The following is a 66,551-nucleotide window of genomic DNA, read 5'->3' as shown; positions in this document are numbered from 1 at the left end:
ATCGCTCCACCGAGAGCTACCTATAAAAACCAGTTATTTCGACAGCCCTTATAAGAAATAGTAGTTAGAATTGTGTTTTTAAGATGTTAATGTCTAAAACGTCACTTGTGACTGGTTGGAGTATAAAGGAACTTTAATTCTGCGGTTCTGCCTGTGCGGGGCATGTGGTCGGAGCTTTTGGAAAAGCTTCTGAAGGAATCACACACTGATGCTAATCCTGTCTCGGACTATCCTTTCACTCGCCAGTCGTTTTAGAGTGCTGCCTCGAAAAAGCTTTTGCAGAAAACTCCAGCGAACCATCAGCGCGGCCAATAATTATCGATTTAGAATCCTAAAGAAAACTCCAAACTCCTCGCAAAATGTAAGAGATGAAAAACTCCAAGTATATGTTTCAAGGATATGCTCCACTGCCACAGCACAAACCTTCCAGAGTTCAGACAGCGATGCAAGTCGTTTGACAGTTGAATATGAAATGCAATTTCGAAATCAACTTAATACATGGAAGAAAATACGTGCAAGTTGAAGTGGCCGAAGTTATTATGGACTGTTGTACTCTAGATCCTTAAAAATAGCTAAAGCGACCCATCCTTCAAATCAAGGCATCGTATTTAATATTTATCCAATCGCAGAGGGCGATGCCACAAGGTTGGAGAAAGACGCTCCACATTACTCCTTCCACGAGCATGAATAATATCTAGATATCATTCCTTCAGACCTAGATGGACAAGTAAGAAAGCGGCTAGACTACACAGCTTACTCACAGCACAAAGGGTGGAAAAATGAGCTCATATGCACACGGAGATAGCAGAAACAGCAACGCCAACAATTGTAAATCAGAAAGCGCTAATTTTACAGTCACGGCAGAAATGGTGTATGGTATGTCAACTGGTAATGCATTCTATACAACCAAAATTTCTTTTGCTACAAGACAGGATGCGCATTCCAAATGACGATCATGGTGCCCTAGTAAAGAGCAAACAAGAATGTAAAACTTAAATGTCGTGCTATAGTGCTGGGCTTCAATGACGTCTGAAACACGCCAGTTGCCTGTATAGGTTTCTTCAATGGTACCCCCCCCCCCACCCCTGCAATGATTGTACCTGATGATTCCAGATAATACTCCTACAGTTCTTTTTTAGTACGAGCAGAGGTCAACTATGCTGTCATCATGCCAGCCGATCCATAGTGTCCAAACAAAGAACTCATCGGTCCTCTGACACCTCAGCTACCTCAGCTGGACCACCTGTACATTCTTTTCTTTGATGAAGCTCTAGCATCTTTACCTCTGGGTGGCATAGACCTGGGTCACAGATTTGGAAACCTGTTAGCATGCCCCAGCTTGGTCTGAAGAGCTTAGAACAACTTCTATGATTCCCTAGTCTCTACAAACACATCCCTCAAATATATTTAACTTTGTTATGAACTAACACTAGTACCTGCAGAACCTTTCTGCAGCTTACTACAATTGATGCTTACTGATCTTTACCCTTCATCAGTCGTCATGTTGCAGTTGATAAAGGATAATGCACAATGTGAAAATATGCATGATGTCCAAGTGAATTAAGAAAATGAAATAACCTGAGCATTTTGGAATATCCCAAACAGCAATTGAGGACTCTGTGCAGTCAGGTTCACAAAGTGAATGCGTGTTCTCATGGTTGACATTCATAGCAAGCATCCAGGATCCAATAGTAACATCCTCATTGTTGAACATACGGAAACTGGACAAACATATGTAAGAATCTAGTAAACAAACAGATAACATGAGTCAATCAGAGGTTCAACAGTGATGAAATGCACGTAATAATGCTACTATGTGAGAAACCGAGTCTCACAGTATCGTCTGAACTTCTTAAGCTAAAAATGTTGATTTCCTTGCTATTCCTGTAGTATTTATACTCCATGTTCAAGGGTTTACAAATCAACAATAGCTATTCATTCCCATAGCTCACCTTGACCAAAAATAGTAAAGGGAAAATCTGATTAAAAGCTACAGCATTGATCTGTAGACAAAAGAAACTTAACCACATGCCGTAGCCATGGGTAGCAGGTATAAGATTCAGTTAAAAATTGGTAGTGTAAACTTGAAATAACAGAATGGTATGCTGCAGTCTTTTAGCATAAGGGGACCAGCATATCTCAATATCCCCACAATGATTTGTTTCTCAATTACAAGCTGACACTGAACAACGGAGGATGTTTTTAAGTGTATTAGTGGAGTAAAAAGTGCTCTTTGCTGGCAATTATGAGTAAAGGTATCCCAGTTGTACCAGCCAGTACAACTTCCTAGAAGCTAGTGCATGAGCTGGAAGACAAATTGGTGGTAATAGTAATACACATGCAAAGACGAAACTACCATATCTGCTGTGTACAATTAAGAACATGTGATGTTGAAATACTTGCAAGAGAAGGCTCAGGATAAGATGGGGGGAAGGTGGACTGCAACCCACCTGTTGTTTCTCAATGCAACCAAGCTTGCCACTACGTCAGCTGACAAAGCATAAATAGGCCCATATGCATGAAGGAAGTATTCCGATCCAAGTAAGTAGGATTGTGGCTCATACCTGCATCTCCCAAGAGAGCGGGATCAACCAACATAAGTAATTATTGATGAATGATACACTGAATAATTTTGCCATGCAAAGTATTGGCAAGTTCAAAAGCATATATTCAGTCAAAAAAGTTCAAAAACATATATAGCAAACTGCACTCAAGGTCCCTAAATTTGCTAGCATCTTCCCAGAATATATATGTTCTTACTCATCAACCTGAGCCTGCAGATAAACCTACCAATTCATCTCAATTGATGCCATCCAACAGAGCTTTGTGCAAATACAATGCAGCTGTTGCGCACTCAGGCACAACTGAAACTACACTCATATCCGAGTTTGTTTTCATTCATCTAAATCCTGCGCAAAGGGGTTTGCCAAGCATTTGTCTCATCTGTCAACTATATTATACCATGTGGTCATGCAGATATCACTTTACACTACAATCACTACCACATTTTGCAAGGGTGCTAGTGTTTTTGAAGATTGTATCTGTACGGGCGCCTCGCCGGCGGCCTTGTCCATGAACGTGTGCATATAGGTGCCATGGTTGCGATAAGGAGAAGGTAAGCGGGGGTCGATGAAAGAACTAGATGAGTTGGCAGGAGCAATCGCGGAAGATGAAGTTTTTTTCTTGCCCAGTTGCTGATTGTTACAAAGCACCCTATATATAGGATGTGTATGCACACCAGTCCCTCCTACTCTAATTATGACATTTAACTCTCCTAGGGCTCTGCTTTTTGTGATTTAACCAAACTTTCCTAGTTAACTAACTCCCTAGCCAAAAGCTTCTTTCCTAATTAACTAAACTCTCCTGATTAATTGACTCCTCAGTGAAATAACAAATCAAATTACAAGTTTGGATCCAAGCAATAGCAATTATGGAAGTTTGAGATATGCTCATTAAAATTGCAAGTTTACAATCCTAAATGATACTATGCAAGTTTAGGAACCAAAAACATAATCTACTGCAACATATATGTTGGTTACATCTATGTTTGGCCACTTCGGCTGGTTTCAATCACATAATTTTTAGCTGTTTACCCATTTTGCCACGTAGCCTTAATAGACCAGCAAGCTATTCATGGTTAAGTGAAATTCAATTAGGACAGTTTCATTCCTTAACTATATAGATAAGAGCCAAACAAGAGAGATATGCTAGTTTAGGATGCTTGGAAAAGTTATCTCTCCAGTCTGCTTTGACATATACTAACACTGTAACTCAATACTCTAGACAGAAAATCTCTCTTGAATTATATAACTCCTTGAAGTAAAGGTAGATGAATGACTAAAAGAAATGAAATGAACAGTTTCACATGTGGATCAAGTAATGAGTGGAAGGCAAGATTCTTCTAGCATCACTTAAGCTGTAGAAATAAATGAACATTTTCACATTTGGGTCAAGTGTCGATTCGCAGCTAGCCAGCTACTTTCCACGAAGTTAGCATGATACTGTGGACGTTTCTTTTCCTTAGGAAGACACCATTTCAATTTTCTCATGGAAAATGTGCTACGGAAAGATTAGCTCATCATATCAAATAGCACTAAATGACAAAACTAACCATTTCAACTTTGGATCAGTAAAAACAGGTCCCTTCTTCATGCATCCGATATACGTTTGTGGATGCGACCGCTCCTTAGCCAAAAGCAAGGAAAGTCTATCTGCACAAAGAGAAATTGGCAAAGTAAGCATCAGCCTTTTGAAAAGAAAGGATGTCTATTAGTCATAGTCAGTAGCAGGAGATCTTGGGTATTGTTGTTCACCTGGTCTCAAGTAAATGTCATCATCAGCTTTGACATAGAAATCAGAATCGAACAATGCATAGGCAGCCTTAAAGAAGGCTAACCTAAAACATAAGACAAAATCAGTGTCCTGGAAAAGAGACAACATAATCATATGGTAATGGCTCTATTCTTTACGTTTTGTATGGGAGCCTGCTATACTCCTCCTCAAGATCTAAAAGCACAAAATCATCATATTCTTCAACCTCTCTTTCAAGAGAGGCCATCTTATTCTTGGAATTGCTTTTCCCAATCACGAACCGGAATGCCAGACCTGTAGCTTCCTCCAATCTGCAATGAAGAGAACGAAAAAAAGAAAACCACTGTAACGAAAAATAATAATAATAAACCAAAGATAGTGATGATCATCAAGCATGATTGGAACAATTGGACAGCAAAGACTCATGGACAGTGAAATTAAGGGAAAAGCTTTGATGTTGTTTATCTTGCTGGTATGGGGTTGATTTACCATGAGTAGGCGACATTTATTAGTGAATTCACTATTCAAATTCCCTGCAACTATCTGTTGAAAAGATTGGACATTATAACTAGATCTCAAGATGAGAAACCAAGTTGATATGCGTCTTAGTTTATCGTTTGTGATGAGTGATTGACAATATGTGACTTTAGTTGAGTGTCCATCTAATTTCAAATGCATAGTTATGTATGCAATGATCTGTGTTACAGGGACACGCGTGTCCACAAATTTTCTGCCGCATTGACGCGTATCGCCGTGTCGACTCGCGTCGGACGCGGTGCGACACGCATCCGACGCGGTGTGGCCGTGTCCAAGGCAGGGAGAGGCGATGGCAGCAGGCAGGGGAGAGGCGACGGCAGCGGCGGGGGAGAGGTGGTGGCGTGCGGCTGGAGGCTTAGGGCGTGCGGCTTAGATGGACCAGTGGCTGGATGGGTCAAATGGCCAACAAATGATGAATTGAGCCCATTCCACTTTTATTCTTTTCTATTTTTTTTGACAACTCCAGTGGATTTGATTCTAAATTAGAACTATGATTTTATTTCCCCTTCTAATGTATTAAAGAAGAGTATACATATATTTTACATATATACTTAGGTTTAAAACATAAAAAAATAAAACTAATAATATATATATGACGAATCCTCTTTATAGTTTGCCGAATCGGACACCCGCACCCGAGTCGGACTCCGACACCCGTGTCCGTGTCCGTGTAACACAGGCAATGATTGATCTTGTCCAACCAAAATAGCAAAGAATTGGAGATTATGTCGTTGTCTCAGTGCAGGAAGTTTACACTCATCGGATAGTCCGGTGTCAGGGTGTTTGACCTCACCAGATAGTCCGGTGTATGGCAGTTGTGAGCACCGGAGTTGTTTCAGCGCAAAGGCAGAGAAAAATTCATTCATCGGAAGGTCCGGTGTGGGTGAGAGTGAGCACTGGACTAATTCTTGCAGAGAATGATTTTTTACGCTAAATTTGGAGAGAGCGCCGGATGGTCCGGTGTTAGCAATGGGTACACACCGGACTAATGTTTACAGAAGGGCTGAAATGTGTGTACTAGGAGCAGTTATGCTCACTAGATAGTCCGGTGTGTGCAATGTTGAACACCAAAAAATTTTCAACGTAGAGGGCAAATTGAAGACACCGGATGGTCCGGTGTTGGCAGTGTGAGCACCGGAAGAGGTCACCGGACTAATTTTTCCAAAGGGGAATGCAGACCGGGCTCTAGTAGAATTGTACTCACTAAATGGTCCGGTATTGCACTGGTGTAAATGCCAGACCATCTGATGTTTACATTTTTTTTACGTTTGATCTTTCTCAACTTGATTTTGATTTGAACGAACATGTGATGATATTATATGGTTCTAAAGATGCATGTTTGCTTGTCTAATGATGTGCATGTGTTGGATGCAACTTGACAGTCGACGGCGGGTGATCGGGGCCAAGCTGGGTACTTGGTGCCGGACGATCAAGAAGACCGAGCGGAGTCAAAGGTGATCCTAGCTGTACACATAGAGGTCAAGCAAAGCATGAGATTAAGGATGAAGACGGCGTATTAACAAAGTCAAGCGAATGAGGTACCGGTGCAAGTGACAAGACGGCATGATGGATCGGGAGCAGGAGAGACTTGCTAGCGGTCAAGATTACAAGACGAAAGACACGCGTCAATATCGAAAGACTTGCTTGAGGTCAAAGCAAGCAGCTGTGAGTCACGCCTTGAGAAACGTGCGAGTTGGTTTCCCAGTTTGATCACAAAACCGCGAGCTGATGAAGTGCACGTGGCATCATTACGAAGCTTGCATCGAGACGAAGTAAGTCGTGAAGGCGTCACGATCGTCCGATGGATGGAGGAGAAAATAGACTAAAATGCTTCCAGTGATAGGTAGGAATGTACTACAAGAGAGGTATTTTGGAAACAGTCAATTAAACTTAGGGATCAAGTTTCCTAGACTATAAATAGAGGGGTATGACTAGTTGGGGAAGTGTCCCTTGAGCTATTTACGTGAGAGCCTTGTGCTAAGGTTTCAGAGGAGAGGAATAGTAGTGCTTAGCATATGTAATAGGTAAGAGTTTGAGAGATAAATCTTTGTAATCCGCTCTCTTTGAGTAATAAAATTTATATTTTTTTGCATATGCTTGAATTCCCCTCATTCTAGTTTCCCTCTATTGGTTCCCTTGTAAGTTTGCAAGTTTTTCTGTTTCCGGTTTTAATTTTTGTTTTGATTTTTGGGCTGAAATTTCAACAGCTTGTGAGGTCATTCTTCTTATTGCTAGAGGCATAAAATTCATATACACACGTTTATATGATAGGGTCTTGAATTCTCTTACCTCTAAATAATCAATTTGAAAAGTTTCGTTGCTCGATACTCATCTTTTCTTGTTTCTTTGCAAATTGTGATCTTTCGAGTGCTAAGATACACAGATTGATCTTAAATTAAACCTATAGTTCATATACCATCCGTGGAGTCGTGTTGCCTCGATTTTCTTCTGTTAAAACTTCTCTCTATTTTTGCTTTCGTTTGAGTTTAAGATGCGTTGGGTGATCCAAATAAGAAAAGATCATCGATTTCGCAAGAAATTTGTTGAAACGTCTATTTACTTTCTCTAGTCGCCAATCTCATTCCTACACAAGATTCAAACTAATGAATGCCAATAGCAATGAGAAAAGGATAACAATTACAAAGGGTGCACCCATTCATTTAGAAGTACATCATAGTCCATTTTCCTAAAAAGCGCTAAGCACTAGGCGTTCGGGCGGGGTGGCGCCTAGTGCCTAATCATCGCTAAGCAACAGCCTAGGTGTCCTAAGCGGCAATGAGGCGCAAGGTGGGAGGGTGGCGCCTACTGGCTATGCAGTCTAGGTGCACGCCTTCTGGAAGTCTCACTAAAACAATGCATATTTAGCAAAATCATCGAATTCCATTTTTTTTAAAAGCACCATCCCAGATGAACTAGCATGTGAAACACCAACAAGATATTTAAGAAATGGACTTAAGGAGCAAATGCTGAGACAATTCTACTGCCATACTGTGATCTCTACATGCACGAATAAGTTAACAAGAACTCCCATATGTAGATCATCAGCATTTGCCTTTTGAGTGTCTGAGAACTAATTACCAACAGCAGAATAATTGAGTGGACTATGGTTTCATCTAGAAAAGATAAATGGCCAAATGGAAATTACCAAATCAACTCTGATAAGCAATTATAAGTTCGCAACACAACCCATCTCTAACGGTAGCAGTAACAAATGACATCAACAGTTCCAACTCTAAAACTCAGCTAGATCTAGACCAACACACGCGAACATGAACTAGCAAGCCGTGATACCAGCGACTAACCGAAGTAGACCTTGGCGATCCGCGGGGAGCCACGTCCGCCGCAGCGCGCGCCGCCTCCCGATGGAGCCGAACCCCGTGAAGATCCCGACGAAGGCCATGACCTTGTGCCTCCCGCGCGATCCAGTGGCAAGCAAGGCCGGGAGCATGGTGGCCCCCGCGCCGCCGGCGCCATCCCCGGGCCTCCGGTCCCACGCGACGGAGACGGAGAGCGGGTGGGAGGAGTCCGGGCAGCGCGCAGCGGCTGGCGCGCTGCGGGAGAAGGCGACGAGGGCGGCAGAGAGGAACCCCGCGAGGCCGAAGAGGAGGCAGACGGCGGAGAAGGCCGGCGAGGAGAGCAGCCGGAGGAGCGCCCCGGCGCGGCGGGAGGAGGTGGAGGCGGAGGCGAAGAAAACCTTGGGCGAGCTGGGCATGGCTGCGGGCGGGCGGGCGGGCCGGTCCTCCCTCTCCCTGCACGCGATGCCGCCACGGGCGCCGAGACGGCGGCGGGGAATGCGACGGCGGTCGGATCGGAGCCCGGGGAGGGGTGCGGTTTGGTGGTACTCGCGGCGCCTTTTGCAGGCGATGGGACGGGGAATGAATGGGTCCCACCGCAGTGAGTTGAGTGGAATTGTATCCTCAGAGGATAGAGGATCAATAGTACTGTTACATTAGCGCTTTTAAACTTTGGAATGGAGATTATCTGCTACTGTACTTCTATAAACAGTAGAATCGTTACAGTATTTTATACATCAAATAATGTTAGAGTACTGTTCATCAAACTCGTATTACTGATGCGCGCCCGTTGAGTGGAATCGTATCCTCTGCAAATAAACAGTACTGTGATATTAACCCCTGAGTTGAGAGCGGGGAGAGCTGCATATGAAATCTAATGTAACCATCATTTTTCTTTATTTTAATTAATTATACTAATTTTTTTAAATTATTTAATTTAAGAAAAAATAGTATTATTGTTTGAACTAAGTAAGAGTCGGTAGTTACTTCTAATTTGCACTCTGAAGAGGTGGGAGTTGGAGCATAAATATTTTTTCACCATTTATGGTGATGAGTTGAGATAAGTTATGATTGATGGTGGAGATATAATCATTTTTTAGTAAATTTATAACTCTTTTCTAATTAACATTCTTACTTCTAGGAAGAGATTGGTGAAACTTCTATTCCCCACCTCACCAAAACGCACTCTCATGGAACATATTTGAGATTTTTAAGACTTTAAACAGTGGAGATGTAATCATTTTTAGTAAATACTTCCTCTAGTCTGAAATAAATATCGTGTTGAACATCAATATGATTCCTAAAATACAACTTTAACTAGTACTTTTTATTATAATATATTAATAAAAATATAGGAAACGTATATTATTATAAGAGTACCTTTTGAGATAAATCTACTCGTGTCATTTTTAAATATTCAAATTTAATACATAAAAAATAATTTGTAATCAAAGTTTAAAACAGTTGATAGCATGCAACTTAAAATGTTACTTATTTTAGTCCGGAGAGAGTATATAACTCTCACCCACTTAGCACTCTTACTTAGGAAGAGATTGGTGAGAGTTAGCTCGTAAATTTCTATCCCCTACCCTACCAAAACTTACTCTCATGAAACAAAACCTACTCTTTTTTCTCGTGTCCTTGCGGAATTGGAAAGACAAAGGGAGCCATGGCCCATATGCCAGATCGTATTGGTCAAAGTGTCCTAGATGCATGCCGACTTGTGATTTATGAATGGGCATTCTGATCCAACAAGATTAACAACCTTGTATAAGCATCGATGAGCTGTTCTATCTTGGGTCGCTGAAAATTGTTTTGGTGTCTCACTAGCAAGGCCTTGTATAAGCATCGACGAGCAAGTACTCATGAGTCATGACCAAACCGACGGCCAGAACAAGCACTAGCGAGCAGCAAGAATAAACTCAGGGAGGGAAAAAATAACCTTTTTTTGGCAGCGACTTGGATCTCGAACGAATCTATCCGGCGCAAAATCTCGGCGGCGCAGTGGATGTGCAGTGGCGGCGGTGTCTTTGGGTAGCGACGGCGTGGTTCTGCGGGGGCGACGGCGACCTTTCGGGTAGCGGCGGCGGCACAGCCCGGCGGGAAGATCGGACGGAGAGGACTGGCGGGGGTGGCCTGCGAGCCGGGCGGCGGCGCAGCGATGAGGGCGGGCGGCCGCGCAGCGGAGAGGGCAGCGACGCAACGGTGAGGACAATGACGGGCAAAGGTGGAGAGTAGGTGACGGGAACGACTCGGGGATGGTTCTATGCTGTACCGTTGCTGAATCGCTTGATACAGCATATTCTTTGAATCCGAAGAATAAATTTTCAACATTCAACTAATGACACATATGCTATTAATTTATCACATTTATTAAATTGAAATTTTACTTTTTAATTTAATATAAGCATTCTAATAAAATATCACTTAAAAATTAAAACGACATCTATTTAAAAATAAAATCAAAATTTTAAAATAACATGTATTTAAAAATGAAAATAGTATCAATTAACCGGTGTTTGGATTCTTAGTCTAGTGGGCAGGATACCTGAAAGACAAAATTGATACCAACCGCCTGAGCTATGAATAGTTCAGGTAGGCATCTTGGGACCAAAAATCTGAATCAAGGGCATGACCGCAACTGATGATTAACCCTCGGAGCTCTTTGCAATCACTTGCTAGGCACAGGGACGCACTCTTCAGTAAGTGACTAGGGACGCACTTTTTGGTAGGCATCGTACTAGTGTGTGATGGTGTAACTTTACGAGTTATGTGAGTGTCTACGAGTTATGATAGTGTTTTTAAAAAAAGCATGCAATCGAGTAAGGTTGGTCCTAAGATTTTGATGACTCAATATAAAACTAAGAACGGACCTATTGAATTAAAACATTTAAAAAATTAATTAATATATAATTATAATGATAATAATCTGTGTATTAAAAAATTTATTTTCAATATACACTTAAAGGATATCCAAAAATAACACTTACCTCAAACAATTTTTTCAAACATTTCTAGATGATATCAACATCAATCTCGTCCAGTAATTTCTTCTCAATACATAAAGTTATCAAACCATCTAATTTCTTGAGAGATTATGGACATCAAATAGTTCTTCAATAATTTTAACTTTGAAAAGCTTCTTTCAGCTGACGCTACAATCATAGATACAGTAAATAAGATTCGATAAGCAAAATAGAAATATTATAATAACAATTTATTTTTTTTAACATATTAAAAAATCTCCATAGAAGACATTAGCCTATATGACAAAGTTATTTATATAACCCTTAACTCAGATATTGGATCATTTAACTCAACAATATATGAACCATTTAGAGAGAATATTTTCATTTGCAAATTTAACGTAACAATCTTTCAGTTCAGTATTGTTGATGACACAGGAACTCGGGGTCCCCGAGTCTCAAGGCTAGAACAGCAGAGTGCCACATGGCGCCCTCCCTTAAGGGTTATCTCCCCGAGGTCCGAGAAGACCAAGTTCCGGGAGAGGGCGCTCGGGGCCATGAACAGTGGTCCCCGAGTGCTCGAGTTCCTCGATGACCTGAGAAGACCAAGTTCCGGGAGAGGGTGCTCGGGGCCATGTACAGTGGTCCCCGAGTGCCCGAGTTTCCTGATGGCCCGAGAAGACCAAGTGTCGGGAAGAGGGTGCTTGGGGCTATGCACAGTGGTCCCCGAGCACCCAAGTTCCCCGATGACAAGAAAAGCTAAGTTCCGGAAAAGAGTGCTCGGGGCCATGAACAGTGACCCCCGAGCACTCGAGTTCCCCGAGGACCCAAGCAGTCAGTTTCGGGAGAGAGTGCTCGGAGCCATGAACAGTGGCCCCCGAGCACTCGGTTCCCCGAGGACCAGAGAAGTCCTTCGCCGGTGGTCCCCACAAGGGCTCAGCGATGAGGTGTCAACTGGTGAGAGGCCCGATGCAGGAGGGCGTGGGGACATTTAATGCACAGGTCCCATAGCGCGTCATCCGGAGCGCCTCGGGATAACGTCGCAGAGCTCAAGGCACCCTGCCTGCCACCCTGCTGTGTCAGGCTCGTGCTGACCAGGCAAGCACGCCGGGCTGCTCGGTGGCTGCCCGGTGGGCCCTCCCCGCGGCGCCTGTTGAAAAGCGGTATGATGACGAACAAGACCGGACGGGGGCGCATTTTCAACCCTCCCCGTCACATTGCGCAGCAGCCCATGATGGTTGCTTTCCATTTATAGCGCCTCGGAGCTCGCGCCATCCTTTTTGGGCACGCTACCGCCCTAACGGATATAAAAGCTGGGCGGGCTCCCCGGAAGAGAGAGGATGGAACAGAGAGGATCAACAGAGATCAGATCGGAGAACAAGGACGAAACACACAGAGACTTAGATCAACCGAAGAACAAGGAGCACGAAGCTCTAGACTTAGACAGATATTCCTGTAACCCAGCAGATCCTCAGAGAGACATTCTTAGAGCATTTATAGCAGACGCACAGGAGTAGGATATTACGCTCCGTGCAGTCCGAACCTGTCTAAAAATCCCCTGAGCATTTACTCTTTCCTGCATTCGATCATTCCACCCCACCTGCATCTCATTTACTCCCATTTATTTCACGTACGAGGCAGATTCAGAATCACCCCCCGGCCGAATCTCAAAAGGGGTCCCTCCGGATCCCTGCTTGTAGAGTTCACCCTCCGACAGCTGGCGCGTCAGGTAGGGGGGTTGCATCCCTGAATCTGTTTTGTTTCCTGCAGAAAAGATGGTAGGTGGACATCGTCTCCGACGCACCGGCTCCAGCTCTAGCGAAGAAGTGGAGCCCATCGCTCAGGAGGCCCCAGTCTCTGCTGCCCCTCAGCAGCAGCCACGGTTCGCCCGTACGGCGCTCCCCTCTCATGGGGACAACGGCGCTGGGCCCAGTAGGGCCGCTGCCACCGTCGCAGGCGGGCTGCCCAACCCTCAGCAAGCGACCGGTCTTCTTCAGGAGTTTGAAGAGAGGGAGCCCTCGCTCCCCGAGCTTGGAGATAAAGCGCCCCAGGGCCGCCATGCAGCCAGCGAGACGCTGGACTTCCTTGAGTCGAGCCGGGGGTCAGATCTGTTAGATGGCCTGGATCTTCTCCAGATTGGCCTCGATTCCTCGGCTAGAAACAAGAAACCGAGGAGCTTTCCCGCGGGTACCCCAAAGACACACTTCTCGGGGTTGAGCTTTAGGTGGGTTGTGCGGAGACTGTTGAAAGTCTCGGCTAAGTCCTCCAGCAAGGTGGCGCGGTCTCGGGATTTAACCACGAGATCGTCGATGTAGGCCTCGACGTTGCGACCAACCTGCGAGTCAAGAGTAATGTGCACGGCCCGCTGGAAAGACAACCCAGCGTTGCGCAAACCAAAAGGTATAGAGACATAACAATAGGTCCCCACCGGGGTAGTAAAAGAAGTTTTTTCCTCATCCTGTTTGGCCATGCGGATTTGGTGATAACCCAAATTTGCATCTAAAAAACACAAAAGATCGCATCTCGCAGTGGCATCTACAATTTGATCTATGCGGGGCAAAGGAAAATGATCTTTCGGACAAGCCTTGTTTAAGTCGGTGTAGTCGACACACATGCGAAGCTTGCCGTTAGCCTTCGGGATGATGACTGGGTTTGCCAGCCATTCTGGATGGAGGACCTCTCGGATGAAACCGGCGTCAAGGAGCTTGCTGATTTGCTCCCGGATGAACTCCTGACGCTCGGGCGCCTGCCGCCGGACTTTCTGGCTCACCGGCTGTGCGTCGGGGCGCACAATAAGGTGGTGCTCGATCACCTCCCTAGGGATCCAGGGCATATCAGACGGCTGCCATGCAAACACGTTGACATTAGCCCGGAGGAAGGCGACGAGCGCGCTTTCCTATTTGCCGCCCAGGTTACCGCCGATCCGGACGACCTGGGAGGAGTCTTCGCCCATCACGATCTCCTTCGTAGGAACGAAGGCGTCGGCGGCGAGTCGGGGTTTGGATGAAGAGGGTCCCGAGCCCCCTGGGTGTCCTTCAACCTCGGCCCGAGCAGAGACCAAGGCCGAGTAGAGCTGCTCGGTGCAGGAGACGGCGCTGCCGGTCTCGACGGGCACGGAGATGGGGCCTGCGGGGCCCGGCATCTTAACCGTGAGGTAGGCGTAGTGCGTGACCACCATGAACCGGGCGAGCGCCGGGCGCCCGAGGATGACGTTGTAGAGGAGGGGGACTTCCGTGACATCGAAGATGACGTTCTCCGTCCGGAAATTATCCTGGCTCCCGAATGTGACCGGCAGCTCGACCCGCCCGAGGGGCAGGGTATGCCCTGGTGTCACCCCATAGAAAGGGAGCGACGGCTTTAGACGCCTAGAAGGCACCTGCAGCTTCTCAAAAGCCTCCTGGGAGAGGAGGTTAAGGTCTGCACCCCTGTCGATCAGCACTCTGCTGACCTTTACATTGCAGATGGTGGAGGACACTACCAGGGGTAGTCGCCCCACACCTGCAGTACTTGCGGGGTGGTCCGCCAAACTGAACGTGATCGGGGTCTTCGACCACTTTAGGGGCCTTGCGGCCGATGTGCTCGGGGTCCCCGAGCACACCTCACGCCGCATGGTTTTCATCCAGCGGCGGGAGGAGGGTGTGTACGCGCCCCCGTCGATGAAGGTGACGGTGTGCTCGGGCTCCTGAAAACCGAGGTCTTGGTTCTCGGGGGCGGCTCTGTCGTCGCCACCCCTGCGGCGCTCCTCGCGCTCCTTCTGGCGCCGCTCGACGAGGCCTTTGACCGACCGGCACTCTGTGAGGTCGTGCCACTCAGTCTGGTGGATCTCACACCACTTTCCCGGCTCGGGCCTCGCGGGAGCAGGCGCCCTCGGAGGAGCAGGAGCCCTCGCGGGAGTTGGAGCCCTCGCGGGCGCGGGCCTCCTATCGGTAGCCGCCCGATGCGCTGGCCTGCAGTCAGGGCCTTCTACCGGCCTACAGGCAGGGCCCTCAGCCGGCACGACAGGGGCAGCATCGCGCCTTCTCTTTTTCGTTTCCCGCCTGTCAGAGCGGGAAGGACCTGGTTGATCGGTAGCGGGTTGCTCAGGGCGCAGAACATGCCACGCCTGAGCCTCCGCTGCCTTAGCGCACTTGTCGGCCAAGGCGAAGAGCTCCGCAGTGGTCTCGACCTCGTACGTACCTAGCTTTTCGAGCATCTGCTCGTCGCGAACGCCCTACCGGAATGCGACGATAATGGCGTGAGGGGTTATCCGCGAGATGGTGTTGCGGACCTGGCTAAAGCACTGTATGAAGCGCTTCAGCGTCTCCCCCTCCTGTTGCTTCACGGCGTGGAGGTCGCACTCCAAACCGGGGCACGTGAAGGAGACCTGAAAGTTGGCCACGAACTGGTGGCAGAGGTCATCCCAGGAGCCGATGGATCCTGGGGGTAAGTTCATAAGCCATGAACGGGCAGAGCCCTTCAAGGCTACATGGAAATAATTGGCCATCACCTTTTCACTGCCGCCCGCCGCTTGAACGGCGGTGGTGTAGATCTGGAGGAACTCGACGGGGTCGATGGACCCGTCGTAGTTCTCCGGTAGTTCTGGCCGGAACTTCGTGGGCCAGTTGACCCGACGGAGCTCATTGGTGAAGGCGCGGCAGCCTGTGCCGTATGCTACGGCACGAACGGCGCCCTTGGGTGGTGAACGCCAGCGAACCGGGGAGCCCCAGCGGTCATGGACCGGCATAGAGGAGGCCTGGTCCTCGGCCTCGACCTCGTGCCGGGACTCCCGTTGGCGCTCGAGGGTGACGCGCGCATCTTCAATGACCCTCCGCTCATTTAAGTGTAAGCGGAGGTCCTGAGCTTTGGTTATGGCCAGGGGGGCGGCACTTCGCCTGGAGGCCCCCTGGCCGGCTTTGCCGCCACCTGAGGATGGACCGACCTTGGTTGCGTCGCGGCAGGAGGTGGCATGGGAGCTTTCGGCCAGCACCTGTCGGTGAGTCGTGCCTACCAAGGCGGCCACTTCCTGAAGCCAGCGGCCTTCTAGGGTTTCCCCCGCTGCCTGGACAGGTGGGTGCCTGAGGAGTACTTGCGCCGCAAGCAACGCACTCCCAGGACTAGCATCGCCGAAGGCGAGCCTGCGCCAAAACAGCGCCCGGCGCTGCCCGGACGTAGATCTCGCGGCAGGAGTATCTGCCGCTTGCTGAGGGTTGGGCAGCCCGCCTGCGACGGCGGTGGCCCTGCTGGGTCCAGCGCCGTTGTCCCCATGAGAGGGGAGCGCCGTACGAGTGGACCGTGGCTGCTGCTGAGGGGCAGCAGAGACTGGGGCCTCCTGAGCGATGGGCTCCACTTCTTCGCTAGAGCTGGAGCCGGTGCGTCGGAGACGATGTCCACCTACCATCTTTTCTGCAAGAAACAAAACAGATTCAGGGATGCAACCCCCCTACCTGGCGCGCCAGCTGTCGGAGGGTGAACTCCACAAGCAGGGATCCGAAGGGACCCCTTTTGAGATTCTGCCGGGGGGATGATTCTGAATCTGCCTTGTACGTGAAATAAATGGGAGTAAATGAGATGCAAGTGGGGTGAAATGGTCGAATGCAGGAAAGAGTAAATGCTCGGGGGATTTTTAGACAGGTTCGGACCACACCGAGCTTAACACCCTACTCCTGTGTGTCTGCTATAAACGCTCTGAGAATGTCTCTCTAAGGATCTGCTGGGTTACAAGAATATCTGTCTAAGTCTAGAGCTTCGTGCTCCTTGTTCTTTGGTCGATCTAAGTCTCTGTGTGTTTCATCCTTGTTCTTCGATCTGATCTCTGTCGATCCTCTTTGTTCCATCCTCTCTCTTCCGGGGAGCCCGCCTCGCTTTTATATCCGTTGAGGGCGGTAGCGTGCCCAGAAAGGATGGCGCGAGCTCCGAGACGCCATAAATAGAAAGCAACCTTCATGGGCTGCTGCGCGATGTGACGGGAAGGGTTGAAAACGCGCCCCCATCCGGTCTTGTTCGTCATCATGCCGCTTTTCAACGAGCGTTGCGAGGAGGGCCCACCGAGCAGCCATCGAGCAGCCCAGCGTGCCTGCCTGATCAGCACGAGCCTGACACAGCAGGGTGGCAGGCGGGGTGCCTCGAGCTCTGCGACGTTATCCCGAGTCGCGCCGGATGACGCACGATGGGACCTGTGCATTAAATGTCAACACGCCCTCCTGCCAGGCCGTGGCAGGGACTGACAGCAAGCGTGGGGGGAGTGGTTGGAAGTGACAGGCCACGCGCCCTCTTAAATACGGCATCGGGCCTCTCACCAGTTGACACCTCACCGCTGAGCTCTTGTGGGGACCACCGGCGAAGGACTTCTCTGGTCCTCAGGGAACCGAGTGCTCGAGGGCCACTGTTCATAGCCCTGAGCACTCTCTCCCGGAACTGACTGCTCGGGTCCTCGGGGAACTCGAGTGCTCGGGGGCCACTGTTCATGGCCCCGAGCACTCTCTCCTGGAACTTGGCTTTTCTTGTCATCGAGGAACTTAGGTGCTCGAGGATCACTGTGCATAGCCCCGAGCACCCTCTTCCCGACACTTGGTCTTCTCGAGCCATCAGGGAACTCAAGCACTCGGAGACCACTGTCCATGACCCCGAGCACCCTCTCCCGGAACTTGGTCTTCTCGGGTCATCGGGGAACTCGGGCACTCAGGGACCACTGTTCACGGCCCCGAGCGCCCTCTCCCGGAACTTGATCTTCTCGGACCTCGGGGAGAAAACCCCCGAGGGAGAGCGCCACGTGGCACTCTGCTGTTCTGGCCTCGGGACTCGGGGACCCCGGGTTCCTGTGTCACCGACAACCGGTAAGGGGCTTCTCAGGTCCTCGGGGACTATTGTTCATAGCCTCGAGCGCCCTCTCCCGGATATGCCTCTTCTCGGTTATCGGGGAACTCCGAGTACTCATGGACCACTGTTCATGGCCCCAAGCGTCCTCTCCCGGAACTGGCTCTTCTCGGGTCCTCGGGGAACTACGGGTACTCGGGGACCACTGTTCATGGCCCCGAGCGCCCTCTCCCGGAATTGGCTCTTTTCGGGTCCTCGGGGAACTACGGGTACTCGGGGACCACTGTTCATGACCCCGAGCGCTCTCCCGGAACTGTAACTTCTCGGGTCTTTAGGGAACTCGGGTACTCGGGGACCACTGTTCATGGCCCCAAGCACCCCTCCCGGAACTGGGTCTTCTTGGCCCTCGGGGAGATAGTCCCCGAGGGAAGGCGCCACGTGGCATTCTGCTGTCCTGGCCTAGGGACTCGGGGACCCCTGGTTCCCATGTCACCGACAACCTGAGACGAGTCTTCGCCCACCACGACCACCTTCGTGGGGATGGAGGCGTCGATGGCGAGTCGGGGTTTGGATGAAGAGGGTCCCGGGCCCCCTGGGTGTCCTTCGACCTCGTCCCGAGCAGAGACCAAGGCCGAGTATAGCTGCTCGGCGCAGGAGACGGCGCTGCCGGTCTCGACGGGCACGAAGATGGGGCCGGCTGTGCCCGGCATCTTAACCGTGAGGTAGGCGTAGTGCGTGACCACCATGAACCGAGTGAGCGTCGGACGCCCGAGGATTGCGTTGTAGGGCAGAGGGACCTCCGTGACGTCGAAGACGACATTCTCCGTCCGAAAATTGTCCCGGCTCCCGAATGTGACGGGCAGCTCGACCTGCCCGAGAGGCAAGGTGTGCCCTGGCGTCACCCCGTAGAAGGGGAGGGACGGCTTTAGGCGCCTCGAAGGTACATGCAACTTCTTAAATGCCTCCTGGGACAGGAGGTTTAGGCCTGCACCCCCGTCGATCAGCACCCGGCTGACCTTGACATTGCAGATGGTGGGGATACTACCAGAGGCAGTCGCCCCACCCCTGCAGTACTCACGGGGTGATCCGCCAGACTGAAGGTGATCGGGGCCTCCGACCACTTCAGAGGCCTCGCGGCCGCAGCGCCCAGGGTTGCCGAGCACACCTCCCGCCGCATTGTCTTGACGCAGCGGCGAGAGGAGGGCGTGTACGCACCTCCATCGATGAAAGCGACGGTGTGCTCGGGCTCTTGGAACCAGTGCTCTTGGTTTTCGGGGGCGGCTTTGTCGTCGCCACCTCTGCGGCGCTCCTCGCGCTCCTTCTGGCACCGCTCGACGAGGCCTTTGATCGACCGGCACTCAGTGAGGTCGTGCCAGTCAGTTTGGTGGATTTCACACCACTTTCCTGGTTCGGGCCTCGCGGGAGCGGGTTTCTTGTCGACAGCCGCCCGGCGTGCCGGCCTGCGGGTAGGGCCCTCCGCCGGCACGACAGGGGTAGCGTCGCGCTTCTTTCTCCTTTTCTTTTCCCACCTATCAGAGCGGGAAGGACCTGCCTTGTCGGCAGCGGGTTGTTCAGGGCGCGGGACATGCCACGCCCGAGCCTCCGCCGCCTTGGCGCACTTGTCAGCCAACGTGAAGAGCTCCGCGGTGGGTTTCGAGCTCATGCGTATCTAGCTTTTCAAGCATCCGCTCGTCGTGGACGCCCTGCCGGAACGTGACAATGATGGCATGGGGGGTAATCCGCGGGATGGTGTTGCGGACCTAGCTGAAGCGCTGTATGAAGCGTCTCAGCGTCTCCCCTCTTGCTGCTTGACGGCATGGAGGTCGCACTCCAAGCCAGGGCGTGTGGAGGTGCCCTGAAAATTAGCCACAAATTGGTGGCACAGATCATCAATGAGCTAATAGATCTTGGAGGTAAGTTCATAAGCCAAGAGCAGGCAGAGCCCCTCAAGGCAATGTGAAAGTAGTTGGCCATAACCTTTTCATTTCCGCCCGCAGCTTGAATGGCGGTGGTATAGATTTGGAGGAACTCGACGGGGTCGATAGACCTGTCGTATTTCTCCCGTAGTTCTGGCCGAAACTTCGTGGTCCAGTTGACCCGACGGAGCTCACTAGTGAATGCGCGGCAGCCCGCGCCGTATCCCACAGTGCCAGCAGTGCCCTTGGGGGGCGAACGCCGGTGCGCCGGGGAACCCCGACGGTCGCGGGCCGGCATAAAGGAAGCCTGGTCCTCTGCCTCGGCCTCGCGCCGGGATTCCCGGTGGCGCTCGAGAGTGACGCGCGCATCCTCGACAGCCCTCTGCTCATTAAGGTGCAAGCAGCGGTCCTGAGTTCCTGTTGTGACTAGGGGAGCGGCGCTCCGCCTGGAGCCCCCCCGGCCGATTCTGCCGCCACCCGAAGATGGACCGGCTTTTGTTGCACCGCGGTGGGAGGTGGCACGGGAACTTTCGGCCAGCACCTGCCGGTGAGCCGTGCCCACCAAGGCGGCCACCTCCTGCAACCAACGGCCTTCTGGGGTTTCCCCCGCTGCCTGGATAGGCGGGTGCCTGAGGAGTGCTTGCGCCGCAAGCAACGCACTCCCAGGGCTAGCATCACCGTAGGCGAGCCTACGCCGTAACGACGCCCAGCGCTGTCAGGACGTAGATCTTGCGGCAGGAACGTTTACCGCCTGCTGAGGGTTGGGCGGCCCGCCTGCGGCGGCGGGGGCCCTGATGGGCCCAGCGCAGTTGTCTCCAAGGGAGGGGCGTCGTACGAGCCGACTACTGCTGCTGCTGAGGAACAGCGGGAGCTGAGGCCTCCTGAGGCACGTGCTCCATTTCTTCGCTCGAGTTTGAGCCAGTGCGCTACAGACGATGTCCGCCTGCCATTTTTCCTGCAGAAAACAAGGTGGATTCAGGGATGCTGTCGGAGGATGAACTTCTCAAGCGGGGAACCTGAGGGACCCCCTTTGAGATTCGGCCGGGGGGATGATTCTGAATCTACCTCGTACGTGGATTTAATGCGAGTATGAGAGATGTAGGCGGGACGGACGATCGTTTGCTAGTGGGAGTAAATGCTCGAGGGATTTCAGACAGGTTCAGGCCGCACGGAGCGTAATACCCTACTCCTGTGTGTATGCTATTAATGCTCTGGGAAACCTTTTTCTGGATCTCTGTGTTACAAGGATTTTTGTCTAAGTCTAGAGCTTCAGTCTTCAAGTGCCGATCTCTCTGAGCTTCTGCTCGGTTTTGTGCTTCGTGTGTGGTCGCCTTTTTCTCACCTTCTTTTTCCTTTACCTCACCTTTTTTCTCTCCGAGGTGCAGCACCCCTTTTATCCTGTCGGGGAGGCTTGGCGTGCCCAGGAAGGAGGGCACGAGTTCCCATAAGCCATAAATAGAAAGCAACCATCATGGGGCTGCAGTTTGATGTTACAGGGGGTTGAAAATGCGCCCTTGGCCGGTCCTGTCGCCCATTAAGCCACCTTTTAGCGGGTGCAGCAGGGGGGCCCACGGGGCAGCCGCCGAGCAACCCCGCATGCTCGCCCGATCAGAGCAGGTCTGATGCAGCAGAGGGCAGGCGACGCGCCTCGAGCCCAACGACGATATCTCTGAGCCGCGCAGAGTGACGTGCGATGGGACCCGTCGTATTAAATGTCCCCTACGTCTTCCTGCCAGGTGGTGGCAGGGACTGATGTACCCAGTACGACAGGTATGGGGAGAGTGGTTGGAAGTGACAGGCCACGCTACCTCTTAAATGCAGCATCGGACCTCTCACCAATTGACCCCTCACCGCTGAGCCCTTGTGGGGTCCACCGGTAAGGGGCTTCTCAGGTCCTCGGGGAACTCTGGGTGCTAGGGAACTACTGTTCATAGCACCGAGCGCCCTCTCCCGGATATGCCTCTTCTCGGTCCTCGGGGAACTCCGGGTACTCTGGAACCACTGTTCATGGCCCCGAGCGTCCTCTCCCGGAACTGGCTCTTCTCGAGTCCTCGAGGAACTACGGGTACTCGGGGATCACTGTTCATGGCCCCGAGCGCCCTCTCCCGGAACTGGCTCTTTTCGGGTCCTCGGAGAACTACGGGTACTTGAGGACCACTGTTTATAGCCCCGAGCGTCCTCTCCCGGAACTGTGCCTTCTCGGGCCTTCGGGGAACTCGGGTACTCAGGGACCACTGTTCATGGCCCCGAGCACCCCTTCCGGAACTGGATCTTCTCGGGCCTCGGGGAGATAGTCCCCGAGGGAAGGCGCCACGTAACATTCTGCTGTCCTGGCCTCGGGACTCGAGGACCCCTGGTTTTCATGTCACCGACACAGGTCGTAGCCCAAGCCGCAACCTACTGCCATGTGCAGACGCGCCCACGCGCTAAGTCGCTGACCCACGAGGATGACTGGACAAGGGCACGATGGTACGACCTGGGCACTGAGTCTGGGCGACTACGGCGGCAGAGGCGGTGCGGGCGTGAGCGGCTCCTTTGTGGGCGTGAGCCAGGTCCATATTAGTCATGTACTTGTGGTGGCTAATTCTTGTGTAACTTGTGTTCTGAAGATCTGTGAGGTCACTTTGAAAATGTGATGCTCCTCTGAATGCTAACAGGAAAGGAGAAAATATTAAAATGAAATTCAATTATAATGTAACTTCGTGGCGTTTTGGCTCTTGTATTTTTCAGTGTGATTTGTGACTAGCCAGTTTTTTCAGTGTTCTGTATTATTGGTTAGTGGAATGCATAATTTGGTTGTGTGTCTCAATTTGGCAACATGTTTATGAGTGGTAAATAGTGTTGCTCATACACATGATGAATTGATGGACTTTGCAAAGAGAATATCTTAAGGCTAGGATTAACTATATGTAGTTTTCACATTGAACAAATTGGTCTGAATCGAGTAACATATTTCAGAATAGAATCGTCAAATTTCGTGGAAAAGAAAACAAGTTGCAAGATATTTTTCAGGCAATAACAATGAAAAGGTCCTGATCAAGGATATACGACATCATTTTCCTTACTTATGAAATGACGGTATTTGGGTTTAGAATCGGATAATGTCAAGCTCATGCCATTTCTAGTCCGGCAGTTCATGTTATCTTTCATCTCCTAAGTAGTGCTTCTAATTGTCATATTCTGCCAAGATCAGGCCAAAAGGAAGTGGCTATACCGAATTAGTATTTAACTAGCTTACACCCCGCGCGTTGCCGCGGGCGGCACAGTTGCACATAGAAAACAATACACAAAAAAGTGGTAGCTGCATGGAGAATAAAAAAAAGTTGGATCTAAAATCAGCAGAATGAGGTTACGAATGGGGAAGCAAGTGTAATTATAATATCATCAGGTTTTTTATTTCACCCTAGCTTTTCTTATTAGTTGGGTTTAAGGGGACAAAACAAATGTTAAGGCATAGTTATTTGATGGATCTTTACTTTTCACAGCAAGAAACATTGTGCATCATGTAGGAGAGATTTGACATGTTCTTGACAACATAGAACAACAGGAATTAGCAATGCTTCTGCAAAATTCATGCTAAGGGTATGCTGTCATGAATATAAAGTACTTCTAGACGTTTTGCCATGTAGTTTGCATTCAGTATCGCAATCTGTGAAGCATCGGTGAGTCCCTGGGAGCCCATCATGGCTATGTATGTGTATGAAATTGGCACAATCAAAGCAAATCCCCATGGAGCAGCAGCAATGGTACCAAGAGGGTCGGTTTTCTCGGGGAGAGGGAAGCCACCAGTGGGAACGTGATGATAACAGAATTAGTCTGATGATGTAGTTGCATTTGATTTTGAACGAAATGACAAAGTCATGCAAAAAATTATGAGGGATTCTTCTGGTTTTAGTACTCAACATTTAAAACATCATTTGAGTAGTTAACACATCGTCACTAAAAACCGTATATAGAATCACCATGCTGTTTTCAACAGAAAGAATGCAGGCAACTCTTTCTTGCTTCACTACTTTTAGGTGAGTAAGGAAATAAAATATTTTGTCATTTAGAAAACCCACCAGATCCAATATGGCAAGCAATAAGCCGGGACTTCGCATGTGTTTACGATATGTAAATTGCTAGCTGTGGGGACAATTATTTTGTGAAACGGTAAAAATTTTGTGCTGTATGTGTGAAAAAGGCAGAACTGACCTGTATGACAATCAAGGATAAATAAGTGAAGGCCACCAGGTTCCTTGCCAAATCTGCTACCAGACAAAGGCCAAAATCTTCAAGGTAAACAGTGCAGTGATCCTAAATGAACCTGTTTTTAATTGGATAAAAGAAAATGCACAGAGTATGGTAAGCAAAATTTGCTTGACAACAAATATCTGGAATTTCATTAAAGCAGGTGTTCCGCCTTCTGATATTAGATAGTGACATACCTCCAAAGGTGTTAGCGGACATTTTCCATTCATTCTTATCACTCATGGCTTTATTACCCGTCCTCTCTTAGTAAACTTTCCTCTCCAACCTTTTTTCTCTGGATGTATCCATCTCTTTCTTCTCCTCATCACCACCATCATAGACACAACATGAGAAGGCAACCATATCCTGCAAGATAACAATTAGCAGATGCCTCTATTATTTCATAACACTGGCGGCATATTAAAACATCAAGAGTTAAATGGAAAAGGGTGGATCTCTGGTTGCTGAATATATTAAACATCGAGCTTTTATGAAAGAAATCCAACCTCCTCAAAACGAAGATGCACTGAGATATATTTTCCATTGCTCTCAACACTTTTCTCTTTCATTCGAGAAACTAAGGTCTCAGATAAAGATGCAATTGGCTTGGAGAATTTTAAGGCTTCAAAATTAGCCAAGCGTCTTAACCGTTGAACAGCAGTTGGTGCATGAAATGAGAGCGTCAGTTGGTGGCACCGGGGTGGATGGCGCGGGCGCCGGTGGTACTACGGAGGTGAGGAAGAGCGTCAGTTCTTTCGCCGCTAGCGCCGGGGGGAGGGGGGTGGGCCACACCGGCGTCGGCAGGAGGACTGCTGCTAGTCGCGGTTAGGGGTAGGTGGAGGGGTGAGGAGCAGGTGGGCGGAGCGAGAGAAGAAGGGGAGTCTGGAGTTCGTCGAGGAGCTCGCGCGAAGCTTCTGAGCTGCACGCGAGGAGACGATTGGTGTGGGGTAGGCGAGTGCGCCGTGGATCGGAGATCGGAGGAGCGGGGCGTGGATCGGACGGACGGGCGCGGCCGGGAACTGCTCCTGTGAACAGTCGTGCAGTAGACGGTATGGGCAGCTGGTTTCAGAAACAAAGGGTTTTATATGATTAGGTTTGCCTGCTACTTTTATATTAGAAAATCATTGACAGTCTTGCTGCATTCCGTAGTCTGTAAAGTTATATTATAATTATAATTTTTTAATTCTTTTTATTACCTTAAATGTTTTCATTGTTATGAATAATTTATACTTCAGATCTTATCAATTATTATTGTTTAATATTTGTGGTTAACGATCATCGATTTGTTTTCGAGAAAAGAAAATTTATTAACTCTCAATATCATAAAAAAAATACAATAAAATAAAAGTTCACTCATACCTCTTCAACCATCAGCGATGAAACGGTGTTTGAAACCGCTGGAACTCGCAGGGACACGATCCATTACCCAGAGCCGCCGCGCACGGCCACAGTTATTTACGCCGACGCCTTGGGCGCGATCGTGCGCGCTCGAAGATCCACGCGCGGCAGACGTCGATGCATGCGTGGGCACCGCGTCTCCGTCGCGTCGGTTGAAGGCGCAGCAGCACTACGCGTCTACGCCTCGGTCTTGTTATTTCGATCAATCGACGCGGGTAGATTCTTCCGCGCCCGCGGGCGCGCGTGGAAAAGAAATAAGGCGCGGGACGCGGGAGCAGGGAGTCACGCAAGATGATAGAAAATTAATAAACATATATTATATTATTATTTAAGGGATAAAAGAGCTACCATATTCGCTCTCAAGTCCACGAAATTACCACATTAATCTAAAAAGAAAAGAATCTCTATCACTCATTGTTATGAACATCTAATGGTCTAGATTAAACCAAAGAGTTCATATTAAATATAATTAATAAATAGATAAATTCGGAATTAAAAATTATAAAAATAATAATAATTTGATTTCCATATGGTTTGAGAAGCAAAACATCTAAATAAAGGATCCAAATAAAATAAAATTAATAATAATTGAAATTAGGGTTTGAATAGAAAAATGAAGAATCCATATCGAATATAGTATTAGAAAAATAAAATTATTATAAAATCAAATAACTAAATAAAGAGTCCATGTAAAATAGAATTAATCAATTGTTAAAATTCATAATAATAAATAAAAAATCATAATTCTAACCCTACTATTGAAAATTATGGAAAATTAGTAGTTCGACTTCTATACAGTTTGGGAAGCAAAATATCTAAATAAAAAGTTCAAATAAAATAAATTAAATAACAATTGAAATTGGGGTTAGAATAGAAAAAAGAAGTATCCATATCAAATATAGTCTAAGAAAGAAAAATTCAACTTAATATTCAAGTGGAAAAAGAGACATCACATTCACTCTCAAAGCCACAGAATTACCATGTTAATCTAAAAAAAGAATCTTGACTACTCGTTATTGTGAACATCTAACGATCTAGATTTAAATAAAGAGTCTATATCAAATACGATTGAAAAATAGCTAAATTCGGAATTAAAAATTATGAAAAATTAGTACCTCGATTTCCATACAGTTTAGGAAGCAAAATATCTCAATAAAAATTCTAAATAAAATTACCATATTAATCGGAAAAAATAATCTATACCATATTAAACGATGCGTTTCGTGCAAAAGGCGGAACGATCCATCCCCATCCCTATCCTGCAACTACCACGCGATTACGCGGTTTGTAATTTATTGACCGGCATCGCTGAGAAAAATAATGCTCGGTGCACTCACTGCTTCAATAAAACGAACTGTCTTTATATATGACAATTTCTAAGTATGCATGCTTAGGGTTGCCTCAAAAACGTGCATGTATGATGCAGTACGGCGGCGGCACGTCAGGGATGCTCCTCGCGCCGGCGCTGGGGAGCGTCCGGTTCGAGTACACCCCGCTGTCCACCTACCGCGATTCGATCCGGAGAGTCGCCGTCTCCGGCGGCCTGTGCAGGTCGGCGCAGTTCTTGCCCCCGAGCAGAGACACTGCGGCGGGAGAAGGGAGCAGCTACTCCGGGTCGAGCGGTAGCTCGGCCTCAAGTCCGGCCTCAGATGCATCGGCCCGTTGCTCTCCCCGGTCCTTGTCCTTCTCCTCCGACGGCGACCTGTCCTTCTCCGACTGGTGGGTTGCAGCCCCAGACTGGGTCCAGGAGCTCCGGGCCATCGCGCTGCAGATGGTCCATGACGGCTACATGAAGGACCTGATCCGAGCGTTCGGCGGTGGCCGCTCGTTTGGCGCACTACGAGCTCCTCCCGGGTGCTGGTTCCGGGAGCTGGACGTGGAGTGGGTTCTCCATATTGGGAAACAAGGAGACATAGTGCAGCTGCAGCTGCAGCTGGAAGACGGATGCGCCTCCCTCCAAGATTTGATGGAGAGGTGGATCAAAGCTCTCAAGACCATGGTGCAGGTGCTCTGCATCACGCAGCTGGAGCTCCGTGCCAAGAGGCCGACCGTCGGCGGGGTCAAGAAGTCCATCCAGCACTTCCTGCTGCTGGCCACCGGAAAAATGGCGGAGCGCGATCAGGAGGTGTCACAGTTCACGCGGTTTGCCGAGGCGAGCATCCTCAGGATGCTTGCCTTCGTGGACGCCGTGGCCGCCGCCGCTCTGAACGACCACCAGGCGCCGGAGACGCTCCCGGGGATGCTGCAGGTGTACACCTGCATCGTGGATGACTCACCGACCGTCCTGGCCTTGTTCAAAGAAGCGTCCAGCACCTCCATGTTCGACGCCATGAACGCTGTCTTCCTGCAGAAGAGGAACAAGCTGAGCGACGCCATATGGAGCATGATGGAGAAAGTCAGAGCTTCCTTCTTGAGAGACGACCGCTGGCGAGTCTCGCCGGAGGTCGGGGGAGTCCACAAGACCACCAGGTTGACGATGAACTACATCATGCTGTTGTCGCGCAACGAAGGTGCGCTCAATTTCATCCTGCAGGACCTACACCGCTTCGAAATGCTCTTGTCCAAACCTGATTACTACTCAAGCTCGGTTCTCAACCTCATCAAGGATATGATATCCTGCTTGGAGAAGCAGCTCGAGAAGACATCAAATTTTATCTCTGATCCCGGACTCCGGTACATATTCTTGATGAACAATTGCAGCTTCATCTGGCAGAAGGTTTCATCCTTGCTCCTGCCGTCCTGGACTCCGATCGAAGATTACAAGATCCAGACGTCCAGAAAGCGAGATTCCAGGGAAAGACTTACTCCAATGGAGGACTATGTTAACCAACCAGATCCGAATCTTGCGCAACAAATTGAAACAGATTCGAATATGGATGGCCTAGTCAGGATCCAGAGCTACATAGGAGCTTACCTCGATGCCTCTTGGGAGCCAGTGCTGTCTTGCTTGTACCATGACATACCTCACTGTTTCCAGAGATGCGGTGGGGTGCTGGCAAAATTCGAATCAGAATTCGAAAGAACTTACGCCACGCAAAAGCTGTGGAAGGTTCCAAACCCTGAGCTTAGAAAGAGATTGCGCAAAGCCGTCATCGAGAAAGTCATTTCAGGTTACAACAAGTACTTGGCGGATCGAACGGAGAGAGGGAAGAGCAATAGGCCCTCCACAAGGACTCCCCATGAATTGGAGGAGCTATTGGAAGAGCTGTTCGAAGGATGATGTCGTTTGTGTTCACTTGTGCGCCTAAAGAAATTCCAAAAAAAAAATCAGTGATGTAAGTACATGTTGGAGCACTCGACTCGCAAAATATCTTAAAAATTATGATATACTGTTAAAATAATGAAATTTGCTATTTATCTGATGACATATTTTATTGTTCAAAACCTGTCTAATCTTCGGCCCTTTGATGTGCTTCAATTTTCATGATTTGTTTTTGATCGAGGTTGCTTTAATTTGTGTGTGGAACCGGGTTTGATTTTTTGCCTGCAACTCGTAGAAACTGGGAGACCCGAATCTGCTGAAAAAAAGCATCTCTCTTTCCCAACTGGAGCATCTCACTCCTCTCTCTCTCTAACCCGCTCGTCTCCTTCTCTCATCGATGTTGTCCCCCTCTCCAATCTCTCCCTTTCTTCTGCGACTGAAGGTTCAATTGAGCTGATTTGTGTTGTTTAGTACCCAATCTATCTGATTTGCTGAGTGATTCATTCATATGCTAGTGTATTTTTGTTGTTCCTTTTTCTTAGGGGTGGAGCACGAGCCAGGGTCGAGGCAATCGGGATAAAATCTAGGTTGCTGCTGAGGTGAGCTCAAAATGCTACTCGTGTGAAGAATTGATGCATGTGTTGCTTTTTTTTTATTCATATATGTTGTGTTAGGTTTTGGGACGGTTGGAACAGCGAGCGGGAGAGTGGTTTTCAGATCCTGTTCCGATGAGTTTGTGCTTTCATTTTCATATTGTCTTGTTGTGTTGGATCCCTTTGATTGAAACTACTTTTTTTAGTCCATACAAACCATACTTTTGCCTGTGCTTTATGCCAGGAAGAACTCTTAATGAATTGTATGGTTTAGACGAAAACTAATTGTGGATCCTTTGATAGATATGCCATATGTTGTTCAGAAGATCACAAAATCAATTATGTAACTATCTACTATCACTTAACACCAATGATCAGTAGGCTATACTATCGATAACTAATCTGTCGAGAGAAGACTCTGCCCGAGCAGTACTTGGTAATAGAGGAACAAGTTGTTATTCTTGAAAAGTGCCTAAGAGTTTTGTGTAAGATATGTGTGGTGACCTTGTATCCTTTGACATGTTCTGCTTCCATCATAATGTAGAATGTTGACTAGCCATTTCTTCTGCACATCGAAGTTGTAAGCATCCGAGAAACACATGAATGCATTGCCACTCTGTACAAAAATTTGCACAATCAAGTCCGAAGTCTGTGGACTAGTGATTTCATTTTCACAGTGAAGTTTCATGAATCGTACAGAGAAACGTTATTCAGAAGTTGAAGGATTTTCAGGGTGTCTGTAGCAATTTTTAGAACTGCATTGCGTCGCATAAACCCCGTCTTTGTCTTATTTTCCCATCTTTCTGAGATATATCCGCCATGGTTATAATGTACTGATTGTCGCCATGTATCCATCACATTCTCTGCTGCTGCTTGGTCTCTCTCTCTCTCTCTCTCTCTCTCTCTCTCTCTCTCTCTCTCTCTCTCTCTCTCTCTCTCTCTCTGCGTTTCTTAATTTGTGTCTCTATCTCTATCTCTCTATTTATCTCCCCTCTCTCTATTACTCTCTCTATTACTCTCTCTATGTCTATCTCTTCCTCTCTATTTATTAGTCTGTGCCACCAACTTCTCGGCTTCATCGATGGATCTACACAAGAATCGACAAAAACAGCCGCACAGATTGTTACTGAAGGAGAGACATCCCTGGTGCCAAATCCTGAGTAACAGGTGTGGCTTCACAAAGACCAGATGGTCCTTAGTGTGTTGCTCTCATCTCTCTCTGAAGAAGTTCTCGCTCAAGTCTAGTTCCTCACATTTGCACATGAGGTCTGGACCACACTAGAGCAGATGTTCTCCACTCGCTCCAGAGCTCGGGTCATGCAGATCCGAGTACAGATGGCTACTCTTTACAAGAAGGAGATGACAGTGGCAGCATATTACAACAAGATGAAGATGCACGCTGACACTCTCGCTGCTATTGATCATCCAATGCAGGATGAGGAAATCGTCACATATATGCTCACCGGACTTGATGACGAATATGACTCCCTTGTGATGTTTGTGACCACAAGACAGGAGCCCATCTACTTCGTCGACTTCTATGCCTACCTCATCAGCTTCGAGATGCACAAAGATCACAACAATGCAGTGCTCTAGATGGGTGACGCGTTAGCAAATTTCACAGCATGCCAATGAGGTAGCTATGGCACTAGCAACAAGCAAAATCGTGGTCGTGGTTGCAGCCATGGGAATCATCAGCGTGGTGGTCACAATGACAAAACCAGCAGCACCAGGGACAAGAGAGACGTTTGCCAGTTGTGTGGGAAAACTGGGCACGATGTTGCCAACTGCTGGCATCGCTTCGACCATGCCTTCCAAGGGGAGGATTCACGTGTCCAAGCAATGACGGTATTGACAAATCACTCTTATGGTGTAGACCCCAATTGGTATACTAATACCGGGGCTACTGACCATATCACTGGCAAGCTAGACAAACTCATGTTCCGTGAACGCTACACCGACAAGGAGCAAGTTCACACTGCAAATGGATCAGGTTTGTCCATCTCTCATCATGGTCATGGCATTATTGCTTTTTCATCAAAAAGTCAAAGCCTAAAGAATGCTCTTCATGTTCCTAGTGCTACCAAAAACCTTGTTTCTGTCCATCGATTAGCTTCTGACAACAATGTTTTTCTTGAATTCCACCTAAATTTCTTTCTTGTGAAGGATCTTGCAACGAAGAAAACTCTTCTTCGAGGCCAATGTGAGAGGGGGCTCTATCCAATTCCATCTTCATCGAAACAAGTCCTTTCAAGTGTCAAATTGTCTCCTGAAGATTGGCACTATCGTCTCGAGCACCCTTCGTTGTCAGTTGTCCAGCATGTTTTGAACTCCAATAATTTAGATTGTCATGCTAGTCATTCAAATAATTCAGTTTGTAATACCTGTCAACAAGACAAGAGTCATCAACTACCTTTCCCAAAGTCTTTTAGTGTCTCCACTGGACCTTTGGAACTTGTTTTTTTAGATGTCTGGGGTCCTGCCCATAGATCCTCAGGAGGCTATAAATATTATGTGAGTTTTAAAGATGATTTCAACAAGTTCACATGGGTGTATCTCCTAAAAAACAAATATGATATTTTTCATGTCTTTGAGAGATTTCAAAAGCATGTGGAAAGGATGCTAGATAGGAAAATCTTATGTATGCAAACTGACTGGGGTGGTGAGTATCAAAAGCTCAATCCTTTCTTTAAACAAGTGGGAACTGAACACCATGTTTCATGTCCCTACACTCATCAACAGAATGGCTCTGTAGAAAGGAAATATAGACATATTATAGAGATGGGATTAACACTGCTATCTCAAGCATCCATACCCTTGAGTTATTGGGATGAGGCTTTTTTGACAGCTTGTTACCTCATAAATCGTCTCCCAATTAGAGTCATCGGTAAATTAACCCCTCTGGAAAAACTGCTGGGAGTAAAACCCAACTACAATATGCTCTGCACCTTTGGCTGTGCATGCTGGCCTCACTTTCAACCCTATAACTCCAGAAAGCTTCAATTTCGATCACAACAACGTGTATTCTTGGGATATAGTGATATGCACAAGGGGTACAAGTGTCTTCATATACCTACCTCTCGAGTCTACATATCCAGAGATGTAGTCTTTGATGAACACATTTTTCCTTTTTCCTATCGCAAAGTTTCACAATCTCACTCTATCACTCTCACAGAATCCATGATTCTTCTTCCTACTCCTGTCCCTTCTTGGCATGAACCTCATGAGAGTAGTGACAAATCTTCTATTTCTGTGTCTACTAATGCTTTGCCCTCATATGTATTGCAGCTAGGGGAGCAGCAACCATGTACAAGTCTGCAACAGACATCTTCAAGAATAGACACAACTGCCGTTGTCAGAAATCTGGAACCATTGTGGTGGTCCATTGACAATATAGACCTGCACTCCCTTTGTCATCTGAAGATGAAAGCATGGCATCCTCGGAATGACAATGATGAATAATCTCCCATCCCTTCGTACCACGCATCCTTCCAGATTTACCTATAATGCGTCCTAGGAAAGCGGAGGAAGGTCGCAGAACCATCGAGTCACTGAATTAATCACCTTGGCCTTGATCTGACACCCCCGTTCGATGACAATCAAAAGCTCGTTTGAGGTACCGATTATCTCCCAGCTATCACCAGCCAAACCATGAAAACGAAGATAAAAAACTGTGTCGCTCCCCAGGCAGTGCACTTCTACCACACTGTCGTCGTGCACAAAGGGACCCTTTAGGATCTAGGGTGCAAATTCCACTACTCTGCGCACTTCACGCCAGGTGGTGCATGCACAGCGGAAGAAGGCGAAGTCCTCCGGATGCAACAACTTGTTGGAGATGACGTCCAGCACCCGTAACGGCAGGGCAACCCAGTCAAAGGTTCCCGCCATTGGATTGAGGCTAAAGGTCGGGTTTTCGAGTAAAGGCGGTGGTGCAGAAGAAAAAAGACAACGACAAAAAATTCTAGGGCAAGCAAACCATGAAAGTTGAAGAGACTGGATGGTGAAATCTTTCGTCCGGGGGATAAATAGGACTCATCTCACGATGAATTTCGGAAGATGTCTCCTTTTTAGAGATGAATTTTAGAAGCCGTTTCTGTTTCAGAAATACTTTGGGCGTTACTATGGCGCCTCATTCGGCGTAAAAGATGGGATGATGGCATCGTGTGGATTTTTGCACGCCATCTGAATGCATTAAATGCGTTTATACTAAACAGTTCTTCTGGAGATTCTTTTAACTCTACTCAGAGATAGATGTCGAGAAGTCAATTTTTCAAGTCTTTCTTGACTCTTGAGTGAGGACAATGGCACGACGCTCGACCCAATAGCGTTTTCGCTCGATACTTGGAACAAGACTTTTTCTTGCTCAATTCTTTCGACTACAAGTTTGATCTAACTTGCTCGACCAAGTCTAGACTTGGCAGTACTCGAATAGACGCTTGTGGAAATCCTCCCTGTTGAGCAGAGTTAAGGAGCTACTGTTGAATATCTAACTATATGGTATATACGTATAACGAGTATACCATATACGGATAAGGTACATCGTATACCTGATGGACAACCCTGGATATTGCGGATCCAAATCTGCGAAACCCGGTATACTCGGAGATCACGAAAACCTATACTAAGAAGGTCTCGATCGAGTTAACCGACTCGAGTACGACTAGTATCCAAGCTGGATTCGACTGTCTTTGCCTTGGCCGACTTAGGGCATATCAACTACGGCTAGACTTAGGGCATCGCCAGGAACCCTATATAAGATGGGGATCCAAACCCCCGGAAGGACAACTCGCAACACAACAGAGCAACGCATACACAACTCAACATAAGCACCAAAATCCTAGCAGTGGAGATACTCGGCGACTTCAACTTTAAATTAATTTAGATATGATCTATTTTATTGTAATAGGTCTAGCCATCTTACTGTTACTCGAGACCGTAGGGTATTACTCCACATCGGGAGTCTAAAGCTATATACATCGTGTGTCTTATTTCCTGCTCGATCTCTGATCTCAGAAGTACCTGGTTCAATTACTGACATATTGTCAGAAATAAATCTTCGACAATTACATCTCTCATCTTTATTCCATTGATGTACAATTTTTGCAGAGAAGCAAAAACAAAGCAATCATATCCAAGTATCCAACTCGGCAACAAGCTTGAGGGCCGAATGGATCTTTGTCACAAACCGCCTGAAACTAACTGTGGCATTCACGATCAGAAATCGTCAGTCTCGTCGGCGTAGCCCCGGCGGACGACGACGCCTTCGTTGGCGCGCTCGCACGCGTCGATCCACTCGCTGTAGACGTCGACGGGTTCCGTGAGCGCGTTGGCGACGGTGCAGTACCTCTCATTGCAGACGCCGCACGACGCCACGGCGATCCTGTGCTTGAGGTCGATGCTGCACTCGACGCTGCCGGTGTGGTTGCAGAAGGGGCAGTCGAAGGCCGTGTCCAGCTTCAACTTCTTGGGCGGCGCCGTCGCCTTGGACGCCTTCCTCGACCTCCTCTTCCCCATGGCTGGTGATCGATGCCCCGGCAGATCTCGCGCGTACGTGCTCGCGAAGCAGTCGGCGAGTCGAGTCGATGGACGGGAGGACGCGGAGAGTTGTGTCGTGCTACGTCGGGGCGGCCTGGGCGTGGCTTATAAAGGCCTCGATCGACGGGAGTGGCGAACAGATCCGACTCGACCTTGATTTGGACACCTTGGATACGCTGTTTCCGGTGTTCCGAGGATGAGTCGGAACCTGCTTTGGATTGGACCCCACGCATCAGTGGATGAGAGGAAGGCATCCCAACCGTGAACTTTTATATTTTTATAATTTTGAAATCCAAAAATAGTAAATATATATGTATGTTTTAAATAATTATAAATCTAGACTCATATAGTACATTGAAAGGCCGTTCTAAAGAACTTAAAAATTGTTGTGTTTTAATTCTTTTAAAATTCAAAACAATATTGAAATAGGATTTTTTTTTTGAAAAAAGAAAATAACTCTGGATCTGTCACTGTGCAGAAACAGAGTAATTGTTTGGTTCATCTCACATGGATAACCGATATGCCAGACCGATCTGCACTGAGCAGGGTTTCACAAATTATTGTACGGACGGGCCGAGCATACTACTCTAGCTGCCCAACTCCACTCCTCCACGACGTTGCATCGATCCATATGCTGATATGCATAGCTACCTGCACCGTGTTCCTACTGCAGAATGGGAGGGTGGCAGTAGGGCCCCATGAGCCAGCCGTCGGCGGTCTGCCTGTTCACCGCCTCCGTCAGGTGGATGCCGTCCCAGGACTCGTGGGTCGACGGGTCCGCGCAGGCGCTCGCGCCCTTCATGCCGCACCGGGCCTCGAACTCGTAGTTGTACTTGCCGCCGCCGGCGCCGCAGCACGCCGTCATGGCGCCGCTGCTAAAACCGAAGAGTGGCGGCCTGTGCACCGTCAGCTCGATCTGGGCGTAGTAGTCCGCGTACATGATCCTCGCCGATCTGTGCCTGGCCCGGAGGCCGGCGAGCCTGCTCTGGAGCAGAGAGTTGTGGTACCTCGACAGGTCGTTGAGCGGCTTCAGGCACCCGAACTCGTCGTACTCGGCTGGGTTGGTGCTTGGGAGAATGGTCAGGTAGACGGCGAAGCACCCCACCGGCAGAGCTCCCGGGACGACGATGTCCACTGCACCCAGCTCTATCAGTTGCTGCACAAGAGAAGATCAATCGAACGCTTGCCGATTAGCACCCTGTAATTAAGTTTTTCATGCACCGTGTGTGGTAACTAAGCTGGTTAATTACCTCGACACCGCTGGCGATGTTGTCCACGATTCTTGGCGTGTAGTTCCGTGCTTGATCCACGGTGAACCCGAAGAACAGCATGGCATTGTAGTCGTTCCCGCCGAAGGGGCCGAACACGAACAGGGACTTGGCCAAATGGACCTTGCAGCCTGCCATGGACAAGTTTTACGGATTCATTACGCATGCGGATTAACTTTCAGACGCCTAATTGCGCACCATAAGGCTCGGATCAGATATCAGAGTGCTCTCATATGTGACAGTGTGGGTGTATTCACCATGTCCTTGTGGTGAGCCGCAGATGGACGGCAGCAGGTCCCGGAACCACTGGATCTGGACGTTCATGGCGCCGTTGTTCCAGATCGGGTAGCCGAGGCCGATGGACTTGAGGAATTCGAAGTCCAGGGCCGTCCCGCCGACGATGGCCATGTTCGCGCCCTTGCGGAAGTCCGTGCCGTGCAGCTTGGACGGCGGGAGCAGCGGCAGCCCCAGCTCCTGAGCTGCACTCGACGTGCACCGGCATGCACATGGACACGATTACCGGATTAAGTACGTCCTAGATAGTAGCTGCATATGGGACAATTATTGTTGATCCTTAATTACGTGTCCGAGCGTATATAGTACTTACCGAGGAAGTCGACGACGAGACGTCCGTCGGAGCAGCGGCAGGTGGGGTGGCCGAAGTAGGTCATGCCGTAGGGCGGCTGCGCGATGGTCAGCAGGAGCTGCGCCGCAGCCGACTTGTTGACGCAGATGTTGCCAGTGTCGCTCACCGAGTCCCCGAAGCTGAACATGGCCTCGTACTTCTTCTGCCCGGCGCCGGCGCATGCCAGGAAGAAGCAGGGGAGGACGAGCAGGAGGCAGACGCCGACCAGGACTCGGCGAGCCATGACCGAACAGCCAGCTTGCACAGATCAGAGATGCCGCGGCTACGTCCACACGCACGTATATATCGTCGCGGCATGCCCGTTCAACTTGGGTCGATCGGTGAGCGTTCCACTTCCACGTGTGCGTGCTAGCTCACACGATCTCCACGCTGATCGCCGAGCAGAGTCACCGGGCCAGCTGCCGAACCACCTCGAGATAACCTCGGTTCAATGCTGTTTGGACGCTTCCAGGTTGCAGCGGCGCACGTACGTCTCACGCGCACGCGGTAGCCGGTGGAGAAGTGAATTTTATAAGATTTTTCATCGAAAAATCTTGATTTATATCGTCATTCTTTAATTTAATAGTTGATACGTATAACTGAGAGTAAGTAGAAGTACACACGATACACACAAGAGAAGAGAAGATCTTTCTATAAGACTGAATCTTATAGAATTTTCTTCCAGCCGGTGGCCCTCCGGAAACATTTAGCCGGTGTTCCAGATCAGCACGTAAAGTAAAGTTATTGCCATCTATGTCGCATGTGAATGTAAATTTTTTTGTAAAACTATTTCTAGGTGTAGTATATTACACGTTGATCAAGATTTTCTTAAGGTGCTCGCCGGCATCTCTCATCTCATATCTCATCTCCCGGATCCTGGAAACCAGACACGCAATGCAGGCGAAAACGATCGGAACAGCAACTGGTGATCTGGTCCAGACGTCGTCTCCGGCCGGTCCAAGAAATGCAAAACTACACTTATCTCTTGACCAACTGACACCGTACTGATACGAATTTTAACGGATATATAAATATTGAATGAGTGTAATAAATGAACAAAATAGATCATACATCCATAAATACCCGTTGAGTACATATCCCCTTTGTTTCCCCGAAAAAGCAGCCTTCGGAAGCCACTGGGATTGAAGAAAATTTTATAAAATCTTTGATCGAAAGATTTTTATAAGATTCTAATCTATACTGTCTTTCTTTGATCCAACAATGGATACATATAACTGAGAGAAAAAAAAAGATATGTAATATAAAAAAAGAATCTTTCTATAAAACCAAATTTCATAGAATTTCCTTTCCACGGGATGACGTCCGTCGATGCGTGTGCCACTACCGCACGTTTTGGCGTCGCGGGGCTTCTGCTGAACTGGGCCTCGTCGGTGGGACAGGCCCGTTTTTTCCCTAGGCTGGGCCGCCCCATTCTCGATTGGTCAGTAGTACGGAGAGGAGACGGAAACTGGAAGCATTCGCCGTGCACGGTGTACCGGACAGGACGCTTTGAAGGCTTGCCGGCCATCTGGTACTGATGGTTGGCGTTCCGGATTTGGCCTGCCAGGGGCCGAGTTCATGAGACCATCGCATCATTCCTCGTTCCAGGGAAAAGAAATGGTTGATTTATTGGCTTGCAGATGAAGAAAAGAGGGTGCATTCAAATCTTGGCTGTCTCTGGCCAAACTTGAAACTGAAGTCTTTGGAACAGCATGTACTTTCTGCAACACAGGATGCGTTTAATCTGTTTCGATCCTCTGTGTTTTTCTGATTTTCTGCGAGTGGTTCCTGGCGACAGATAGGTGACTGTTGTTACACTGAAAAGACTAAAATGTGTTTTGGGTCTTAGTGTCGGTGGGTGCATGCGGAACCTACTTCCATAAATACATGTCGTTTTAAAAAAGTTTCGATCAAACTTTTAAAACTTTGACTAATAATAACTTTTAAAATATTTAGTTTTAAAACTTTAAAATTATATGTGTAGATTTGTTTTGAAAAATATTTTTATAATATCATAAATTAAATGAATTTTATAATATATTTTAATAGAAAATAGTGATAAGATACCATGTCTTATATAAAACAGCATGTATTTATAACTGCAGGGAGCAGTAGTCTTGGTGAGTTCTTCTCAACTCGCACAGAACTACTTTACTGATTCATTCTTCATCCTGCTCGGATAACTCGATCTAACGAAAGACTGAGCTGTTGGCCATGAACCTTGATTGCCTTTGCATATCATTGGTCAAAGATCTTAAAATTTAGCTGCACATATTCTAAAATGGCTTCTGTTTTTAAGAACGGAGGGAGTCTGATTTATAAAAAATCAATTGCAACACATAAATAGCTTCCAAATCGCACACTACACAACTGGCATTAGCATATCTGTCACATAATAAACAGGAGAAAGTTACGATTATTCTCGCAGATCATCTCCATCTCCTTCTTCTTGTTCCAGTTAAAAACAATTGATCCCCTCCCCCAACTTGAGGAGCAAACCAACCAACCAACTAATCGTTAATTTCTGGAGCTCTAGGACAAGATGGCCGGGTGGCAGTAGGCACCGTTGAGCCAGCCGTCGGCGATCTTCTTGTACGCCGCCTCCGTCAGGTGGATGCCGTCCCAGCTCAGCGACGACGCCGGGTTGGAGCACGCGTACGCGCCCTGCATGCCGCACCGCGCGCTGTTCTGGTAGTTGTACTTGCCTCCGCCGGCGCCGCAGCACGCCCTCAGGTTGGTGCTGAACCCTGCACACGCACAGGCATGGTTTCATGTCATCGAGCTGCTGCTCATCGATGCCAGAAGAGGAGAGAGGAGGAGAAGAGAAGGGAAGCGGCGGCGTTTGGTTACCGTAGTTGCCGGGGCTCTTGACCATGTCGTAGACGTGGCTGTAGAAGTCGGCGTACATGATCCGGGCCCCGGGGTACTTGCCCTGCAGGATCGACACCTTGCTCCGCAGCAGCGAGTTGTGGTAGACGGACAGCGCGTTGAAGCGCTTCAGGCAGCCGTACTGGTCGTAGTCGCCGCCGTTGGAGGTCTGGTACAGCGTTAGATAGATCGGGAAGCAACCCACCGGCAGCACGCCGGGGACCACGACGTACCTCGCGCCGAGGCTGATCAGTTGCTGCAGCCAACGAATATTTAACCATCGTGTCGTCGATCAGTGACTGTTACGAAGTTGAGTTCGCGGCAGAATTTAGCCTGCTTCTTGTTACGTACCTCGACGCCCTTGCCGATGGCGTCGACGATGGTGGGGCTCCGGCCGCTGGCCTTCTCCGGGGAGTAGCCGCCGAAGATCTGGGCGTTGTAGTCGTTGCCGCCGAACTCGCCGAGGACGAAGAGTGACTTGGAGAGGTAGGACCTGCAGGCTGTGAATCATGCAACGTTAATGGCGTACGTGAGCAACCACTTCAGGCTTCCCTGGACCATGCGTTTTAATGGCGAGTGCTGGGATGGGCAGAGGATGGCTGGCAAGGCATTGATGACGTACCCTTCGTCGAACCGCAGATGGAGGGCATCAGCTGCTGGAACCACTGGATCTGGGTGTTGAGGGGGCCGTTGTTCCAGATCTTGTCCGCGATGCCGAGCGACTGGAAGAAGCTCGAGTCCATGGTCGTCGCGCCGATGATCGCCATGTTCGCCCCGGTCTTGAAGTTGGCGCCGCCCTGCTTCGACGGCTTCAGCAGCGGGAGCCCGAGCTTCGTAGCTGCACACCGCACGACACGTCACGTTGCGAGCAGAGTGAGGTGCTCTGTTTTTTTGGGAGGGAAACGACACGTTTGAAATTAATAACGTGTGCGAAGAGTATGTACCGAGGAAGTCGACGACGAGGCGGCCGTCGGAGCAGCGGCAGGTGGCGCGGCCGAAGAACGTCTCGCCGTAGGGAGGCTGGGTGAGGGTGAGTCCAGCGGGGGGGCCGTTCACGCAGAGGTTGCCCGTGTCGGACATCGAGTCGCCGAAGCTGTAGATGGCGTTGAACTTCTGGCCGGAGACGACCAAGAAGGCGGAGGAGACGGAGAGAAACGCGACGACGAGTTGAGCCGCCATTGCTGGTATGCAGAACAGCAGAAGTGCTTGGAAGCTTTGCGATTATTCGGATGACGAAGATGTTTGCAAGGCCCTGCTGCTTATATATAGAACGCTAATGGTGTGGGTTGGGGCGTAGCTGTTACGCCATTAGACCACCTCGTGTCCATCTTCACCGGGCTTAACTACTAGTTTACTACTACCACTTGGTTGTTGTGCATGCACGTGCTGCTTTTTTTTTGGGAGACAACATGAGCTGCTTTTCTTCTCCCTCTCTCTCTTATTTTTCTTATGTTTATCATATCGATATCAAATCCTGCACTGCATTTGGTAACTACTTTTTAGTTTTTAAGATGTATCTTTTGTTTAGAGAAGTTTGTATATTTTCGGCATGAGATGCTAAGGATGGCTCAAGTAGTAGGAGGTGCCTGCGTACACCATCACCACTCAGGTTCGAGCCATCGACTCGAGTTTTGTACTTCTTATCTTAATGGAAAGATATCTAGTTACTCATAAGTATCATCTTTAAAAAAAAAGCTTGAAAAAAGGAGGAGATGATGAGGATGACTTGTGCTCTGAATCGGCTCCATGGTGTAGTTTCCCGTGATCAACTGTGATGCTACAAAGAAAAAAAAAACTGTTTGAGTTGAACCATCCATGTTGATGCTTCTATATAGAACGCTAATGGTGTGGGTTGGGGTGTAGCTGTTACGCCATTAGACCACCTCGTGTCCATCTTCATCGGGCTTAACGACTAGTCTACTACTACCACTTGGTTGTTGTGCATGCACGAGCTGCCTTTTTTTTTTTTTGGGAGACAACATGAGCTGCTTTTCTTCTCCCTCTCCTCTCTTATTTTTCTTATGTTTATCATATCGATATCAAATCCTGCACTGCATTTGGTAACTACTTTTTAGTTTTAAGATGTATCTTTTGTTTAGAGGAGAAGTTTGTATATTTTCGGCATGAGATGCTAAGGATGGCTCAAGTAGTAGGAGGTGCTGCGTACACCATCACTACTCAGGTTTGAGCCGACTCGAGTTTTGTACTTCTTATCTTAATGGAAAGATATCTAGTTACTCGTAAAGCCATCTCTAACGGAGACTATATTCTTACCTTTTCGAGTGCTACAGTAGAATATGGTTCGATCTCAACTATCAAATTATTTCCAACAAAGATTGCAAACCATTTTTGCTACAGTAAAAGAGGGATGGACCAGGGACACCGCAAAGTTGCAGCCAAATAACAGCTCCTGTAAATACTGTTTATAGTATATGCGTGTGGATCCGAGGGAGAAAAAGAGTAATAGAAGGTAGGAAATATGGTGTCTGTTGGAAATAGAAAAATAGAAGATGCTGTAATAGTGATATGAGATACTGTAATAATGTTATAGGGATGGATTTTTAGAGTTTCTGTTGGAGATGATATAAATGTCATCTTTAAAAAAAAGCTTGAAAAAAGGAAGAGATGATGAGGATGACTTGCTCTGAATCGGCTCCATGGTGTAGTTTCCCGTGATCAACTGTGATGCTAAAAAAAACTGTTTGAGTTGATGCTTCTCTAGTAGGAGCATTTCATAATTGAAACACCCACTTCTGTTCCCTAATTATTTTCCACTAACTTCTATAATCTATACAACTGACACCTCGCGCAGGTAGAAATATACTTGAATCCAACTTTGTTACTGCCGAATTCTGCATTTCTCGGCAAATACAGCATAGAAACTTGAGAAGGTAGTTGTAAATTATTACGAACTCTCAAATCATTTCTCTTCTCCTTGTTCTTCCTCAACATTTTTTTTTTCATTTTACAATGCAACAAGGCACATTTGCCATCTGTTGACTTAACAAACTACTAATAAACCATTTTTTAAGAACTTGATTAGGTAACCAAAACCTATCATGCAAATAGCATCATCATTTTGATATTGCATGGTTTCACATTCCATGATTGTCAAGTAGTCGTTCGGATTAATGGCCAAAAAGCTGTGCTTGTTTTGAAACAGAAAGCTGGCTACACATCAGCCAGCTGAACAGCACTAGATGTGTTTGTGTCAGTTAGACGTTACCCTTGCTTTCTTCCTCCTTTCCCGGTTCAGGCAACATGTAGCAGGTCAAACACCATTGTCAGCAACAGGTAGGCAAGGAGCTTGGGCAGCATCTGCTTGCGTCCACCCACAATATATTTGGCCATGATATTATGTATACTATACCAACTATATAAAGCATTTGATATATGACTTTACAGTGAAGAAAAAGATTGTTAAACTGTTTGTTAGTTATATTTTGTAGTGCTTGAATTGAATCTCCATGACACCTACACGATGGACGACAAAAGCTAGGCCACAACAACTCCACCATGGAGGAAGCCTCGGGTACTATTGGAGCTGGCCCGGTGGATGCCACGCCAATTCCTGAGCTAACTAGGCACTGGGTAGGCCATGCAGATGCAGTTCGTTATTATCCAAAGTGAGAGAAAACTACGTTTAAATGTAACAAGATTAACGGAATAGCATATCGTCAGACTGTTTGATTTGGAATTTCAGATGAACTATCATATGTTGTCACAGTGCTGTGACTTCTCTATCAACCTCACATCATAGATTTTTTTTTCTCGAATAAGTAGGAGAGTTGCGCATCTTTGTATTAAGAAGAAAATATCATAAGCGTGACTTATACAACGACCGTAGGCAGATCATGAAGAGACTGTAAATGAACTTATACAAGGAACAAAACAACTAGAGGATGTAGAAAAGCACTTGCTAGGCCAGGGCACCGAAACTACTGAGATGCTCCAAGAGAGTGCAGAGGTTCTTTGCTCTAGCCTAACACCACTTATCCGCATCCTACTGAATGAGTGCAACCAGATCGTCCGATGAATTGTATCGGCTGTTGAAGACGATGTCATTGTGTGACAGCCAAGTGCGCCAGCTGACGAGTAGGATTAAGGAATCTACTCCTTTGTGATGTTGTGTAGGAGCATCAGCAAGAATTCACCTCTCTTGGATGGGCGCACTATTGAGATTGTAGAATGCGCAACCAAGCGTAGACTCCTCCAGGGAGTATGAACCGAGCTCTAGATGGAGGGGTGGCTATTTGGGGAAGAGGCTAGAGGAGCATGAATCTGCATCGTTAGGTTCTGGATGAAGGGTCCAACAACACATCAGAGGTGTTGAATGTCATAGAAACCGAAGTTGCACCGCTAGACTCTATGGAGTTACCGACCGTGTGGCAGTACCGCGCGGCAGAACTGTTGGGCGTCCGACAATAAGCACCACGCCTCAGCCAGCTGGCAATATGTCGCATGGAGTTGCGCTGCCCAAAGCGTGAACGGGGCATGCGTCCAAGGCCCACGACATCTAACCCGACCGAAGAAGAGACCCGGCCTAACCCAGAGGTAGGGACAGCAAGCCGACTGGGGGTCACAGGATTGGAGGAGACATGTTCCAGAGAGCTTCCTACGATTCTCGAACGACATCGGCGCCTAGAGTACACCAGCACAACTTGTCGACCTGCCTTAGGCTGGGGGTCGACGACGCTTGTGGACCTGATGCCGGAACAATTTTCCACAGTCATGGCGTCAAAGACCCTGAACAGTGCTAAGTCACGGGAGGGAATGGGCACCATCACAGGCTTTGGAAATTCCGCCTTGACCCGCCGAAAGGTGGTTGTGCAATGCAGGCAGGCGTACGAGTGGCCAGGTCCTCGGAAGACGCACTCTGGAGTGAACCGAACGGGATACACACAGAGTCCAAGGACGGTGGAAGAACACCGGCTGCCCAACGGACGTTGTGTTTAGAAGCATTAGCTGGCTTCCCAGAGCCTCCGGCCACCAAATCGGGAGAGGTAGGAATGCCACCGGCCAGGAGAAAGACAATCCTATCCCACACCGTCAATACCCCACCTCATCACCCGATGACGCTGTGCCATTGTTGCTAGAGGAAGAAGGGACCCAAAACTCCACCAAAGAAACTAGCCAAATGGAGACATTGTAGGCAAGGACCTTGGTTTCCATGATGTATGACAGTAAATTCCTGAATAAACATGCTTGGATCCATGTATCGAACGTCGTTGTAAGGCTTCGAACCCTACATGACAATCTCACCGGGAATGCTATCCGGTCGATCACACCATGCAACGACATGGTGGGCAGTGAGGTCTTCCTGTTCTGTCAAGCCAGAGTTGTCCTCGAGCCGCTAGACTCAACAACAGTGGTAAGGAGGTGCTGCGCGGTGGTGACAGACCAGGTGTGGGGAGGGACACCGTTGAGGGAGATGGCAACGCAATAGTGCAGCATGGCATTTGATGCATAGGCTAGCCGCGTCCACGGTCGGAAGAACCAGTGGACATCCGCCAGCAAGTGCCTACCGCTGGCGGCAAGAATGGTGTCCCTGCTGCCTATGAACGGCAAACAACCAATAACTTGTCTGGGAAGAAACTTGAGACGTTGGACTCATCCGCCGGGACACCGAAGGCACCGGAGATGATGACGGACAAATCGTGAGACAAGAAGTCCCGACGAGCGCGATCAGCGTAAGCCAACAACGCCCAGCGGAGTCGGCCCTCCCCCTCAAAAAAAGCAGCACACCATGGCACAATGCAGCACGCCGGTGGCGACACAGGACCGGGAACAACAATCTCATCGGAGGAGATCTGCGGAGAAGCAGCGAACAAGGCCCCCGTGGGGGAGCAAGGATGGGTAGCCCCAATGGTAGCCGAGCGGGATGGAGTGGAGGCCGCCCGAGAGCTCTGGTGGTCATGTCCGATCGAAGAGGGATGCGTGTCAACGCCGGCCGCTGAGCCAACCCGAGTGGAGCCCACCGGCAAGAGACACGTCGGAATTGACGACGGCCGGACCTAGACAAACCGAAGATAGTCGAACCTGAACGCTTGCAGTCCTTGGTATGGTGCCGGAACCCCTTACTATAGAAGCACCTTGGTGGAAGGCGGCAGTCCGCCCGCCAGTGCGTCCAAGATAGGCAGTTCAGGCAGCGACCATCAAGCGTCGCCGGCAGGCTGCGTTTGGGAGGGTTAGGGTTTTGGTGATCCGCAACAGTCTGCTAGCGACAATGTCTTGCCGTGACCAAAGTCCAGCCGGGCTCCACAGCATTCACAACATCCGCGGATGGGGACGGGGCGGTGGTGGACCGAGGAAGAGAAGAAATGCGAGGGGGGGGGGGGGGAGCAGCACCGGACCGGAGCTGCGGATGAGTGGAGTTCTGGTCGGTGATACTGCACTAGCGGTGGCCAGAAAGGTGTAGGAAGAAGCAGGGCAGTGAGGAGGCTAGATCTCCTTAGATCGGAGAACTACTTTCCCCTTATACTCCGAGTTCAACCTTGTGGCTGCAGGGCTCGGCGAGGTGAGCATAAGCAACAACGGAGACCGCTCGACCGAGGACGCGGAGAGTGGGGAATCGTGGAGCTAGCGTTGAACCTTAGACCTGCCCACTAAGGAGGCGCCGAGGTGTAAGGCTAGCGCGAAAGGAGAAAGTTGAGAAGAAAGCACCGGAGATGGCTTGGGAGACTCTGGGGATGGCTAGTTGGTGGACGCTGAGCTCGAAGTTAGCGTCAGTGGTGGGGTCCATCACACCACACCATAGAGTGATAAAGCGATTGTATAGAGTACTAAGTATATATGATCAAACTGTCAGATTTATTCAGAGAAAATGTTATCCCTCCATCCATCCATCAATGGGATCAAAATAATTTCAGCAACTACGTAGCATTAACAAGGTTATCCTTATGACTCCTCCAGAGAGTGACAAAGAGACCAATGTCAAAGCACATCTTTTGACGATTCCGATTCCGGGTTCCTTCATCTGTCACACATTCCAAGAAAAGGTTTGCAAACACATCATCACATAATCAACATCTACTTCTAAAACAATCAGACTACTGTACTTGTTTAATCGGTTAGAACCCCTGCGATATATAATTGGAGCCTGTATGTACGCGCACCAAACGAACAAGAACTCCAACAACTCGAGCCGCTTCATATAAATCAGGACAGGTATAGCAGCTAGCATGCAGAGACATTTTATTTTCTTGCATTATTCGCTAACACACGAACCTTCCAATATAACCTCCGGCTGGCTAACTCCTTTATTCGTTCGTTTTTCTAACGCCCGAAATTAGGTTCGGGCTGAGTGTCCCGGAAGCAACCTTGATGGTTCGTGCTAAAAATCGAATGTCTGAATTTAAATGTTGTAGGAGAGTTCAATTAAAATGTTGGGGCTAATATATGCTCCGCTAAAATTGTTGTTGTAAAAGAAAATGCAATGCATAAAATTATACAGATTTTTTTTTTCAAATTATGCTACCTCACCATACACTCGTATAAGTTTTTTTTTGCACCACATATACTCATATAAGTTGATGAAACTGTGCAGATGCATATCACATCAGATGCCTAAGATTTTTTATTTTCTTGGGAGGACATCAGATCGATGCCTCATTGCATCCATCTTTTTTCACCAAACCAATATATGAACATGATCGAGGCACCTCTTCTGTTCAATTGTTCGATACTTCTATCATTGGTTAATCCAATCGGTGGCCTGTTCGCGTCATGAATATGGACAATTGATTGCATGCAACTAATGACCGAGATTAAAGGAGGCTGTCCCCAAGTGGGAGACCCTGGATCGATCCCCGGCTCCCATCTCCGAAGGCGTCTCTCAGTCTCTTTATGGCTAGATGTGTACCCTCTTTAAAAAAAATGATCGAGACTAAAGGAGGTTGCTACTGGTTGCAACCTGCGTCCTGGGAAACTAAAGGTGTTTTGTTCGTCAGTCAATCAGTCCTCTGAAATGTGATCAAAGTCTCGATTGGTTATCACAGCGGCACATATAGGACGCCAGAGGGCACAGGGCAGAGGCAGACAGTTTATCCGTCAGTTCAGTGCTGTGGATGACTGCTGGTGACACGTTAGCTAACTAGACGGAGATGTCGTCCGTTGATTTGTTTAGCTTCAAGGCCCATCGATCCAGCCGTACTGACGTGGAGTGCTCGTGATTAGACGCTTCCTGTGCTGATCAGTTTGGATTCTATATAAAGGTCTGAAAAATATTAACTAATGGGCTTAATCTAACGAATTCAGTGAGAGATCAGCTTGTCTGTCAGGGAAATTTGGAAATCCATTTCTCCTACGATCTTGCTAAAGAAATCTTCTTCTTATCCGCGACTACTTGCCAAAGTCACAACCTCGTACCGAACTACTCGTCAGAGAAACCAAATATTTATTTATTGCTCTTTCTCTGACGAGATATTTCTTCTTCTTTTTTTTGAAACTAGGTTATCTGATAATATATGCATGAGCATTAACATTAACATCATGACGCTATCGGAATCTTTAACTTTTTTTTATTTGAATAGACACTCTGGTCGACATTGAAGAGCACCTGGTCAAAGGGAATTATCGTTGTGCTCAAATAAGTGAGAGTTAGCCAAGTATGTGACAATTACTGACAAGCCACCAAACACGAACGAAAATTTCAGCAGGGCATGAGGATAGGTAAAAAAAAATCATAGAGTAGACGATAGGACAAATAAATAAATGAGTATCAGATATGAGAGAAAGACGACGAAAATAGATCATATGTACGTAAGGATATACAGAGTTGCATTTTCCCACCGAACACCACCGACAAATTCGCAGGGGTTAGTCTACTGTCTTGGACATATCACTAGCTCGGTTCAATGCTCGCATGAACCCTCGGAGATCATTCGCATAATCTCATTCATGATGCACTTCGAAATTCTTCCCGGTCTTCATCTGAGCCGTCCGATTCTCGATCCGACGGCCCCTCGTCGAGCCACCATAGAGGCGCCGCCTCCATCACCTCAGAAGCAGCAAAGGAGTCCCGGTGGTTCTTGCTCCAGCGAAGCTGAGCCAGGTGGCACGCTGTACTACGCCTTCGCGCTCTGAACTCTGAAGTTGCGCGCACACCTGACGAGCTTCTTCACTTCCATATCACGTAAGTCTGCACAGATTGACCTCCAGGCTCGAGCTTTTTTAATTTTTATATTTTTTCGATTAAAAATTTAAATAAATAGATTTCTCGTGAAAAAAATTACAAAACTAAACGCCTACCACCCCTGAGAGGACGGGAAGCAGTCCCAAAGTCTCTTACCGCTCTCTCAGTGGGCGGTAGCCTTACAACCCTGTGAGGGGGCGGGTAGTACAGTACGTGAACAGTAAACCTCAATGAACAGTACTTTGAAGTTTAATTTTGCTACTATCTTCTCTATTCAAAATAGTGATGTTCTGTTGCTCCAAAAATTCTAAAACTTTTTGTACGTGTTACATAATACATGTGCAACCCATTTTAATTGAATTCACCCAAAAAACCTGTGTGGAATTTAAACTAAAATTCTCCAAAAAAGGCTACTTTTATAACTTCTAGCAACTGTTAGCGCCGCAAATAAATTTCTAAAAACCTGGTAAAATTCACTAATATTCTTCTTATGTGATGTGATAATTTCTAAAATTATTTTCAGCCCGATTATATGGTAAAAAAGTGGATTTCTTTGTAATGCACTATTTATATGTATTTTTATAATTTCATGTGATATTCTTCTTTTAACTTAATTTGAATTCAAACATATATAAACCTAGTGCTAAAAATAATTTTAGAAATTATCACATCACATAAGAAGAATATTAGTGAATTTTACCAGATTTTTAGAAATTTATTTGAGGCGCTAACAATTGCTAGAAGTTATAAAAGTAGCCTTTTTGGAGAATTTTAGTTTAAATTCTACATAGGATTTTTGGGTGAATTCAATTAAAACGGGTTGCACATATATTGTGTAACACGTACAAAAAATTTTAGAATTTTTGGAGCAACAGAACATCACTATTTTGAATAGAGAAGATACTAGCAAAATTAAACTTTGAAGTACTGTTCATTGAGGTTTACTGTTTACATACTGTTCACTTACCGTCTCTTGGAGGGCGGTAGGCATCTAGTTTTTAATTTTTTCCACGAGAAATTTATTTATTTAAATTTTTAATTGAAAAAATATAAAAAAAACTCTCCGGGCTCCAGCTCGATCGCTGCCATGAGACCGGCCCATGCAAATCCAGCCGGACGAATTCGCAAGGAATCAATGCGAGATCGCCCCCACTCGGTGGCAGTGGCACGAGCGATCATTCCGGTGCATGAATACGCAAAGCTGTATCCTTCATGGGCTGGAATCTGCATGCAGAGCATGGGCAGATCCACGTGGCCGCAGGCTCCAGCCCAGCCAATAGAAGGCCCCTGAACCTTCCGAAATAATGTTTTTTTATCATGGATAAGAGAGAGGAGCATAAAAGAGGGAGGAAGAAGAAGAGGAAGAGGAATAAGAAGAGTGGGAGAGAGATGTGGATGAGCCCACTATCTGATTCCTCTCCATCCGCCAATGATGCAGAGTGTGTTTCTTTCAATCGATCTACTGAACCTGTTGGGTCAGGGTTGGGCATCACACTCGCTTTTTTAGATAATAGAATAGGTGTATCTTGGTCTATGCATCGTGAGATGCACTCATGCAGGTAAAAATATATTATAATGTTTCAGCACGTAGTCGTAGTTTTTTTTTAACGAAAGCGGCAGGAGAGCTGCCCTTTATATTAAAAAGAGAGAGTCTGATGGGCTGAGAGTACAAGGCATAGAAAACAAACAAACAAAAGAACCCGGAAAAACCCCGGAACAAGGGATGGCCTTAGACCAGAAAAGAAAACCTACTCTCCTCTAATAATGTGGTCAAGAGATCGCGCACCAGCAAAAACCCATAGAGCTGCTTCGTCCTTGATTTTTTGGATGATTCGCCTCGAGGGTTGTTTGAGGTGATCAAAAGTCCTGGAGTTATGCTCCTTCCAAACTTCCCAACATACGAGCATGATGAGCGATTGGAGGACCTTAGGCGGAATACCTGGAATGGAAACCATAGAAGTCCACCACTAATGCATAGATGGGAAGTCGGTCAAGGATTTGGATGGGCTGATGGTCAGCCGATCAAGAAGGACATGTCGGCAAAAACGTGTCGTGTGGACCGGTATTTGACAAAGAGGTGCATTCCAGTCTCAGGGGCATGCTTACACAAAACACATAGACGACTGCAAGGCCAGCCTCTACGTTAGTATCAATCAGAAATCCACAACCTATTAAGGTTCGCCAGCCAAGCAAAGAATTTGCATTTGGGAGGCACCCACACCCTCCAGAATAGAATAAAGAAATTGCAGTCTGTCGAGGTCAAGAACTGAGCCTTATAGGCTGATCTCACTGAATATTCCCCATTTGTGGATAGGAACCAAGTGATGTAGTTTTGGGAGTTATCTTGAAGTTAAACCTGCTACGTCATAGATCAGAGAAGCACAATGTACGACATCATTTTGTTGTATATTTGCACAGCATACATTCATAAAAAAAGAAAAAAAGAGGAGGAAGTTTGGTCAGCCTCATTCCTTTGGCCGGCCTAGCCCCTTTCTCCTCTTCTGGCCTAAGCCGCCCTAGCCACCACCTTTTCCTCTCCCGGGCCAGCCGGGCCCAAGGCCCCCTCTCCTTATCCTCTCTGCCCGAGCTGCCCCAACCTAGGGCTGGGGTCCTGTGCTTCTTCTCCCACACGCTCACACCACCGCCTCTCCCACGAGCCGAGCCACGATGCTTGCGTTGTCCGTGCCACCCCGCTCTCTCCCCCGGCAAAGCCACCGTGCTGCCCTCGGTTGGGTCTGCGCCACTAGCTCCTCCGCTCAGCTCGTGCTGCCAGCTGCTCCCCGTGCCACACCACCCAACCGTGCCCCTGCCTACCTCCTGCGCCCGAGCTGCTCGGCCATACGCACCCCCTTTCCCCTCTCCTCTGGCTGGTGGACCGCTACCACCATCGTATCCTTTTCCCTAACTGAGTCATCCCCGACTCTATCTCTTCCCCCCAAATCGGAACCACCCTCGATCCTTATATCTTCGAGAGGAGGCCCTAACTGTCGCCTATATAGAGGACTTGTGATCGATCTGTGGAGAGGGCGCATAGAGAGAGGGAAGGGCGGAGCCCTTGCCCCCTGCTGCCATGGAGGAAGAGATCAAATCGATCTGAGGGTGGAGCCCTGCCGCATGGTGCTGGCCTTGAGCCACGTCGTCTCCATGTGCCTCACTGCATTTGCTTGCCGCCTGGCCTCTGTGTCGTGCTTCGGTGCCGTGTGTGTTTCCCTTCCTTCTGATTTGCTACAGATTATGTTTCGGCCGGCCTCGTTTCCATGACCGTTGAAATGTGCTCCAGCCGGCGTTTGCGCCGTGGCTGTGTGAGGTATAGTTGAGCTCTGCCAGCCATCGTGCCATGTCGTTGAGATGGGCTTCGTCGGTTTATACACCGTGCTGCAGGTTGATGTGCTCCGGCCAGCTGCGAGCTGATTGCCATCGAGATGGTGTGCTTTGGCCGCGCTGGCATTGGGTTGTGCTTCTGCACGCTGCCGACGAGTCACGTGTCTTCGCTTGCCGTTGGTTTGCGTGTGTTATGCGCCATCGTTGAAGTAATTCAGGGCTCCGGCGCGTGCGTGTGTTATCCGCAATCGTTGAAGTGATTCAGGGCTCCGGCGTGTGCGTACTCTGGTTGATGTGCTCGCATTGTCGCCGTTGAGTTGTGCCGTGTGCATGGCGTTTGAGGCTGTCCTGTGTGCGTGCCCGCCGCAGTGCTTGTTCTATGATATCCTGGCCTTCGTGCCATCATGCCGCCATGTGGGTGCTATCCCTAGCCATTGTCAATTTCTCTGGGTGTTGGGCTCCTGTCATCATTCTGTCGAGATGTGCTCTGGCTCACCCATTTGCAATGGCTGCCGAGTCAAATGCCGATTATCTCCTTTCTATCACTGATTTTTGTTATGACCGATGATCTTTTGAGGCCAAAATTTTGTCACAGACAAGACCGGCGGATCCAATTCGATGGGTTACATGTAGCCGGGTGAGCTGTGCCACCATGAACATTTGCGCCGGGTGAGCCGTGCCGCCATGAACATTGGCGCTGGGTGAGCTATGCCGCTTCATGTACATCGCTAGGTTGGCCGATGACAAAGCTACTAAGCCGAGGCCCCCCACCTTTTCTTCCTTCTCCCCATTTTTGTTCTGGTGGTCAAGTGGAGATGGTCTGGTAAGCTATTCCATGCTTCTGTCACTGGGCTTTGCCATATGGTGTGTTTGCGGTTGCCTGATGCAATTATCGAATGATGGGTTATTAGCCATATGTGGCTGTTGTCTCTCTCCCTACAGCTGATTGAGATGTGGCTATTGTGTCATTACTGCCCTCCGGTGGCCAATTAAGGAATGAGGTAGCATAATATTTCCCCCCCTCTCCATCACTCGTCCTGGTGATAGCTTGAGTTGGATGCTAGGAGACCCTCTATTGCCTGTTAACTCGTTGTTGGCATTCTAATGTTCATGTTGCTGGCCGAGGTAGTTGTGTGGGCTTCCTCCTCAAGGTGCCCCCATCTGCTGATTCCGCTGTCTGTTAGTTATGGCAATTGTATGAGATATAGTAATGGTGATACATTGAAATGATTCATGTTCACCGGCTAGCTGTATATCATGGCTGGTTGCTAACCTTCTGTTGCATGGTATGAGCATATTGGAGGGCAGCTGAGGCTATCCTAATGAGCTTGTTAGTGGTGCTGCCCCTTTGGTAATTGCTTTCTTGATGGAAGGCTCTCCTGATGGCATGATTTTATTGCCATTTGCCTACTGTTGGCTCCATTTGACTATCCTACTGTTATCCCCTAATGTTGCGATGACTCTGTGGTTGTTCTTGGATTATCACCTTTGCCTTTGTGGCTCTGTTGATTTCATGAGAGACCCTATTATTTGTTTGGCTATGACTTACATGTTAGCGCTGTTGTTGCTTCTGTAATTCCTGTTGGTAGGTCATCTATCTATTGTTGCATGTTGCCTCGATGGCTTGATGTTATGGGTGATTGCCCTGATGACTGTGTTGTGTTCTCCTTCATGGCTCTAATGCATGTGTGCTTGTCGGCTGATATGGCTCGCTTATAGACTTTGTGGCTCCAATACTATTACCTCGCCTTTGTGGTTCATATGTGATCACCCTGCATGTGTGGCTTGTTGCCTTCGGATGGCTGATGAGGTTAAGTCCGAGGCCAGAGGGAGTTAGTGAGCTAGGCACAGTGTTGGGCTCCTAGTCATGGCCTAGCAGTCATACCGGTTGTAGCTACATGTCGTGCTGTGCTCTTAGCTCACCTCAATCACACATTATTCTGAGGTTGTTTAGCGAATGATGACCTGGGATATATAAACAACCCATAAGGCTCAGGCTAGACTGTCAATCTCATTTTATCTACTGCTATTTTGATTTTTGATGCAATAACTTTGTTTGGTCTTTGTTGAGTGTGACTATAGCCTTGCAGACTTGGAGACGATCACAATATGACGACTATCAGTGCAGCTTAATCGGAGGTAGCCTGAGAGACAATGTAATTAATCAGAGGCTTCACGATGCCATGTGAACAAGGATGACACAATCGCCAGATCGTCAACTAGTTAGATAGCATGTGCGTATGTGTGAGCAAAGTGTTGTAATCGATGAAGCTTGTACTTTATGAGTTCAGTAATGAATGAATAAAGTTTAGAGTTTCTATTACATTGCTCTACTGTTCTTTTTATATATATTGTGTATACTCACACGCCCGTAATGATATATTCAAATTTATATGATACACTGTTTGGATTGATAACATATTTCAGGAAGAACCTGACGATCTATTCTTGAAGGGCATGTATTTCTGTAGGTTGTAACGCACCTGTGCATAGTTTGAAGCACAGCGTTTGAAGTATAGAAAGAATTAGTCCTTCAACATGTATAGAAATTGAAAAGAAGGCATCGATATATAATTTCATACCTCAAGATCATTGTATCAAAGAGCGTCTCCGTCTAAGCTGGATGCGTGCATGAAAGTAAGAACATAAAACCAACAAAGATTATTGTCAGGTGGCTGCCTCATATACTTCAAGAGGAAAGGATTCATAAGTGGAATGAATAGAACCTTTTTATTTAGTAGGAAACGCAAGTCATGAATATTCCCTACGTATCGAAAAGCCGGTTTTTACATCATACTGCTTCCTGAATAGAAAGTGGATACTGCTTCAATAAGTAGTCCTCAGTGAAGTCTGGATGCTCCCTTACAAGTTCCTCGTTTACAAGTCCAGGATCGATAAATCCTACTTTACTATCTAATTCTTGTCTGCGTGCGCGGAACTCCATTCTATAAAAGAGAGAAGTTAGCAATGCAATTTCAAGGTACACGATCATATAACGTGAATTATATGCATAAGTCACTTACAGAGTTCATGCTCTGACTATAGCCACGTTGAGGGCATCTTCCTTGTACAGTTCATATAGCTACAAGAATTGCACCCAGAAGGAGTCATCTCCATTGAGGAAATATTCATCTGTGTATCTGACGAGGAACACTTGAAAACCCTGCATGGACTGTTCAAAGTACCACTAATGTAATTATTTGAGTTATAAGGTTTCTTTATATATCTAGTTTGACCAAAGGTTTGCCCAACTCAAACGGCCATGTAACATCCAACTTTGCAATATCTGCTCCCATAGTAAGCCGTGCTAGTTCTTCTGCTGTTAATCTAGAAGAAGCCAGAAAGCCTCTAATGCTTGGAGCATCCTGAACGATTGGACCTGATTTGCTCTGGCCTGCTTCTTACTGATATGTTCGTAGTCACTTGGCTTACTTGAAGCGACCCCCGTATATTTAGCTTTGGTCATATTCATGAAAATTTCATGGTATCTTCAGGCACAACAGGCTTCGGTGGTGGTGGTGGATGATGGAAATGTCTAGACTAGCATCCACAATCTTTTTGGTTTCCTCAACAATGAGTAAATAGACATCCTTAGATTCTAAACCCCTCTTAGATGGGACCAACTTCCTAGATGAGTCTTCTGTTTGGATGCTGCAGAACCTGATCGTGTTTTCCAAGCTAATGGATGGCTTCTTGATGACGCTGGCTTCTTGAGCGGTAGACTTCTTCGAGGTGATGACTGGGGAGGTGGACTTCTTCTAGAAGATGGCCAAGGAGAGTAACATCTTCAAGGTGATGACGGCCCAGGGTGTCATGGAGAGAAGAGGTTCTCATGAGCTGTCCCTTGTAGAAACACTATGTAAGTCTTCTCCCACACGATGAATGAGTGCTCATTCTCTCCTATAGTGCTCGCCCCCTTCTTTGTAGGGTACTCCACCTCAACATGACAGTACTGATCAACTGTCTCGTCTACTTCGACCATGGTATAGCCCTTCGGTATCGGACATTCGTGTAAATGTTCATGGGAGCCATAGGGATAAGTCACGCTGAAAGCCACCTTGATGGCAATGTTCTTAGCACCAATGTGTAGTTCACACAGTGTCTATGCTATGATGAGATCCACGGGATAGTTGATGGGGTCAGCTCCTAGAACTCTCATTGATGCACAGCTACTCTGACGACCACTAAGGCTGGAGCGTTTAAAATTAGGAGACGCTGCCGGCCATTCCTGTTCACTCACTATGGCACCTTGTTCACGCAAGAGGGTTTGCTGCACTGCTTGTGCTATCTTTTCTTCTATATGTTCCCGCTCACAATGGCTCTATTTTCATAATGATTATAACAAGAACTAAGATTACAACATATTTACACGTGAAATCAAATTTTTTCTCCTTATTTTCAAAGATAGCCAATTTTAGCTCAGTCTGGATGACTTGACTGTTGTATGTCGCAATAGCTTCATGTTTGGACTTATATCCTTTGTAACATGCTCTTTTGAATCCAAAAATGATATACTACAAATCACACTAACATCAAAAAATATGTAAAAACAAGTATGAAAATAGCATTAGCATCAGATTATGGAGATAATTATATACGGCTGCAAGCTCGACTGAGATATTAAAAAGACGTACAAGGTGCATGTGTAATAACCATCCCAGTGGAGCTTTGTAGTCATATGTATGGTCTCTAATTTCATCATTTGAAAAGAAAAACAAGTATACAAATAATGCAATTTTTAATACAATACATAACAGGACTAAAAAAATATAGCCTCAATGGCTATAGCAAATGGTCTTATTAGTCACACATTACAGGGAAGATGAAAGATATTGACCACAGTTTGGACAAATCCTTCTTCTTCCACTGTTATGTGAACATAATAAGGTTAAGGTGCAAATGTTGTAAATAATAATGCAATAATAAGAAATGAAAACAATTCGTAATCAAGAATTTTCAATGACATGTACAACAAGAACTGGACAGTAGGTGTATAAAAGTGCTCTCAAAAAATGAATAACAATTGGTCCTAGGACAATTAAGGTCCTGCTCTCTAATTATTCTATTGAGTACATCAACGATTGGACAATTTACTAAGTTCTCATCTAGTTATTAGAATCTAGACAGAATTCTCAAAAATCATACAATATCATCATGAACAGTGCTATTGTACTAAATCAGATAGCACATATTCTAAAAATGACAAGCAATTTCCTACTGAGACCGAAATAGAGACTGAACAACAGGATTCAAACAAGTAATGACAGAATAAAAAATACGAATCAACTTCCTTATCCAAAATCTGATATACTAATCAACCTCTGAACTTACAACAACACACCATGCATGTATCAAATTATAATATGTAGTCCACTACAGAGATAACACAAGAAATATTTCTCGGTATACAACTACAGACCGGTAAGGACCGAGGCAACATCTGTTCTTATCATTTGAACACACAAAGAGACCACAAACAATATATGTTCTTATCAAATTATCGTAAAACTTCGCAAAACTATAGATACTTTGATAAAATTATCGTAAAACTATAGATTTAAACAATAGGTTCACAAAATTACAGATTTAATGTCAATTTTATCGTAAAACTACATATCTTTAGCAAAATTATCGCAAAACTACATATTTAAGCAATATTTTTATAAAACTATAAATTTAGCGCCAATTTTATCGTAAAACTATATATTCTAAAGGACTTATTCTCAACCCCATTACCATGACGACTGAGCCCCACTTGCAGTCTCACAGCAGCTGTTAGCTCATGAAACGGACTGACCGAGAGCTCATGAAACTACAGATACTTTGGTAAAATTATCGATAATAAAAAAATTACATATTTAAGTAATAATTTTACAAAACCACAAATTTAGCGCCCATTTTATCATAAAATTATAGATTCTATAGCAGACCTGTTAACCTGATGAATGGGCTCCACTTGCAGTCACATGAACTCTCTGACGGTCTGTTTCATGAGCTGACAGTTGCTATAAGACTGCAAAAAACCCCTAAAGATTTGGTTTTGTTGCAAAAACACCCCCAAAAATTCAAACAATTTTAAAAAATCATAAAAAATTCTAAAAAAAAACTAGAGACAATTCTGAGACCTTTTGTGAATTTTGTTTTCAAAAATAATATCCTTTGCATCATATTTCATGGAGAGTAAGTTTGAAAAAAAAAAGAAAAATGTGCAACTCATTTATTAAATACATAATTAATTATTTACTAATCCAAAAATCATGAAACAAATTTTTTTAGTCTTCTTACATGATCCTCTATCTTCTAAAAATACATGAAATCTTGAAATAGTTATTATAACGTACATGATTGAGTAAATATGTTGCAGATAAATTAATTCATAGCTAATCCATAACACCTAAAATTAGTGAAACCACTTTTATTAGTTTATTTAAATAATTATTTGTGTAGAAAAAATAATGGTAGACATGACAAGTTAAAATAACATGAGTTAATAAATGAGCTGTACATTTTTTTATCCAAACTTCCTCTCCTTGAAATATGATGTAAATGATATTATTTTTGAAAATAAATTTCACAGAAGGTCTTAGAATTTTCTCTAGTTTTTTTTTAAAAAAATTGTGATTTTTTATTTTTATTTTTTTGAATTTTGGGGGGTTCAATAAAATCAAACTTTTGAGAGATTTTTTAAAAAAACAATTTTTGAGGAGAAAAGTTAAAATCCAAGTGATTTTTAGGAGTTTTGCATTTTTCCCTAAAACTTTCGCTGTAACTGATGACGAGGTTGACTTGGTGCTGACTTGTCCTCTTCGATGTGCTGTTCCGAATAATGGGCGGCGCGCGTCATGAGCACACGCATACTCTGAATCCAATTGCAGGCTGCAGCCAAACAAACAGTAGTACAGACTACACACCTTTTCAGTACACAATACACAGTAAACAACCCTAGATCGGTAGGGGTGGGGCTGCTACGGGTAGTGCGTAGGTGAGGTGGTGCTTTCCGGGTGGTTAGCTGCAGCGCCGGTGGGTTGCCGTCGTCCCTGCTTTCCGGGCACGTACCCATCACCTATCGACCTTTTCATTTGTTTGGCTTGGTCGTGCATGCCTTACATGCAAGGAATGTAGTTGAACATAGTAGCCACCCGGCGGCTAGCAATGGATCTTTGTTTAATGAGCTCATGGACCATCACTGACGGATCTAGAATTTAGCGTATAAAGATCATGGATTTTTGATACTTACTACTGGTACGAGAAGTTAGCTCTTTTTAGCTAATAGGTTGAGTGATTGATGGATGTTAGTTTTGACTTATGTTTTACTAGGTGCTTTGATGTATTAAAGCAACAAGTAAATAAGTTGGCTCAATTATATATATTATAGCCGTTATATACTTATTTTTTTTAAAAAAAAAATAGATATTCAGTTAAATATCTTTGCACCAACGTGGATCGGCCCATATGGACCATCCATGAAACTTTGGTGCATGCATGGTTCCGGCTCTTCGTACTTGAGGAGCGTGCGTGCATGCACGGTGTCGTTAAGCTTTGCTAGCTAGGGCTCGATAGCTGCAAACATGTTTTCGATAATCCGGATCAGCCACCTTTTCCCGCCGTACTATCTCCTCGTGATTCGTGCTGCAGGTCCAAATTGCACCAAGCTAAAAGCTAATGCTGAGACACTTGTACCGTGCCTCAATAGTTTTTTTTTTTAAGGAAAGCGGGACCTTTATTCATTTAACATAATGCTGATCATTTTCCCCCTACAGAAAAAAGCTTGGACAACTTATCTATTCACGTAGTTTGCCTAAGCCAGGCCCACGCAATACCCAGACTCCAACATGGGCCGGGGATCAGATTTTTTATTCATATATTTTTTAATTATAAAAATTACAAAATTATACGGCCATTTTAGAAATTTTAAAAAAAAAGCTCCTCTCATCTGTAAGAAATTCCTGGATGGGAGGTTTAAAAATAAAAAAGCATTGCGTTTCAATGCTCTCAACCTTCAAAACACTATCGAAATAGTCATGAAATTTTTTGAAAGAAAAAGTATGATGTAGAGGATGGTATCATCTAGCGCTCCACAAATTTTTGAACAAAAATATGATTTGTAAGATAAGAAATAAAAAAGACAAAATTTAATCTGCCTTTTTTGTCTAATCGTACAACTAATTGTTTGAGTTAAAAATTTGTGAAGCGTTAGATTATAGTATCATCTACACCATAAATTGTTTTTAGAATTTTTCATGACTATTGTGATAGTTTTTAAGTATTTTTAAACTTCCCACCCATCCAACGAGCAGGGGGTTTAAAAATCAGAAAAATGATGTGTTCCAATGCTCTCAACCTTCAAAATTCTATCGAATAGTCATGAAAATTTCTAAAAACATTTTTCGGTCTAGATGATGCTATAATCTAGCTCTCCACAAAATTTAAACTCAAACAATTACTTGTATAGTAAAAATTTTCTTTTTTTTCTCATTTTATAGGTCATATTTTTGTTCAAAATTTGTAGAGCGCTAGATGATAGCATCCTCTATACCATTTTTTTTTCAAAATTTTTCATTGCTATTTCAGTATTGTTTTGAAGATTGAGAGCATTGGAATGCGGCATTTTTATGATTTTTAAACCTTCCGCCTATTGGATGGGCAAGACATTCTTCTCGCCAACTAAATGGGGGAAGATCTTTTTTTTTTTTTGCAAATTTTCAAAATATCTGCATAGTTTTGTAATTTTTAAATTAAAAATCTATAAATAAAAAGGTCGCAAAATTGATCAGGTGGGCCAACGCAGCAGGCAATCCGTGTCTCGGTCCTGCACGCAAGCTCTGCAACAAACATGCTAGCTGGCCCACTAGCATTGCAGACGTCGACGGAGCACGCAGTCTAACAGTAGGGATGAAAATGAACAAGAAAATTTTAAAGACTCTAACCATTTTTACTTTCATATTTTCTCTCAAAAACAGAAAAAATAGAAAAAAAAATGAAGTCGGAATTTTCGGTCATTCAAAAACATACCAATAATTCAGTCAGAAACCGATTCAAATTGGAAACAACGAACAATAGAAACATAACTTTAAATATTTGACTTGACATGAGTAGATATATTCATAAAAGCCCACAAATATATATGAGTTACGGTGAATACAACATCCATACATGATAAGGATATGTATAAATTTAACCACATAAACATCAAGTCTTAACTCGAACTATACAAAATATGAAGATACAACCACATTAGTCTTAACTCAATACTCGACCACACAATACAACAAGTCAACCACTAAACCACATAAGTCTCAACCGAAAGACGTAAGTGCCCGACGATACAAGTGTGTGTACAATCACATGTCTACACAAGTCTTAACATAATAATATTCAACCATCAGTCAACCACGATGTCAACATATTATAATAATAGGACATCGAAACGGTGAATACAAGCATTCTTCATTCCCTTTCGGTCTACAGCTCCTCATCGTCATTCACTATTTTCTTCTTCTTCCTCCTACAATTTTACAATACATAAAAAGGAGATAATTTTGGATCACATTGCCGTCTACAGGTAGTAAATAGATAACACAAGGCATAAATGATAAACTTATCAACTTGATATTCGATATGCACATACATGCAGTACATACACATACCTCATCCATCAGTTTATCAGAAATGACCTATAGAACCTAAAGATCACCCACAATTGAAGGAACGTTCTTGGAATATGAGAAATCAAAGAAAGACAAAGGCACATACATTAGTTAAAGAAAAATAGCCAATTCTTACATAATTATAACTGATGAACTATTTAAATTATAACCTTTTATTACTGCAACTACCCGATTTTTAGTGCAGATCAATGATTGTACCATCTCAAGATCAAAACAACTGCGATAAGGATCATTGACATAGCCGCCAACACTAAAATTAAAGCAGACCCTGAAGCAAGCGCTGACACTTGTACGTCCATCACATTATGAGCAATTTGTGAAATAATAGGATAATCTTCTGTATGGTTCTTCTATCATGCTAAAATATCAAATTGACACTGCTTCAAAGTAGTTATGCCATGTATTTCTTCAACTCATTTGAGTGATCTCTGTTAGGGCCACTTGTGTTATATAAGAAGCTTTCAAGTTTATCATCTTGATTTTCCAATATTAGATATGCTAGATTACTATGTTTAGGTGCATTACTCTTTTTGTCGTTGAAGATGCAGGTGCAGAGTTAGTATAAAATAATACATTTTCTTTATAACATTAACAAACGCTTCAAGTTGAACTTGATACAAATCATCATATATGTAAGGCTCAGCGTTTTACTATATTATGTGTTGACTTTAGATAGGCACTTTTTATACCTCTTTGCAGCCGTCTAAGGTTCCGCATCAATAAGAACATCATCTTGATTTGCAACTACGTCCCTGTGTGTGTGCGCCACTGCCAACAGTCGATTTGCATCTTCACTTGGCACAGAAACCGTCTCAGATGCTACAGGTGTTGAAGATCATGCCGACACACCTTGAGGTAAAATCTGACAGGCACTTTCACTTGCAGATCTCTTGGATCCTGCCAAGAATAAACGAGACAAAGAAGTTCAGAGCTACTGATACTGCAAAATGGATTGGAAAAGTTGCATGTACTACCACTGCTACTGCTACGTACTCTACTCTAAATATGCTACTCCTACTTCTATAAATTTGATACTGCAAAATAGTAAGCTTACATTACATAAATACATGTCTCCCAGGCAGCAATACCAAGTAATGTCCAACTAATTTTCCCAGGCATGACACTATAGTATATACAGGAATTGAGTACCACACCGACCGAGCTCAGAGCCATCTCTCAGCACAGATCAGAGAGGCAAGGTAGCTCAACTCACCAAGCGTAGAGCTGCTACTGCTACTGCCTTGCCTAGAGCTGTTAGCCTGCTACTGCTACTACTATTGCCTAGAGCTCAACTGCTCAAGAGCTGAATTAATGTATGTACCTCGAGTAGAGGTGTTGGACTTGCGTTGATAGCAGGCCGCGCCCGTTGAAAATTAATCTTATTTTATAGTAGGTTTGGTTTTAATATGTATGAGAGTCTATGTTAAAATTAAAATAGTGTCTTAATAGAAGTAACATTAAAGTCTGAGTAGAAATAGAATTGTATTGGAGTATGATTCAAAGTCTAGTATTTGAATATTAGAGCTGGAATTTGTCGAAAAGCTCGGAAGTACTCAGTTAAGTACTCAATAAGTTCGGATCTACTCAGCGAACTACTCGGCAAGTTTGTAAGTACTCGGAAGATACATACGCGGAGAAGTAGGAAATCTGTTGTGTGCAGTTGAAGGATAGCAGAGGTAGCAAATCAACATCGGTGACGATGTTTGGATCAGGAGCACTGGCGAAAGAGAGTTCACTAGTGTCGCTACACTATCCAATGCTCATAAAGAGCAACTACATAACATGGGCGATCAAGATGAAGGTGTTCATGTGTGCACAAGGTGTTTGGGACGCTGTCGAGCACGATAACCCGAAGGAAAAGGTGGACATGAAGAAGGATCAGATAGCGCTTGCCGTCATCTATCAAGGCATCCCGGAGGAGACGCTGCGGGCAATATCCGAGAAGGAAACTTCCAAGGAGGCATGGGAGTGCATCAAGATGATGTACCAAGGTGCCAAACGCGTTAATGATGCTCGTGTTGAAACCCCCAGAGAAGAGATGGATGGCTTGCGGATGAAGAGCACATAGTCGGTTGACGACTTCGCAATGAAGGTAAATTCCATCGTCAGCATGATTCGTGGTCTCAGCGACAAGATTGGGGACTCGTATGTGGTAAGAAAGATCCTCAGAGCCACACCAAACAAGTTCTTGCAAATCATTGCTTCAATCGAGCAATTCGGTGACCTCGAGACCATAACAGTCGAGGAGGTCTTCGGCAGGCTCCGGGCGTACGAAGAAAGGTTGCGCGGCAGCGACGATGACGTCGACATCAATGGTGAGCATGTGTTGCTCACCAAAGCCCAATGGAGAGCTAAGCAGAAGGATAAAGATAAACATCTGTTGCTCACCTGAGAACAATGGAGGGTTAAGGAGTAGAAGGATGGTGGTGATGGCTCCTCCAACAGCGATGGACGAGGCGGCAAGAATTGGAAATTCGACAAGGCTAAAGTGAGGTGCTACAAGTGCAATGATTATGGGCACTTCCAGTGAATGCGAGTAGTCGAAGAAACAAGAGAAGACGTTGTTTATGGCTGCAGAGGAGGATGACCACCCAGCGCTACTCTAACGTGAAGAAAACAAGATTAAGGGAGGATGTTGGAAATTAATCTTTTTTTATGGTAGGTTTAGTTTTGGTATGCATGAGAGTCCATGTCAAAGTTAAAATAGTATCCTAATAAGAGTAGGATTAGAGTCTAAGTAGGAATATGATTGCATCGAAGTAAAATTCAGAGTCTAGTATTTGGCCCCTATATAATGAAGGGAGGGGGTACCCCATAAGGTGCCCCGAAGAAGAGAAATACTATGAGAAAAGAGTCGATCAAGTTGTAAAGTCGAGAAGCTCGGAAGTACTCGGTTAAGTACTCAGCGAGCTCAGATCAAGAGAAAAGCAAAGGCTAAGCTGTCGCGGTCTCGGAAACTCGTGTGTTCTTATGTTCCTATAATTATTCGATCCTGATGTCAAAACCAACAACTCCAGGACCAAGCGACACAAATACTTGGAGCCGGAAGGGGCTTCTCTGGTGGGCAGCATCATCACGGCGCCAAAGGGCAGCAGCTCGCCGGTTCAGCGCTATCGACTGGAGGAGGACGGTGTCCACCGGAGGGCGTGCGTGTCTGTTGGCGTGTGGAAGGGAGCGGCCCCAGGTGGCCACGGGCCAAGCCACGGAGGACATAGTTCACGGGCTCACAGTTGAGAGGGTGGGCGCCGACGGGGAAGACCATTGGAGTGGGCGATGGTTTAGCTAGGGCTTAGAGCATTGGAGGATATCAAGCGGGCGGCAGCGCAAACAAAAGCACAGTTTAACAGAGCCATGTGATGTCGATTTCGGGAGAAAATGCGTGAAGCCGTAAAGGACTGAAGGGGCCAGCTAGCGACACGCGGCGATACCGCAATGGGTCGCTGAAGTATGGGCCTGAGTGCCTGCCTGCCAGAGCCTAGGAGACAGGATCCCGATAATTCGGTGGGGACGAGGGTAATATCAATTTTTTTTATTTTTATATCATGAAAATTAAAAAATTGCAAAAATAGATGCGTTTGAAAAATTGCAAAAATATGTTATTATCGCATGTTGAAAGGGCGACAATAAAAATACAATATTTTAATACTCTTAGAATTCAAAACACTACAAAATAGTCATGAAAAAAAATATGATATAGTGAATACTATAATTTAGCTTTTTAAAAAAATCAACTCAAACAATTATTTTTACAATAAAAAATACAAAGATAAATTTTTATCGTATACAGTCTACTAGATCATAGTATCCTCTGTATAAAAAACATCAGAATTTTTTATAGTGTCTCGAGTTTTAAGAGCAATCAAACATAATTTTTTTAATATATTTTTTGGTCTGGCGTCCTTTGGATGAGGTAGTCAATTTCCTTTTCATGTAAGTCTCAAAAAACGAAATACGGATAGGCAAAAACGGGAAACGGCATGGATCGGGGCGGGATTTTTCACGTCCCATTTTCGTCCCTAGCTGCCACGTTGGCACGCACCCGCCCGCGGCAAAGCCCGCCACTCCACACCACAGCACCCTGTCCAACGCGCGTGCATGCACGTGACCGTTCGCTTGACCGTTGTGTTGTGAACGGCCTCGCCCGCCTTCCCCCGGGCCGGCCCACCGGGTCTCCGGCGCATGCATCTCCCCACTCCCCAGGGGACGGACCGAACCACCCGAGAGATGTCCGCACCGATGCATCTGGACCGCGCCCCACGGAAGCCGCCACGCCGCCGACATCGGCGCGCGCGCTCTAGCTCTCCTTCGATTCGCCGCTCGCCAGAGCCCGGCACGTACGCGTGGGGCGTGTCGCACGGAAGAAATTATATGGGCTGCTGCTGCTGCAAATGTTGTCTTCTCTTACAGCATCCCTCTTACACGTTCTCAACGTCGATTTTAAAACATCGGATAAGATTTATGTTGGCTTGGTGATCTCGGTTGGTCAAAATGATCAAGTCTTCAAGAGGATTAACTACCTATTAACGTATGCATTATGATTGGGAGATGCTGATCAACACCGACCGAGGCTTGATTTCAACCCACACGTGCTATGAGAATGGGCCCTAGCTTCTCACAGAAGTAAGGGAAGACTACCTCACTTAACCCCACTAACCTACCGATCAAGGAAGCATTGCAGTGGGTTGAAGGCTAACGCCGACCGTTGTTCATCGCCAGTGCCGATGTCACCCTGATGCCACCGACCTTCTTCTGCACCGACGCCCCTCCATCATAGCTGCAACAAGCAGGTGGAGGTCGTCGCACATAAATCACAACACCAGCGCCTGCAGAGCCGGCACGGGTCCTCGCAATAAGCCTAATGGCTTCTACAGCAATCTCACGTTCTTGTTCAATTC

The 66,551-nt window shown here is 46.5% G+C and overlaps 5 protein-coding genes and 1 long non-coding RNA gene across 6 annotated transcripts; 1 reads left to right on the top strand and 5 right to left on the bottom strand.

The window, feature by feature from the left end:
- Nucleotides 1-802: 802 nt before the first annotated feature.
- LOC133926275 (probable beta-1,3-galactosyltransferase 14) lies at nucleotides 803-8,761 on the bottom strand. The gene is made up of 7 exons (XM_062372121.1): nucleotides 8,151-8,761; nucleotides 4,470-4,622; nucleotides 4,314-4,396; nucleotides 4,112-4,211; nucleotides 2,451-2,564; nucleotides 1,579-1,721; nucleotides 803-1,300 (listed from the first exon to the last, which is right to left on the bottom strand). The coding sequence occupies exons 1-7, from the start codon at nucleotides 8,558-8,560 to the stop codon at nucleotides 1,203-1,205; spliced, it is 1,101 nt and encodes a 366-aa protein (XP_062228105.1). The 5' UTR covers nucleotides 8,561-8,761; the 3' UTR covers nucleotides 803-1,202.
- Nucleotides 8,762-23,259: 14,498 nt separating this feature from the next.
- Nucleotides 23,260-25,066, bottom strand: LOC133926276 (uncharacterized). Its single transcript, XR_009911077.1, has 3 exons — nucleotides 24,552-25,066; nucleotides 24,243-24,411; nucleotides 23,260-24,121 (listed from the first exon to the last, which is right to left on the bottom strand). It is a non-coding gene; the product is annotated as an uncharacterized LOC133926276 (long non-coding RNA).
- A 1,778-nt stretch (nucleotides 25,067-26,844) lies between these two features.
- LOC133926274 (exocyst complex component EXO70E2-like) lies at nucleotides 26,845-28,827 on the top strand. Its single transcript, XM_062372119.1, has one exon. The coding sequence runs from the start codon at nucleotides 26,861-26,863 to the stop codon at nucleotides 28,661-28,663; it is 1,803 nt and encodes a 600-aa protein (XP_062228103.1). The 5' UTR covers nucleotides 26,845-26,860; the 3' UTR covers nucleotides 28,664-28,827.
- Nucleotides 28,828-34,258: 5,431 nt separating this feature from the next.
- On the bottom strand, nucleotides 34,259-34,836 carry LOC133926273 (transcription elongation factor 1 homolog). The gene has a single exon (XM_062372118.1). It carries the CDS (start codon nucleotides 34,750-34,752, stop codon nucleotides 34,453-34,455), a length of 300 nt encoding a protein of 99 aa, XP_062228102.1. The 5' UTR covers nucleotides 34,753-34,836; the 3' UTR covers nucleotides 34,259-34,452.
- A 395-nt stretch (nucleotides 34,837-35,231) lies between these two features.
- LOC133926272 (GDSL esterase/lipase At5g45910-like) lies at nucleotides 35,232-36,912 on the bottom strand. The gene is made up of 4 exons (XM_062372117.1): nucleotides 36,649-36,912; nucleotides 36,299-36,520; nucleotides 36,024-36,172; nucleotides 35,232-35,929 (listed from the first exon to the last, which is right to left on the bottom strand). The coding sequence occupies exons 1-4, from the start codon at nucleotides 36,908-36,910 to the stop codon at nucleotides 35,438-35,440; spliced, it is 1,125 nt and encodes a 374-aa protein (XP_062228101.1). The 5' UTR covers nucleotides 36,911-36,912; the 3' UTR covers nucleotides 35,232-35,437.
- Nucleotides 36,913-38,981: 2,069 nt separating this feature from the next.
- LOC133926270 (GDSL esterase/lipase At5g45910-like) lies at nucleotides 38,982-40,833 on the bottom strand. The gene is made up of 5 exons (XM_062372116.1): nucleotides 40,479-40,833; nucleotides 40,157-40,372; nucleotides 39,886-40,034; nucleotides 39,517-39,790; nucleotides 38,982-39,413 (listed from the first exon to the last, which is right to left on the bottom strand). Exons 1-5 carry the CDS (start codon nucleotides 40,711-40,713, stop codon nucleotides 39,199-39,201), a joined length of 1,089 nt encoding a protein of 362 aa, XP_062228100.1. The 5' UTR covers nucleotides 40,714-40,833; the 3' UTR covers nucleotides 38,982-39,198.
- Nucleotides 40,834-66,551: the final 25,718 nt, after the last annotated feature.

This window comes from Phragmites australis, chromosome 8 (genome assembly GCF_958298935.1).
Source record: "Phragmites australis chromosome 8, lpPhrAust1.1, whole genome shotgun sequence".
NCBI lineage: Eukaryota > Viridiplantae > Streptophyta > Magnoliopsida > Poales > Poaceae > Phragmites > Phragmites australis.
Note: the sequence above shows the minus strand (reverse complement) of the source record. Positions and strands in the feature narration are given on the sequence as shown.

Coding starts and splice junctions, on each gene's coding strand:
- LOC133926275 (XM_062372121.1), bottom strand. CDS start 8,560: ATGCCCAGCTCGCCCAAGGTTTTCTTCGCCTCCGCCTCCACCTCCTCC. Junction 4,397..4,469: donor AGCAGGCTCCCATACAAAAC/GTAAAGAATAGA, acceptor CTTATGTTTTAG/GTTAGCCTTCTTTAAGGCTG. Junction 4,212..4,313: donor TGACATTTACTTGAGACCAG/GTGAACAACAAT, acceptor CTCTTTGTGCAG/ATAGACTTTCCTTGCTTTTG.
- LOC133926270 (XM_062372116.1), bottom strand. CDS start 40,713: ATGGCGGCTCAACTCGTCGTCGCGTTTCTCTCCGTCTCCTCCGCCTTC. Junction 40,035..40,156: donor CATCTGCGGTTCGACGAAGG/GTACGTCATCAA, acceptor CATGATTCACAG/CCTGCAGGTCCTACCTCTCC. Junction 39,791..39,885: donor CCATCGGCAAGGGCGTCGAG/GTACGTAACAAG, acceptor CGTTGGCTGCAG/CAACTGATCAGCCTCGGCGC.
- LOC133926273 (XM_062372118.1), bottom strand. CDS start 34,752: ATGGGGAAGAGGAGGTCGAGGAAGGCGTCCAAGGCGACGGCGCCGCCC.
- LOC133926272 (XM_062372117.1), bottom strand. CDS start 36,910: ATGGCTCGCCGAGTCCTGGTCGGCGTCTGCCTCCTGCTCGTCCTCCCC. Junction 36,173..36,298: donor CGGCTCACCACAAGGACATG/GTGAATACACCC, acceptor TGTCCATGGCAG/GCTGCAAGGTCCATTTGGCC. Junction 35,930..36,023: donor ACATCGCCAGCGGTGTCGAG/GTAATTAACCAG, acceptor TCTCTTGTGCAG/CAACTGATAGAGCTGGGTGC.
- LOC133926274 (XM_062372119.1), top strand. CDS start 26,861: ATGATGCAGTACGGCGGCGGCACGTCAGGGATGCTCCTCGCGCCGGCG.